Here is a 60,948-nt window from a genome sequence, read left to right on the forward strand (position 1 = left end):
AATGCGTGGTTAACCATATTCATGAAAATTTTGGATTCGAGGTTTCGAGACATTATGTTATAGCATTTTGTTCCATTGGCTTATGGACTCAAATAACTCAATGTGTGACTCACCATATTCGTGAAAATTTCGGATTTGAGGTTTCGGGATATCATGTTATCAATTTTTCCGAAAAATTATCAATTTTTGAAGATAATAGAAAAAATAAATTAGAGTGATCCTATACAAAGTCAGAAATTTCCGCTATGGGTACGGATCCATAATTTCCCAAACATAAAATGACATCGCATGTTCTTTTGTATAACATATGATATCAACTCTACACAAAATACTATGGTCCATATCACAATCTCGGGCCTCAAAATCTCAGCTCTTGTTACTTGACCATCTGTATTTCATTTAAAACAAAGCTGTTTTATATATATATATATATATATATATATATATATATATATATATATATATATATATAATAAAGACAACACCTTAATCCAGTCAACACTTATTTAACGTCTATGTGTCAAAGACTACATATACAAGTTTAAAGTCTTTGTGCAAAACTCACTCAACTTATCAATACGCTCTTTTTCTCTGTATATGTAAGTGATTGTGTGTGTGTGTGAACTGATATATGAATACAACACGAATGTGTTCTCATACACAAAGGAATTATGCTTCTAATCTAAGCAGATAACACTATGAAGTGTTTCCTCAAAACTAGGCTGGTTGCTTCTTATAAGCTAATATGTATTGAGCGTGCCCTTTCTTCACACACACTTCTATATCTCCTTGTCTTGTTGATGGTCTTGGTTTCTATTTATAAGGGCAATGTGTTCGTACATAAAGACTAATCAAATTTTTCCGTTGCAGTTGAATATGTTCCTCGATATTTGTGAGTTGTCTTTTTTGATAGTCATTCTGGAACGCCTTGAATTTAATCTCTGCTGCAACGTTCATTATTGTCCTTTGACCGGAAAATTGCTTTCCTTAATGCGCACAGCTGGATTGCATTAGATAAGCTCGTCGCCTTGAATTTAAGCTCCGCTGCAACGTTCATTATTGTCGATTCGTAACTGATATTCTGAACTGGTCTTGAACTGGTTTGGTGAAATCAGTTGGCTCGTCAGCTGAACTGAGTTCACGGCTCCATATGAACTGATCAGCTGGGCTCTTCAGCTAGCCGAGCTTCTGAAGGTCTTCCGCTGAACTACCTATCAGCTGAACAATCAGTTGAAATTTTCAGTTTGCGTCTCAATAGCTTCGGTTTTGGCTCGGTAACTAATCAGTTCGAAGCCTGATCAGTTTCAACTTTCTGCGCACTTAGTAAATTAATTAAAAGCAAAATAACAAGTTTTGTTAGAATAAAAATTAAGATCGCGAAAATGAAATGTTCCAACACAGTCTAATAACCAATACAACGCAAATGAAGTAAACTAAAAATCATTCGATTCAATCTATCGAAAAACTCCTCAATCGATCTTGGCAAAAAACAGTCGAGTAAGTTGATAAAAGCCCTTGATGATCCTTGATTTGAAAATCTAATGAATGTTCTTTGATGAGTGAGATTGTTGAGCAATATATATATTGTGAGCACTGTTTTCAAAACCGGACCGGACCGGCCGGTCGGACCGGTTCAACCGCTAACCGGCCTCCAGACCGGTCCAGAGATAAGGAAAAAACCGGAAAACCGGTTTAACCGAAAAAAACCGGTTAAAATCCGGTTAAACCGGAAAAAATCGGAAAAACCGGAAACCGGTTAAAACCCAGAAATACCGGAAAAACCGGAAAAGTGGTGTTTATTTGGATATTTGTTGTAATTTTCATCTTAAAAATTAAGTAAAAACTATAAAAACATAAATAATCAATATTTTACTATTTTATTTATTATATAAAATAAATAAAATATTAATTTTATTGATCCGGTTCGACCGTTCGGTGGAACCGGTTGAACCATTTTTTAAGGCTTGAGCGGTTCGATTAACGGTCCGGTTATAAAAACACTGATTGTGAGGATTGAGAGTATTCAAAAAAATCTTTTTATAGTAAGCTTAAGTGCCCTACAGAAAAGATTTGCCTAACATTCCCACAACGAGTAGGATGGATAAGGTGCATAATTAGGTAAATACCCACTCATTCTCCTTTAGATTTACATTTTAATTTGAATAGAATTCCATTAGACAAAATATGTATGTATACATACTATTACATCAAATAAAAAAACTATAATATTGATTCTGACATCAATTATATAATTGTAACGCTAAACATTTTCATCAAAAGTTATAATTATTGATGAAAATTTGTAATTTTAGTTCGGTAAGTTGATCTATTTTATGTTTTACTCATTAATTATCAAAATTTGATTTTCATCTAGTAACTTATATTTTTTTGTTTCGGTTTTTTTTCCGAAACCACTAAATCCAGAGGATATTCTTATTTGACATCGATGTTATCATATGTTGCTTCTGTGACAAGAATAAAACTTTACACACATTAAATAAACATAAAAAAAATAAAGGGAAACAACAAACATTTTTCTTTCAATTTTGAAATATTGATAGTCGTTTTGGAATTACCCTTTTTTAAGTCCTCGTGATTGCCTCAAGTGTTTTTGGTCTCTCTCTCTTGCTCTCAGGTTTTGGTCTGTCTCGTTCTCTAGCACAAATTTTTTTACTCATACTATGAATTTTATTTAATGAATATATTCTTATAAAAATTGTTATTTTAGTATTGCATGTTTATTTTTTTTTTGTTATTTTGGTCACCTATATTATTAAATTTCATTTTTATAAGTAAAATGTAATTCAATTGTTTTTACAATTTTAGTCATTGTAGTAGGGAATGATGATGTGACACTACACACATCAGTACCACATCATCATCACATCTATGTCATCAACCAAGTCGTAAAAAAGACTAAAATTTCCCAAAAAAATATGACAGATTAAAATTGAAATTTGACAATATACAGAAGATGGCCAAATCGCGAAGAGATATTTATCCATGACAAAAAATAAAAAATTTTCCCTCACTCTAATAAAAAATTAGTTTTAAAACTCTAGACGCAAACTTTTTTCAATCCAAAAGCAGTATTCAATTACAAAGTGTGTGATTGTGATAATAGGTTGTTTAGGCTCCAATTTATGCATAAATTATCTCTAAGAAAAATTATTTAACAATCTTTTTATTTGACCCTTTCTACACACACCAATTGTGTGAAAAATTGGTATACGTCATGACAATGCACCTCTTCAATAAATTGGTATTTTGTCTCAAACTCTATTCATGATGAATAGAGTTTACTTTTTCTTCCTTGGTCTCTGTTTAATCCTTAAATGCAGTTCTGAATTGAAAAATGGCTCATCGTTGGCCATGGCGAGGCATTACAAGAAGAAGACATTTAATTATGAATCAGATCACATGACTCCCAACTCACGTCATTTTTTATTTTTTGTTAAATGTGCATCTCTTTTTAAAATGAAGAACTAAGACATTGAGATACAAATATGACGTCCGCGTTATTGATTTATGATGATACCAAATAAAAATCTATATTGGTTCGGTGTGATGAAACAAATACTCTTTGCTGATTTGTTGTGGACCGAGCTGAATTCCAATGGGGGATGTGACTGATCGGATGTTGATATGGATCTGCATGGACAAACAAAAGTTAGAAGGCACCAGAGGTGTTTTCGATGTAATTCCTCCGATGCTTGAGCCAGTACTGGAACAAAATTTAAGAGTGCGAGATAAAAGTCGTTCGAGTGATAACAATGACTGAATGTGTAAAACCATGAAAGATACATGTTATTTATATAGTCAATATGAGCTAGATACCTTGCATGAGAAGAATTGAAATACTAGATTTATATTGATATGACTTTATCTGAAGCATATTATATATTTTAAATATATTGAGATATCCTTAAGAGTTTTTCCTTTACCTGAGATTTAACCGGTATCTTACATTAGCATGCTTGTGTATCTGCCGCCATAACGGTCTAATGAGCTCAGCTCGCACGCTCATGCTCTGAGTAGGGATGGCAATGCAGCGGGGCAGGGGCAGGGGCTGGTTTGCTATCTCCATCCCCGTCCCCGAATTTCATCCAAACCCTCATCCTCGCCCCGATCCCCACTTTTATTCCCCGAAACCACGGGGATCAACTTCTCTTCCCCGCCCCCATCTTCCTTTCAAAAATATTAATGTGATAAGACGAGGGTGGATTTGAAGATTTTCTTAAACCAAAACTTATTATTATTAGTGATAATATTATTATTAATATTTTAAAAAATAATAATATTATTATATTATTAACTAATAATATTATTAATACAAATAATATTATTATTTTATTATTGATATTACTTTCGGGGTGGGTTCGGGGATGTGGATAGTAATCCAATATCCACCCGAACTATTTCGGGGATTTTTAAAAACCCGAACCCGAACCCGAAAAATCTGGAATCCCCGTCTCATTTCAGGTTTTTCCCACGGGCCTCAAACTCATGAGTAAAGTTGTCATCCCTAGTTCTGAATTCAGTTGCTCGAAAATTTCATCTTGTGTGTGCCCATTTTCTTGAGCATATTACAGTTCGGACCTCGTGTGAGATTTTGAGCCCGGGTTTTGACCTTGATAATATCAATCACGAGCCCCTTATTTCCATAACTACTACTAATGGGCTCGGGTAAATTATGCTTCTGGTCAGATCCGGGTCGACTCGGATATATGGAGTATCAAATTCTTTTGAACACTAGGAAATAAATGGCAAAGAAGGGAAAAAATTGGTGATGGAAGCAATGAACATTTTAAAGAATATATAAGACAAATAAAAAATAAAAAATTGCTGAAAAATCATATTCCTGATTAAAAGAGGTTATGCGGACAGTGTAATATTCTACTAGGATTTAGAAAACTGATGTTGTAATCCAATTTGATATCTTGGCAAATGGCAATCTACTCAGATTACAGCGATTCTCTTTTAGATATTACAAAAATATTGCAAATTACGATATATATAGTACATTAATTACATAAAGTGGTACTGATAATCTGCACTTCACTAAAAATCTGTTCTTTATAGAATTATTATAAAATTTTCCCATAATAATTTAGAAACGCTCTTGCCTTCACGATTTCTGAGATTTAAATTATGTAGCAAATTAAGAAATCTCGTAAATTTCTGAAATATTTTAAAGCTATATCCAGAATTTATATATCTATACTATATTATTAAGTTTGAGACATTTAAAGTAACTAACTTTTGGTGTCATGGTCTGTTTTAATAATTATACATATTAAAAAAACGTTACAGCTTTAATGCAAGTTACATGTAGTTCAGAGGATAGAGTCTTTGTTTCTTATGCATTAAGTTATAGGTTCAATTTTTAATATAGTAATTTTTTTGTTCCATTCTTTTTTTATTTGTTTTTTAATTTATATGTCAAAATTACAATGTAGTCTCTCACTATTTTTTGTAATTATATTTTGATCCTCGTTTAAATATAAACCAAACGAATTATAAAAAAATATTATACAAGCACGCAACGCGTGCGTCGGTGCACTAGTATCCATTATATTTCCCACGGTCTACCTACCAATTAAATCTATCATTTTTTGTTTGCAAATCTTAAATATTAAACTCGTAATCTGCATTGATTTTGTAATATTATAAAGTTATTTTTAGAATCCATCATATTTCCACCTACCGAATATTTCAAAAGAAAACCCATCCTTCTCTATAAATACTAGTTCTCACCAAATTCATTCTCGATTAATTGTTGCATCAGAAATATGATATAATAATAATAATTAGTCAAATGAAGAATTCTTCGTTGCCTCAAGTGTTCTTGGTCTCTCTGTTCCTTTTAGGGTTTGGTCAGTCTCTTGCATATGATAACCTTAATGTAATAATTATAAGCTCGTGTGATTTTTATGCTAATTACATTACAGAATTAACTATGCAATAAATTTCACAGGTGGTATGTACTCGAATGCATGGGTGGATAGCACAAGAGATTCGAAATCGTCGTCGCGAAAATGTAAAACCGCGGAAGATTGTGCAGCTTGCGATTTTCCAGTATGTGTTGATGGGCAATGTGTATGCGAGTACAAGGTAGAATCACACAAAGTTATCAATGGAGACGTGACATGCACAAGGACAGAGGATTGCAAGAGTAAATGTGCTCCCAATTCGTCGTATGAATGTGAGATTGGAATTTGTTTTTGTATCGTACCAAACCAAACCACAGATTTGGTTCGGTTCCCGCTCACCACATTACTCATAGATTAATTTATGTTTGGTTTCCTTATATTTGATATAGGTTCATCCCACAGAGGCTCGGATTTCATTTTCTTGGTATTTTTGTCCATCTTTATTAATGGATTCTTGACACGTTTGTATAACCGGCACATGCATTAGATATATGACTTAATCAGAAACTTTAAAACATGGCAAAAACTTGTGTGAGACGGTCTCACGGGTCGTATTTGTGAGACGGATCTTTTATTTGGATCACCCATGAAAAAGTATTACTTTTTATGCTAAGAATATTACTTTTTATTGTGAATATGGGTAGGATTGACCCGTCTCACGAATTATGACCCGTGAGACGGTCTCACATGAGACTCACTCTTAAAACATTCCAATAAAATTGATTTGCAACAAGCCTACGTGTGCATTATATATATATATATATATATATATATATATATATATATCAAACATACATATAAATAAATATATGACTTCTAATTGTGAATTTTCCAATATACCCTTATCCATTTAATGTAACAAATTAAATCAATAATTTTTTTGATGAGTTCTTAAGTCTTTTTATAATTTATTGTCTATCTTAAATGCCTTTGGATATTAATGCATATTGAATTTATCAATTTACCCATAATTTTTCTTTGTTGCTAACTAAAATTTGTTAATAAAATTAGTGTATTTCTTCATGGTTGCTAATGATTATTTAATATTTATATCTTATCTTTTCTTTTATTGTATAAATTGATTTAAGTAATAATTAAATAAATATTTACTCAATAATTTAGTCATTACATTTATGATTCATTATGTATTATGATGATATTTTAGATAATAATGTTTTTAAAATTAAAGTTTCTATTATTATATATTTTGTTATCAATTTTCAATTGCGTTCTAAACATAATAAAAAATATGATTATATTAGCATTATTCTATTATGAAATCATCATATATAGTATATTAATTTGTTATCTTGTTTGTTCTTTTCAACCAATTAATTAATTTCTAATTGTATATGACGAAATTACATACATAAAAAACAATTTTTTCTTTTTTCTACATATTAATTAATTTATCATTATATATGATGAATTTATATATATAAAAACAATTTTTCACATTTTAAAATAGCAAAATTGTTATTTAATATTACTCACTTGTTAAATTAACTAAGTTATGTTAACCAATTCATTATGCATTATTACTATGATTGCAACTTAATGAAGCATATATAGGTGATGACATAGAGTGGACACCCTAACAATTAATATTTGTGTTTAAATTATTATTAATAATTAAAAATACTTTGTGTTCGATGAAATTATTTGATTAGTGAGAATAAATTTGATTTAGAAAAATGATTTCTAGAATGTAAAATAACAACTATATCATATTTGTTAGGTGCAATAATTTTTTATGTAAGGTATAACAATCTGTAGGGATCGGGAAAGAGTTAAGAGGGGGGGAGGGGGGGTGAATGAACTCTTTCAAATTTTCTTATTTAAAAATATATTTTCAACCGTTTTCAGGCGGTTCGAAAAATTCTTTCTCAAACGGTCGAAAGAGGTGAACTACTGAAGTGTGCGGAAAACAGTTCAAATTTTTCGACAGATATTTCTAGAGGTATGATGAACTAAACAACAAGAATATGAATAACACATGACAGTTTGCATGAAGTAAGAGACACAGAGTTTTTATGGATGTTCGGAGATTGAATACTCCTACGTCACCCCTTCTTCCTTTGTTAGGAAGGATTCCACTAAAAGACTTTGACTTTACAAATTGTTTGTAACAGCCCAATCCAACCAGGACTTATTCCACTGCCTGTTTTGGAACTCCTAGTGATCACTTTACACTTCTGGAATTTAAGAACCATTGGTTCACCAGACTTCCAAACTTTAATCAAATAACCACAGGTTATTGATAGAACAGTAGATTGTTTTAGTAGCACGAAAACATCCTTGAATGATCAAATTTGTGTCTGTGGAGCTGCGTGCAAATGAGCGATGATAGAAATGAAGACTGTGAAAGCGCTCTAAGATCTCTGTGAAGCAAGCTGAGAAACTTTTGCAATAGATGTATGAGTTGTGTGGCTTGCTTGTTTTAACTTGCATTCTTCCCAGATGATATAGCCGAATGACTTAACGGTCAAAAAGTACAGTTAACGTAAACCTGAGCTTCTTAATCAGATAAGTCACTTTCTCATTTATGAGCAATAAATGTTCGCATTTAATCTTCCTTTTGCTTATCATAAATTTGAAGCTCTTTACTTGAGGTTTACTCCTTTAGGCGACTGTGCATATAGCATCAGGTCATGAAAACTGTATCTGGACGTCTTTTCTGGGAAGGAGAGATAAATTCACATCTTCCTTGGAATTGATGTGAGATCGTTGACTTCGAGAATTTGAATGCATTCAACCGGTCAGAGAATGTCGTTTAGCCATAAGTGAGTCTCTTAAATGAACCGGTTCACTCTCGCTATAACTTAGAGAATAAGCGGTTAAATATCAGCGGTTGAGAATTTCCAGCCGCGGTTGATTACAACTTTGTCATACACCAAAATTTCATTTCTTAACAATTTCCCCCTTTTTGGTGATGATAAAACTGTGCTGAAATTCTGTTAATCAGAACAAAAATAAGATTACTTTTTCTTAAGTTCTGATCCTTTGGCTTCCTTTTTCTTTAGAGCGGCCAATTCCTTTTGAATATGCTTTTCTTGCTCTCTTTCCCCCTTTTTGACATCACCATGAACCAGGAAGTCCATAATTTCTATTAATTGAGCACCTTGGGCATCCATTCGTTGTTCAATGCGGGTGATTTGTGACGAAAGACCAAGGCACAGATTGACATTAATCGACTGATTGTTGGAAACTTTTGTAGTGATGGCAGCAAAGTCTTAGATATAGTACTCTTGATAGTCTGTAGATCCTCTTTTAGATCAAATTGTTTGCGATTAAGAGCGAGGATAGACTGATCCATATTGGCAAGTCGGCTCAGAAGATCCTGATGGAAGTTTGCTTCGACAATTACTTCTTCTTCAGGTGCTTCGGGATTAGCAAGTATTTTGGCCTTGAAAGCAGTTAATGCAGAGGAGGTTGCTTTGGCAGACGATGGCGAAGGATTAATGTCAAGAGGTTCCTCCGTGATGCTCTCAATAAATTTATCAATGTCATCAGTTGAGACAAAGGTTGCTGAGCCAGTGAGCTTGGATTCCTCTGGTCTGTCAATTAGATCATTGGGAGAGGAAGGCTTTGAGGAGATGGGTTTCTCTGCTTGTTGTAACCCTGTTGGAGAAGATGAGGGCTGCGTTTGAGAGTCCATCATAGTAGTATCCTGAAGAGGATCTTGTGAAGATATAAGCGACTCCTGATATGGTTGAGCAGCATCAAAGTCAGAAAGAAACTGTTCTGCTTCAGTAACTGAAAGAACTGAAGCTTTGTTTGACTCAACAGGAGGCTGTGAAACAATGATGCCAGTATCAGAATGTGGTGAAGAAACACTTGGGACAACCGAAATATCTAGACCGCATTGTTGTTCGGCATAGGAAGAGTCTTCTTTCAGTAGTTTTACAGAGGGTGTGGAAGCGGTTTCTTCATGAGTTGGTTGCTGGGTTTCAATAAGAGCTTTGGGTGATGCAGATTTATCATGTGTACCCGATAAAGTATCTTGACCAGTGGGAGAGGCTAACTGTTGTTCTGACCGCTGAGTGTCCTGAAGAAGATTTAGCTCTAGCTGAGCTGTTGTTGTAACATTTGGTGAAGTGGGTTTAGTGCTAGTGCTGGGTTTGGACGAAGACACCTTCTGAGAGGCAATTGGTGGCACTGGTTCTTTGCCAAAGTCATCATGAACATCCATCAAAGAGTCAAACTTACTCGGTTCTGCAATAGCTGGAAGATGGAGCGTATTCCGCATGTGAGCGACTGACGTAGCAAGAGACAGAGCGTCCATTTCAAGTTGAGATATGACAGCAGAGTCATCTTGAGCTGTAGGACAAGAGGGATCAAAATTTTTCCTTTTTAACTGAATGATGATTCGAAGAGTGATTTCTTTCATTTGAATTTCTATAAAATCGCGTCTTTGAAGAGCGGTTTGAATATCTGATGTTTCTGCCCATTCCAAAATGGACCGTTCAAGCTTTGCAGCAGCTTTTATTTTCCCCGTCTCGAGGAGTGAATCAAAAGAGACAGCAGTGCGATATTTGACCCATTTATCAAACATCTTGATTTTTGACTCAACCGCTTCATTAACACGCTGACTTGTGAGGATGATTGCCGTATGAACTGCATGGTTTTTAGGTGGATTGGTACTCATAGCCTGTTTGCCTTTGTCTGAGGAGAGAATAATCGGAACTCCTGAATAAGATGATTGGATATCTGTATCTGTAATTTGAATACCCATTAACTTGGTAACCGATACTGATGGGATAAGTGCAGGAATAAGTGGTGCAGAAATATGCTTGATTAGCTTAATCTTCGTTGCTTTAGAAGGAACGGTTCGTTTCTTTTTGAACACTTGTGAAACCGGAATGTCATCATTAGATTCTTCGTCACAACTGGATTTCAGAACCAGCTTCCTTTTTGTTTCCTTGGGAGTGGAGACAATCGCTTTCTTCAGTTTCGCAAATTCAGCCCCAGTTTCTGTTTTGACCTGGACGAATTCTTCATCCGTAGGTTTGTTTTTCTTAATGAATTTGTCAACCGATACCCATGAGAACAGCTTGGTCTTACCAACTTCAATCATATCAACTGGTTGAGCACCGACAGAGATTAGCATGTGGCAAATTGGAACTGCAAAGCCTTGAGATTGGTTGTCTTTCTTCACCATGGCTACCAGAATGTTGAAAAGGATATCAGACCAGTTGATTCCTAGTTTAGAAGAGATGGTTGCCATAACAAGGAATTTTTCCAGAGTGATTTTATCATAAGCACCAGCTTTAGCAAGAATTCCTTTAACCACAATATCAGCCAACAATCGATATTCGATCTTTAGATCTCGCTTCTGGCATGTTGGGTGAGAGATAGGAGAGGCAGTGAGTGAGAAGTTTTGAGGCCAGATATCAATATTACCATCTGGTAGTGTAGAGAAGTCAGTTACGCCAGCCGTAGGTAACTTGAACAATTCAGCAAACACCTTCTGGGTGAAAGTAAAGTGTTGATCTTGAACGTAACAAAGAATTTCTCCATTTTGCATGTGAGCAGTTTCAAAGAACTCTTTCAGTAATATGTTGGAGTATGAGTATCGACAGCCCAGAAAAGTTCGAAGCCCAGATTCTTCAATTGTACGGAACATGGCCTTCATTGGTTTGTTGGGCATAGAGAAGACAGATGGAAAGTTGATAGCCACTGTATTCTGTGTAATGGAGGCAGCCATTTGATGATTCAAAAAGAAATTCTGTGAGCTGGTTCCTGTGTAGTGAGCTGCGATAAAGTAGCAAGGAGAACAAAGAGGTGAGTGAGGGTATGTATGTCCGGTTCAAGAACGTACTAACAAGTCCACGTGGAGGACTGTTAGTGGAAAAAAATTTTATTATTATTTTTTGAAAATATTTGAAAATTTTGGACGGCGGCAAAATGAGTGTTTTGTTTTGTTTTTTTGATTTCAAAGAGATAACCGTCACTGCATATAGGGGCAGTTGAAAAAGTTTTGGGTGTGTTTTTCGAAAATGACGTGAATGAATTACGTCCACAAAATATGAACCGGATCATTGATGTTATTAGGTGGAACCGGTTAAAGACAATGATAATCATTCTGAACCATGTTCCCCCTAAACACGTGCATGAATGATATTGAACCGTCGGTAGCGTATGATAAAACTCTTCACATTTCCCACCGCAGTCATCATGACATAAGCCCTTGACGCTTGACTTTCATCTATAAATACCAGCCAAGAGTTATCAATACACTCTAGTTTAGAAATATGGATAAAGATGGTAGTCCAGACTTGGCTGAGGAGTTCCTGAAAGATGCGGTTGCTTCGAGGAAGAAGGCTATCATGGATAGAGTGATGGCGAAGCCGCTGGCCATTTGGGCAAGAGTTCAAAAACTCCAGTCCGTTCTTGAGAGCGGAGAGGCTCCTTATTCCAGAGATATGGCGGCATTAGAAAGATATAGGTGACGTCTTCGCGTGGCTGATAATGCTGGAATCTTTTCTGATGACGGCGTTTATCTTCTTATGCTGCTTAAGGAGAGGAGAGCTCTGAGAAGGGTAGCCATCTCAGAGGAGTTTGCACGTATTTCCGTCGGAGGGATGACCAGCTGGTTAGCCCTTTGGAGGTTGTACGTAGATAGGGAGATTAGGAGTGTCCATCTCCGTCTTTGTTGATGTACTACTTCCCCTGCTTATGAAGATATTTATTTTATTTTACTTACTGGTGTTTGTCTTCTTCTTTTGTTTTCTGCAAAATGAATCTGAACAAGCACAAGAAATAAACATATCATGATAAGTCAATCAAACCAAGCATATTGCGAAAATGGGAGAACTTAGCCTCGGGTAGTGGTTTTGTAAAAATATCGGCTGTTTGTTGATCAGTGTGAACATATTCAAGCCGTATTTCTTTCTTCATCACATGCTCTCGAATGAAATGGTGTCGGATATCGATATGCTTTGTCCGAGAGTGCATGACAGGGTTGTATGTTATAGCTATTGCACTTGTGTTGTCGCAAAATATGGGAGATTCAGTCGCTTGGATTCCATAGTCTTTTAACTGTTGCTGAATCCATAACATTTGAGCACAACAACTTCCAGCTGCTAAATATTCTGCTTCAGCGGTTGATGTGGCGATAGAATTGGCATGAACCGCTTGTTCTTTTTCGATCGATTTTGCATCCTGCATAATCTGCATCTGAGTAACCTACAAGGTTAAAACTTGAATCTTTGGGATACCAAAGACCCACATTTGCAGTTCCTTTCAAATATTTGAGTATGCGTTTAGAGGCAATGAAGTGAGATTGCATGGGTTTAGCTTGAAACCGTGCACATAGGCATACAGCAAACATAAGGTCCGGTCGACTTGCGGTTAGATATAGTAAAGACCCGATTAGTCCTCTGTACATTTTTGTATCCACCGAAATTCCCCCTTCGTCTTTATCCAATTTGATTGATGAACTCATTGGAGTGCTGGCCGGAGAGCAATTTTCCATGCCGAATTTCTTTAACATATCTCGAGTATATTTGGCTTGATTAATGAAGATACCATTTTCAGACTGCTTGACTTGCAGTCCTAAAAAATAGTTTAATTCGCTCATCATACTCATTTCAAATTGTTCCTGCATCATCTTAGAAAATCTTTCACACAGCTTAGTATTAGTTGATCCAAAAATAATATCATCTACATATATCTGAACAAAAAGTAAATGATCATTTTTGGAAAATGTAAATAAGGTTTTATCGATTGTACCAATAGAAAATCCATGGTCGAGCAGAAATTTGGTTAATGTATCATACCATGCTCTTGGGGCTTGTTTTAGTCCGTATAAAGCTTTATCCAATTTGTAAACATAATCAGGAAAGATATGGTTAACAAAACCGGGTGGTTGTTCTACAAAAACTTCCTCATTTAATAGACCATTCAGAAAGGCAGATTTAACATCCATTTGATATACTTTGAAGTCCTTAAATGCTGCAAACGCTAGAAATATTCTAATGGCTTCTAATCTAGCCACAGGGGCAAAAGATTCATCAAAGTCTATTCCTTCCTCCTGTCTATATCCTTGAGCCACTAGACGAGCCTTATTTCTAATGATTAAACCACTTTCATTCATTTTGTTTCTATAAACCCATCTAGTTCCAATTATATTAGCATCATTAGGTCGAGATACTAAGTGCCGTACACTGTTTCTTTCAAACTGATTAAGTTCTTCTTGCATGGCCTCTATCCAATTTGTATCTAGAAAAGTATCATCAATTTTCTTGGGTTCAATTTGAGAAACGAAAGCAGCCTGCATAAATTCAGTTATCATTTGATTTCTAGTTCTAAGAGGAGCAGTAAGGTTACCAATGACCAGCTCGAGTGGGTGATCCTTTTTCCACCGGAGACATGGTCCATATTGATCTTCCTCGGTTGGTTGAATGATGTCATTCTCTTGTTCTGTTGCTTCTTCTGCCAGTGGTGTGTTCTGCGGTTGATAGTTGTTTTCTGGATCATTTGGTTGTTGATAGTTTTCTTGACCGGTTGGATTTTATTTAGAAATAGTTTCACCTGTTCTTCGTATGTCTATCTCATCATCATCATTGCTAGCTTCAAGGTTAGCAGCTTCAAAATTATTTATCAGATCATGCATGTTGCTATTGCTATTGTCATGACATATAGATGATTCATCAAATACAATATGTATGGATTCTTCGACAGTGAGAGTTTTTTGATTATAGACTCTATATGCTTTACTTACTGCTGAGTATCCTAAAAAGATGCCGTTTTCAGCCTTTACATCAAATGCAGTGAGATGTATTTTGCCATTTATGTGAATAAAACACTTGCAGCCAAAGATGCGAAAATACCCCCCTTCTGGCACTTTGCCGGTCCATATTTCATATGGAGTATTTTCATGACTTTTATTAATCATAGATTGATTCTGAGTGTAACAAGCTGTGTTGATGGCTTCAGCCCAAAATCTTTGCGAGATACCGGATTCAGCCAGCATGGTTCTAGCTGCTTCTTTCAGTGTGCGGTTTCTTCTTTCTGCTACTCCATTTTGTTGAGGCGATCTTGCAGCTGATAGCTCGTGTTTAATCCCATGATCTTCAAGGTAGGATGCCAGATATTTGTTCAGAAATTCAGTTCCTCTATCACTTCTGATTCTGTTGATGTTTTCCCTTTTCTCATTGTGAAGTCTCTTGAGCAGCTTGATTAGATGGTCGGCAGTTTGATCTTTGGAACCAAGGAATAGTACCCATGCAAATCTAGAAAAGTCATCAATAACGACCAGAGTGTATTTCTTTCCCCCTAAGCTCATTACCGGGATTGGTCCAAATAGATCCATGTGAAGAAGTTCTAGACATCTTGCTGAAGAGTTTCTTCCCTTGCTTTTGAAAGTTGATCGAACCTGTTTTCCAAGCTGACAAGCATTGCATACTTTATCTTTGGCAAAGTCAACATTAGGCAGTCCAGATACTAGCTTAAGCTTACTAATAGTAGCAATGGATTTGAAATTTAGATGATTTAGCCTTTTATGCCATAGCCAATTTTTATTTCCATTTAGAGCAACGAAACAAGTAGATGCATTTAAATATTGATCATTCCATTCTACTCTATAGGTGTTTTGACTTCGATAACGAGTTAACACAGTAGAGCCTGTATTAGTTTTAACCATGCATTTTTCTTTATGAAATTCAACCGTGTACCCATTGTCACACAGTTGACTTATACTGATCAGATTGTAATATAAATTTTCTACTAGAAGAACATCCTTGATGATGATTTTGCCATGGGTAATCTTACCCTTACCCATAGCTTTACCTTTAGAGTTGTCACCGAAAGTGATTGTTGGTCCTTTGAGATTTACAACTTCTGACAAGAGATCTTTATTTCCTGTCATATGTCTTGAGCATCCGCTGTCTAAGAACCATGATGATTTTTCTAAGTTTTTCTTCTTTAGTTCCTGAAAATGAAAAATTGGTACCCCTTTTTACTTGGGTCCAGGGTTAATTAGACCCTTAGGAATCCACACTTGAATTATCCTTGCGGATTTTTTGTGATGTGTTCCAGGGTAATCATGATCGAAAACATACTCTGGTGATAAATGCAGTATATGTTGTTTGGGCCTTTGATTATCATCATTCAATCTATATCTCTTTTGAACTGGTCGGCAATTGTAGTAATTGCTGGGCTTGATCTTTGAGTGATATCTAGTTGATCCTCTGTATCCGGTTGGATTTGGCCTGGGTTTGCGCCAATATTGTTTGGATTTATCATTATGATCATAACGCAAACCACATCGCCTTCCATTATTCTCAAGATTCATATTTTGAATGCCTTGATCTTTAGGCTCATCATGTTCATATACCGAGCTAGATCTGACAAATTTAATTGATCTTAAACTGTCTTTTTCTAGCAACGGTTGAGTTGAAGCTTCTGAGGTATTGCAATCATTTATGCCGTAACCCAGCCCAGTTCTGTCTCCGGCTGGTTTCTGCATTTCATGCATCCTATCAAGAGAAGCAGAGGACTTGTTCCACTTGCTGATGGTACTCAATAACCGTTTGTTTTCTTTTAATGTAGCATGGAACACTCTTCGTAAATCATCATTCTCAGCTGCTATCAGACTTAGCTTGACTTTCAAACTTTCAACCTCTTTGTGCTGCGAACAGCTAGAGAGAGTTAATTTGTTTTTTAAGTCTTTCTTTTCTGCATCAGCTTCATTGAATTTCATAGATAGTCCTTTGAACTCATTTACCATATCGTGAAGTGCTGTAACAAGATCTTCTCGTGTAAATTCTTCAGAGTTAAAATCAAATACCATTTCATCAGTGGCTTCTTGATCTTCCTTGGCCATAAGACACTCGACTTTTTCGTCTTCACTTTCACTCGAAGATTCTTCAGAAGAGGACTTTTCTGACTCTGTTTCAGCCCATTTGCCTTTGTCTTCTTCTGCAACTAGAACTCTCTGATTCTTTTTCTTGATGAATTTCTTGTCGTTTTTGAACCGTCTTCTATTCTCCTGTTTCTTTTCATCCTTCTTTGGCTTATTGCATTCTGCAATAAAGTGTCCATTCTTCCCACAGTTAAAACAACCTTGACCATCCTCAGTATGGTCCTTTTTAAAATAAGGTTTATTTATTTGAGATTGATTGTTGCGCATAAATTTGCCAAATCTTTTAACAAACAGAGACATGGCTTAATTGCTTAGTTGCTCAGCCGATTTATTACTTGTGGACTCTTCGACCGGAAGAGTCACTGTAGCCGCTGCCAAGGACTTTGTTTGTTGGGTTGTGGACGGCTCTTCTTCGGTTCGTATCCCAAGCTCAAATTCATATGCTTTAAGATCAGCAAATAGATCATGGAGTTCCAGTTTGTTCAGATCTTTTGATTCTCGCATGGCTATAGTTTTCACATCCCATTCTCTGGGAAGAGCTCTCATGACTTTCAAGGCAATTTCTCTGTTGGAGTACTCTTTTCCAAGTGAGGTGAGCTCGATGACAATGCTGCTAAATCGCTCATCAAATTCTGCAAGAGTTTCTCCTGGCTTCATCTTTGCATTGTCGAATTTTTGAATAGCCACTGTCAGTTTGTTTTCTTTGGTCTGATCATTTCCTTCGCACAGTTGAGTGAGTTTTTCCCACATTTCTTCTGCAGTGGTGCAAGTCTTGATTTTGGCAAACATGTTCTTATCCAGAGTCTTATAGAGAATATATTTTGCAACATTGTCTAAGTTTGCTTTCTTTTTATCCTCAGCTGTCCATTCAGATCTGTGCTTCTCTACCATTTGAGGAGCACCTTCAGTTGTACCAACAGCTGTGTTTGCTTTCATGATCTTTATTGGTCCATCAGTGATTACAAACCACATATCGTCATCATGTGCTGCTAGATGTGCCTGCATGCGAATTTTCCAATCATCATAGTCTTCTTTGAAGAACATAGGGATTTTATTGAAAGATGCCATATGATTCAAAAGATATCAGTGTTTGAAAAAGGATCCTGCTCTGATACCAATTGTAGGGATCGGGAAAGAGTTAAGAGGGGGGTGAATGAACTCTTTCAAATTTTCTTATTTAAAAATATATTTTCAACCGTTTTCAGGCGGTTCGAAAAATTCTTTCTCAAACGGTCGAAAGAGGTGAACTACTGAAGTGTGCGGAAAACAGTTCAAATTTTTCGACAGATATTTCTAGAGGTATGATGAACTAAACAACAAGAATATGAATAACACAAGACAGTTTGCATGAAGTAAGAGACACATAGTTTTTATGGATGTTCGGAGATTGAATACTCCTACGTCACCCCTTCTTCCTTTGTTAGGAAGGATTCCACTAAAAGACTTTGACTTTACAAATTGTTTGTAACAGCCCAATCCAACCAGGACTTATTCCACTGCCTGTTTTGGAACTCCTAGTGATCACTTTACACTTCTGGAATTTAAGAACCCTTGGTTCACCAGACTTCCAAACTTTAATCAAATAACCACAGGTTATTGATAGAACAGTAGATTGTTTTAGTAGCACGAAAACATCCTTGAATGATCAAATTTGTGTCTGTGGAGCTGCGTGCAAATGAGCGATGATAGAAATGAAGACTGTGAAAGCGCTCTAAGATCTCTGTGAAGCAAGCTGAGAAACTTTTGCAATATATGTATGAGTTGTGTGGCTTGCTTGTTCTTAACTTGCATTCTTCCCAGATGATATAGCCGAATGACTTAACGGTCAGAAAGTACAGTTAACGTAAACCTGAGCTTCTGAATCAGATAAGTCACTTTCTCATTTATGAGCAATAAATGTTCGCATTTAATCTTCCTTTTGCTTATCATAAATTTGAAGCTCTTTACTTGAGGTTTACTCCTTTAGGCGACTGTGCATATAGCATCAGGTCACGAAAACTCTCTCTGGACGTCTTTTCTGGGAAGGAGAGATAAATGCACATCTTCCTTGGAATTGATGTGAGATCGTTGACTTCGAGAATTTGAATGCATTCAACCGGTCAGAGAATGTCGTTTAGCCATAAGTGAGTCTCTTAAATGAACCGGTTCACTCTCGCTATAACTTAGAGAATAAGCGGTTAAATATCAGCGGTTGAGAATTTCCAGCCGCGGTTGATTACAACTTTGTCATACACCAAAATTTCATTTCTTAACACAATCCAAATGTGACGTTTGAGTTGTTTTACGATTTTAAAAGATTTAATTAATGTTGCATCGTTACATCGGTTATAACTTTTGGTAAAGCGGCAAATGCATGATCTTACAATTGGTATATATAAGAGTCAAAGTTATGAGATCTACATAGATTGCAATTAGTGTAATTATTGATATTGTTGGAATGCAATAATTGTCCTTGTTGGATACATCGATCGAATCATGACGATTGAGCTACTATACTGTTTAAAATATTTGAGTTGATGTGTAATATCTATTCTAAAAAAGGAAAAAGTTAAACAAAATTCGCAAGGAGTTAAAAGCGATTGATATTTAACTTAATAACAAGTATAGGGGTTTTATTTTAACATCATTATGATAATTTAGTTAATTAATAGAATTTTATTTGACAATCACTATATGCACTCCATTAGTAAAATTTACTATTCTCTTAATTTTATTTTTATTGTTTTTCATTGTGAATGATATTTAGATGAAAAATATCTTTGTTAATTTGAGAGTGCTGTCATTATGTTATAATCATACAAATTGAAAAATATTATATACATAAGTGAATATATCTGATTTATCGTAATGGTGTATTTTTATTTATTGTGTTTTGATATATTTGGATTAATAAATACTCATATATATATATATATATATATATATATATATATATATATATATATATATATATATATATATATATATATATATATATATATATATATTCGAGGCCATACAATTAATGTGTTGGAGAATACTTGTCAAAAGATTTTTATCACACGTATGTATTCGCGGATCTTGGCATGAGTATGCATGTGGTGTGTAGAAAAAATGGAGAAAGAAATATGTTTTTAAAATTTTAAAATGAAAGTTATCAATTTTTTAAATTTAAATTATTGTATAAAAAATACGATGAAAATGTAAATGTAGAACATTGAGATCAGAAAAAGTTTAGAAAAGATTGAATGAACACTTTTAAAATTTTGGAAAAATTTGAGATGACCTTAACAGTTGTTAAATTCTAATGTTTTTCCTTGAATGACTAGAGATAGCTGGACAACTTACAAGATTTTAAAATGTGAAAACGGTCCGACTAGATTAGTAATTTAATACATTCAACGTAGATAGCCTTTTAACAAAGTGGCTAGATAAGTAAATCACAGCTGATAGAAGTAAAAAACTTAAAGTAAATAAGATGAGATATATATATGGATGTTCGGAGATTAACAACTCTTATGTGATACTCATTGTCCTATATCTTAAAAATTAAAAATTTAAAAAGAGTTTATAATGAGCTTATAATGGAATTCTATATCAACTTGAGTTAATCATTTTCGTATAGCGATGACGAATACGTAGTAGTTGCTATAGGAAACTATTGTGCAGCCACGCAGGCCCAGGGCTGAGGCGTGACATCTTACGTCACCCCCCTTCCACTTAGATACAAATCCAAGAAAAGACTTTGATTTATACAACTCTTGTACAAATCTACTTCAATCAAGATTAATCGTTGGTTGAATCGAAACTCTTAGTGACAACTTAACAAAGAAAATTCTGATTGTCTTTGGAACCATTGGTTTAGACATATACAACACAATTAAAACAAACGGATCTTGTAGGATTCTCAAAAAGAAAAAAGAAAAAGTGAACATCAACAGACAAGTTTGGACGACTAGAGTTGATAAAATACCACAAGTTGATCTTTGATTATCTAATGTGAAATATGAGTGTGTGCTGTAGCTGCCAATCCAGCAGAGTTGTCAGTCAGCAACTAACAGTCCATATTTCGAAACTCTTGTATTGTAAGGCCTGTGACATTATCTTTATGGATGCAATCATAGTCTTTATGATAGTCCATAAAACTTTACTGGTATGTACTTCATTACCAGGAACGAGAAGTTTTGTGAGTTAGGTTATATGAGTTATCATGAGGGCTGTGATTGCAAAACTCAAAAAAGGCAGTTTCATGGTCCTTACTGGAGAAATGTTAGATTAAACGCACATGAGTGAGAGTAGTACTGAGATGAATGACCTTCTAGAAAGTTTGCATGTGTCAAGCTGCTGACATTGCGCTACTTGATCTGGTTGGTTAGATGAGTCGTAAAAGAGTTATGTCAAATCTTAATATGTAATAAATATTGTCTCTGTTAGGGTGACTAACGGTAGAAATTTGTAATATTGATATATAAGGGATATAAGATAACACTAACAGATAGACACGTACATCTCCAAACTCATTGGCCTAACAGCCCAACCATTAGCACTCATGTAGGTGCACTCTGCACTTGCGTCTTGGCTAACAGCTATAGTGGTATGCTGTCGTTGAGTTACCAAACTTAAATATCTACGTCCAAATATAATGACTATAATGGTGAGTATAGTCGAGTCCACATGGAACAAGAAATTTATTTATTTCGAGTAAAAACAGATAAAAAAGAGTGATTGTTGGATAAGAACAAAATAAAATATTAAAGCTAAAATCAGAAAGTAATAAAATAATAATAAACCTAAAAAAGAATTAAATAACAGTGATGAATGATTAATGAATAAGAAAATTCAATCGCATCGAGTTCTGATTCAAGGGATTTCCATTATTAAATTGTATCACTGTTCATCGGCTAACATATTAAATATTCACGCAGTTACAATCAATTAACCTTATAGTTACAGGGATAACAACTAAAATTCTTGTGTTTTCGTAATTTAATTGACCAAACTCAGCATCCAGTAAAAACTTATCAATAATCAACTGGGCGCGATAGCGTTCCATATTAATTAAAATTATCATTTTCGTTTTCTGAAACAGTTAATCATAAAATCTAACAATTGAGATAGCTATAATAAATAAATTTAGTTTCATCGATTTATTTAAATTAAATATGTTATGATAGCACAACACACTATTCTATCGCTACTTTGGTACCAATCTTTTATTGGATCACTGAATTCATGAAAAATAGTAGAAAATTATATGTCAAATTAAATTGTCAGATTAACCCGACATAAAAATTTTCTTATAATTAAATATAAATCAACAAATATTTGAACAAAACAATAATATTAATTAAAACGCAAAAAACCTCATAGTGACAAAATTGAAATAGTAGAAAACTCCCATTAACCAAAAGAAAAACCTAATGTAGAAAATATCTCAAAAAAGAAATATAAACTTTTTTGGAATAAAACTCTATCTAGTAATTTTTTAATCTAAAAAACATCTCTCTCCAAGAATATTTTTAAGTCAAATATCATAATTTTGACTCTAAATTTTGGCATAATCTTCGCAAATTTCGAGATTCACTCCTGGAAATTCTGATAGCTTCAGTTTCACATACAACAGAAGAACAGTCACAAAGTATGATCACCCTTTGTTCCAAGATTTATTCCGCACTACAAGAAAAGTGGGTTTCCGCGGCGTGCAATATGCGTCGCGGAAAGGTATCCGCAGCGTGCATTGCACGCTGCGACGCACGCTGTAAAGTTGAAAGCCGTCTTAAGTTTGACACTATTGACGGCGTGCGATTTACGCTGTGGTTTAGTCTAATAACGGCGTGCAGAGTATGCTGTTGATAGTTAAACTATTGACAGCGTGCATATGTACGCCGTTAATACACTATCTGCAGCGTGCAATGAATGCCGTTAATGTTAAAAAAACATATAAATCTTAGCGACGGTTTGTGACAAATCTGTCGCTAAATATTAGCGACAGTGTTTAAATGTAGCGACAGTTTGCAACTGTAACGATGATATTTAAATTTAGCGACGGTTTTATAAACCGTCGCTAAAATCTGCGTAAAAATAAAAAAAAATTACTTTTATAATTTAGAAATTTTTTAAAAAAATACAATACACCTATGATAAATAAACTCATTATATTAATTAAAACACTTAAAAATTAACCAAAAATCGAAACAAAAAAATGTACCTAAATCGAAGTTAAAATCGTTTAAGAAAGAAAAATTCTAAGTGTTGTAAAATAGTGTGTAAGAAACTGGAACGGAAATCGGATATTTATACACAATTTGCGACTATTACCGACGGTTTTCCAAAACAACCGTCGCTATGAGCGACGGGTTATATATAATCGTCGCTGATTTATGGCACGGGGCGACGGTTTACTGATAACCGTTGCTAACCGCGACGGTGTTTTATTGTACGGTCGCCGATTTAGATCGGCGACGGTTTAAAAACCGTCGTACTATTTATATTAGCGACGGTTTTTATAAAACCGTCGCTAATTGAAAATTTCGTAACATTTTCCACAGCGTGCTATCAATGCAAGCCATGAATGCATATGGTATTAACAGCGCACATTATGACACGCTGCGGATAGTATGTAATATTACTTTCCGCAGCATGCTTTTAATGCACGCCGTTAATGTATATGTGATTAACGGCGCGCATGAAACGCACGCCGCGGAAAGTATATAATATTTACAGCACACATAAATGCACGCCGCAGATATTACTTTCCGCAGCGTGCTTTTGATGCACGCCGTTATTTCTGTCAAGTACAACAATATTAACAGCGCACATATTATGCACGCCGTTAAAAGCACTATTCGCAGCGTGCTTTTAATGCACGCTGTTGATAACGTGCTGCAGAAAATCATTTTTCTTGTAGTGCCGTTTCACAGCTTTATAAAAATCACTTCTTTAGCTCAAATTTGCTCCAAGACCATTAAATTACTTCCTACAATAAAATAGCACCAAAGTGTATCGATTAAGCATGTCGGAAATGAAATCAATATGAAATATGATAACAAAAAAAACAAACTATTATGAGCCTATGATAAGATTTTGGTTTAATGGTAAACGTTTGTGAAATAAATTAAAATTTACATTAAATTAAAATAATGCCTTATATTATTTTATATTGTTTCTACAAAATATATAATATATCTTCTAGTGATTAAATCATATTTTCTATAAATTAAAGTTTTTTTATGTTGATATACATTTAGGTTATGTTTGGTAGTCATGATAAGGGAATGATTATTTAATAATCATTCTCTTATCTCGAGTTTTGGTTCTTTTTTTATTAATCTACATGCCCTTGATTATGATTGAAAGCCCACACTATTTATGTTATTTGTGTGATTAAATATCTCTCCTCAAAGAGTGTGATAATTAATAATTTTTTAATATTGATCATGATAAGATTGTATATTGACCATAATACCCTTGAATTATTTTGTTCAATATAATATGAAAATTAAAATTATTGAAAATTTAATAATTAATATAATATTTAAATTTTTATTATATTTTTTAATAAATTAATTTTATATATTTTTTATTATTTTCAATGAAAATAAATTTTAACGCAAATCTATCTTAAATTAAATTTTTATAAATTTGTAATCTTGTTAATTAATTTTTTATGAAAATAAATATTTTTTCAATTTTAATTTTTTTAATGATTTAAATTAATTTTAATAAATATAAATTATAATTATAAATATTTAATTATCTATCAAATTATTTTAAGAATATTTATAATTATTTTTTAAAAAAACAATAATATTATAATTATTATTAAAATTTTATTTAACATTAACATTCAAAATATTATTGCTATTTTAATTATTAAAGTAAATACATATTTACAAATTTATTTCTAATAAATATATTTAAATTAATTTTAATAAATGTAAATTATAATTATAAATATTTAATTATCTATCCAATTATTTTATGAATATATATTTAATTAGCATTTGAGGTATTTTGATCATTACAATAAAATTTACAAAATTAATCCATCATTTTAAAATCATACCAAACATCATGTTATTTATCCCACCATACTATTAATTCATATATCTCATTTTTAATCACTCTAATTATTAATCATTTACCTATCCTATCACACGTACCAAACGGAACCTTAGATATTAAAAATAATTTAATGTAAGATATTTTTAAATGAATAATTTTACAAAAATGATTAAATGATCAATTTGATAATTAAAATTTTAATTTAAGATACTAAGATTGTTAATCTCTATATTTCTTTTTATTGAAATTATGATTGTTAGAATATTTTATATGATCCAGCCTCTTATCTTATGTATTTATATATTTTTCAATTGGTGGATCAAGTCAAGCAATTCAAACAGATTGCCAAGTGTTCAAGCCTTTCATAATTCTATCTTTAAGAGATCATCATATCGAATCCTGATCGACTGTAATCTTAAATGAAATACACGTGTTTAATTGAAAAACTTCAACCACACAACAGCATGTCAGCTATGAGAAAATCAATGTGGATAATACTACTCAATTCGTTGAATGACGACTATCAGTTAAAGTATAATTGCTCAATATCCAACCAACTATCGAATAACATAATGTTTCCTATACCGTATATGGTTTATAAGCTTTTCCAAAAGTTAGGAGCTAAAAGTTGCAAAATCAAAGAAGCATTAAATGATCACTTAATGATACGTATGATGACTGAAAACGACAAGATCATTAGTTTAGAAAATAGTACAGATGATCGTGAAAAACATTTCTGAGCATCGTAACTTTTCAACCAAAAATATGAAGATTCAAATCAGTGAAAACCCACTATCAATTGACCACGCACTATAAATACTCATATACTAGATATTTGAGAAAACTCAAATTATTATACTTCAAACGGCTCGATTTAGCACGCACATATTAGAATCGATCAGATCTTCAAGGATCATATTGTGATGCCCCACCAAGTCAAGTTTTTCAACCTGACATTGGATTATTTTGTTGTTTTCTGGTGTATCAACGGTTTCTAAACATCTAGAAATTTTTGAGCGTACACTAAGAGTTTAAACTTAAGCAGTAATAAGTTCTAGTTAAATTTGAGTTATTACAAAGTGTTGTAAAACAAAAGTCTCTTCCTAAGTGAAAGAAGATGTGATAAATTATAAAGCAAGCACAAGACATCTTTTGATTTTAAAAAATAGAAATAATGCATATATTAAGATGAAATATAAGTAACAATCAAATTATTTTACAACAGTTTTAATTTTTATTTCTGTTTTATTTTATATTTATGGATATGAACAAATTTAATGATAATTTTTTGTTATTTTTGAAAATATGTAGTTCTTGATAATCTGATTTAAAAATTGAGAGTCATTAATAAACTTTATCATGCACCAGCCGGTGACGTTCTCAATCTCTTAATAAGACACAGCTTGAGTTCTGTTTCAGCACACCATCATTCTTCCCAACAAGATTGCAACTTTTTTTTAATTATTATAAAAGGAATATTCCCCAAAAAAATTATATTTAACTCAGATCTATTTTAGCAAATGACTTTTTGGAAAATTAGAGGATTTTATGGACTTATAATTGTATTATGAGTAGTCATAAATAAATTATATATATATATATAATATAATATACAGATGTGCACGGTAGGTATGATGAAAAATAGAAAAATTGTGCCTCCAATGGGTGAGTGACATCTCATCGGTGCTCAAATAGATGTGCACGGTAGGTGTGCAACATATCAAAACAGTATATTATATATATAACATCCAGTTTGATATGGTTTATTATAAATTTATATATAATCTACCTATTTTATTCAGGAAAAAATAATGTGTATATATGTATATATATGTATGTATCTTATAAAGGTATATATTGGTTGGATGTGGATTGAATGCAAGTTTTATTTATATTTGATAACAAACTCTAATTAACTAATATAGAAAGAATAGAATGCGCCGGTCAACAATGGAAAAGGAAAGGAAAACTGAGCGAGACCACTTTCATGTCTCACGAGGGTCCTATAATTACAGTTTATATACCAATAAAAACACAACACGTGTAACTCCTAGGTCATGCGGAGGGGTATGCTTGCGTGTGGGTGGTCACAGGGGAGTGTACCCCACAGTCTATAAGGTTGGACCAACAAGTAGCTCAAGTGTGAACATAGTGACATTCTAATGGATGCTACACCACCTCTGTGGTTTTCTTGCCAACACTGCCTAGAAAATGGTACAATTCAAACCAAGATGATTTTTTTTTGGTGTTTTTGTAGTTTTCTGGGTGATTTATACTAAAATCTCATTCAATTTATATGCTTATGGATCTTTGTTTGCATTTTAAGCTTGTTTGCTTGTGTTTTGTCTGTGAAATCTTTTAATTCAATGTGTTCTATGAGTGGGTTTTGCTCATTTTCTTGAAATCTACTCAAAGATTGGATTTTTATGGCATGGTGTAGTGAAAATTTCGAATCTTTTTCGACTCGTTACGCGAAATGTAGTAACTAATTTTAGGTGCTCACCCTAGAGGAAATGTTGGCTTCTAGAGTTCTCATGTTCTGGGATTTGTTTTACGCATATGAAAGATTTAGGTTTTTTCGTAATCTTGAAGTTTTTATCAAAAATATTAACCCTTCTTGTGGGCTAGTTGAAGCTGAAGTTGCGATTTCCTTTATGGGTTGTTATGTTGTTCTGATACTTCATATGATTAATGCTTGTTTTGTTTCTAAAATTAGTCATTGGAACGGGGAAGTGATTTTCTTTTTTTTGCTGTTCATTACTTGATTAGCTGGTTTCGGCATGGTGGTTTATGCCTTAAATGTTTGTTGGGAGAGCTGTATTGGCACAAAGCCATGAATTAACAAATTGATTGATAGTATGTATAGATTCTCTTAATTAGGAAAAAGTAGAGTTCAAGATTTTTAGAATTACAAATTTTATTTGTCGTTTGCTTGTTTACACGCATTTCTTGCTCAGACTATCCTTCGACTCATTTGATGTGTTTTTAAACATTCAAGATTCGAGTCCCAAGACCGTTCCATAATTCTAAGCACTTATATATTCTGACCATTTTTTCCTGTTTAGAAACCACTTGCTAGCTATATGCATAGACCTCCCAATGTTCCTTTACAATCTAAGTCTTTTTGATGTTTCAATTAAAAGTATGAAGTATCGCTAATGGTTTCGTGAAAAATTGTTAATGCAATAAACCATTATGCAAAATAAATTTATGATAATAGTCTATGATCTTGTTATTCCATGTGAATATTACATAATGTTAGGAAAGTAACTAAAATAGCAACTACAACTCTATGAGATTACTCTACTCGAATGAAAAAGTAAGCAATTCAGATAAGAGAATTGGTTAAGCTAGTATGCACCTTGAGGTTCATTCAGTAATGAACGCTTTGAGGATTTTGTTTGTGTGTAAGGTGCTGTATGCCCTTTGAAGTTTTGGAAGCGTCGTGAAAAGCATCTTTTAATTATTTTTAAAAAATGATTTCTGGATGCAAATACTCTTCTAGAAATGTCCTTATAAGACAATTTCTCGGGCATCAGAAATTATGGCTTTTAGACTCCTGTTTTTAACTTTTTTTTAATTAATTAACAAAAATCTAAAATTTCTTTTGATTTTTGTTTTCATAGAAAAAGCACTTAAAAATGTCTATATAGCAAACTTCTGTGGAGAAACTGGCTCATAATGGCGTGTACAGGTTCATGCTATTGAGTATTGACTGAATAATGAGATTAACTAGGTGGCACCAATTCTATCGAACAACATTACTTCCGGAAACTTATAATTCCAAAATTCACTTTAAAATATCCTTCTTTTTCTGAATTTTTGAACTTACACACATTGATAATTCCATGATCATGATCTTGTTTTCTATTTACATGTTTTAACTGTATAGTATATTTCCTAATATGATAGTCAATTTTCTCATTGACAGTTGTTTTACGAATTAAGGAGCGCGAGCACTAAAAAGAGCAAGCGATGCACACAGTGATACATATATGGAACCCTGAATATTTAAATGCTGTGTTAGTTTGTCTTGAGGAATTTGTTGTTTGGCAGAGATTTTTGTTGCGGGACTATTGGCCATGAGTATGCTGGTTTTGACATGCTTGGGTCAAGGGATATCGACATTTCTGCTTTGTTTCTTTTCTTCGTTGCACTCCCCCTTGTTGCTTATTTCTTACTAGGAAAATGGAGTGAGGTTACAAAGAGGAAAAATAGGATAAGTCTAATTTCCAAAAGTGCTGTTGAGGAAGCTCTTCCAGTTGAAGATATGGCTGTGGGATGTGTCATTCCCATGGTGAGTGTGCCGAACAATGGGTTCCATCATTGCGCCAGATGCTTTGGTGCAGCTACTACTCGTTGCTCCCACTGCAAATCAGTTTGGTATTGGTATGATTGATTGTATACTTACTTCATCTCATAAAGCACTTGTTAAAAGCGTGCTATGGAACCTTGTCCCACATTGAAAATAGCCTTCTAAGATAATGCAATAGGCTCTTCTGGCAATTAGGTTAACTATTTTTTCTAGCAAAAATGAGTTGAATGAAATATAGTTTCTTGCGGACCCTATCACAGAGAGTTGCTTGCATGTGTTCCCTTTTCTTGTGGGCCTAGGGCTTGTTAGACGACCTCCATTTGTCTATATTTTTCTACCTTCTTGTGACGCCGAAGGTCTGATATCAACTTTCTTTTACTGAAAATGCTGAAAAATAATACACAGTTACTTGCAATGTCAATGTAGTTCTGGAGGGTGTCAGATTACTCACTGGAGGCAAGTTCACAAGCTCGAGTGCCATCAATTAGGAAACAACTGCCAAATCTCATCTCTGACTATCCCAACTGAAGGATCTCGTGTAAGGATCTCGGTTGATCAAACTACCGAGCCCAATATATCTGAATTCAATGTGAAGCACCCAACTCTGGAGAAAAATTGTGCAGGGGACATCATTTCTCCTCTTCGAAATCCACCAACCTACTCCAATGGAATGAAAATCGATAAATCTGGAAAACATGTTAGCCGAAGATCCATAAATAAGTCATCTTGTTCATTAATGAATGGAGATGCTGATCAAGAAATCATGTTTTATGAAAGTGGGATGGTTAAAAGGAAAAATGCTAATTTTGATGAAACAAAAGGTTTGAATTGCTTTCTTGAAAAGACTTCAATGAACAAAGCAAAAGCCACAATGCATTCTCGCGTTGACAAACTGCAAAAATCAGCAAAATCTGCGGTGAAAATGTCTAAATGTGATGCAGGGGATTCAAGTAGGTCCATGAACAATTATTCATTATAGCAGTCCATTTTATGTACTCTCTTACCAAGTTATGTTGTTGTAGGCATCCCATTACAGGAAAACAATCTTGTTGCAAACCTTGAAATCAGGAGGACAATGGATTTGCCAAAGTCTGTGAAACTTGACCGTCAACACTCAGAAGATAGAATAAAGAAGCAACAAAAAGTGCAGGTTAGTTTTCCAAAATGATCTCCTGAATTGGAGACATGCCTTGAGCCAACACTATAAAAATCAATGGAATATTAATTATCTCGAAAATTGGTCAATTTTATGAAATTTGTAATTTATTTATACGTTGAATGGATACTCATATATTGGACTTCCTTAAATTGCCAGATGCTTTTTCCCTATGAAGAATTTGTAAAGTGCTTTCAGTTGGAAGTTCTTAGCATGTCTCCTAGAGGACTTGTAAATTGTGGAAATAGGTAAAAGTTTGATCTTACAGAACAAAACATCAAGGACTTCAAACTCTAAAGCTTAATATTGTAAAATAAATTTTGCTGTTGTGTTCAGACTAAATATTTTTTATATTGTTGTGCAGTTGCTATGCCAATGCCGTGTTACAATGTCTAACATCCACTAAGCCCCTGATCATTTATCTTCATCGTCAATCACATTCTAGAGCGGGTAATTATTTTTATGATATCCCTCTGAGAAGTTGCTGTCCGACATTACTTTGCAGTATTTGCTGGAATTCATAAGCATATTTAATACAAATCAGGTTGTGACAAAGCTTGGTGCCTCATGTGTGAACTTGAGCGGCACGTAATGATGCTACAAGAAAGTGGATATCCGCTATCTCCTGGAAAAGTTCTCATGTATATCCGAAGTCTTAATTCTCAGATTGGCGATGGAAGTCAGGAAGATGCTCATGAATTTTTACGGTGCGTTAACATTCATTGAAACTGCTGTGTGCGTCTGTTGAAGTACTTTCAGTTTTGACCTATATTCTCGTCTTCAAAAATAATTATGCACGTATGGGCAATGGATGGGACAGCCAAATTTAACATGTTTTAAAAACTTATTTTTAATTTTGGTGCAATGGAGCTTTTAACCTTTATGAAATATCTTGCATTTTCAGGCTTATCATCGCTTCTTTGCAATCTATATGCCTGGAACGTCTGGGTGGAGAAAAAGCCATTGATCCCTGGCTACAGAATACAACCTTTGTTCAATATACATTTGGGGGTCTTCTTAGATCCAAGGTGTTTTTTCAGACCCTTTAAGAACTCTCTTCTTTGTTATATTGTTTAATTTCTCTGCGAGATTGAACCAAACAACCCTTTGAGTACCAGGTCAAATGTTTGAGATGCCACCATGAGTCAGAGCGACGTGAAAACATAATGGATCTAACTCTGGAGATATTTGGTCGTGTCGAGTCATTGGAGGATGCATTGACACAGTTCACAAGTTCAGAAGATCTTGATGGGGATAATATGTATAGATGTGGAAGGTGTTCAGTCTGTTGATTTCTGCATTATTTGTTTGCAAGGCGCGAGTTCTCCAGTTTGTTGTATAACATTGTTTTGGTTCTTGAAAGGTGTGCTTCTTACGTTCGTGCACGAAAGCAATTGAGCATAATGGAGGCTCCAAATATTTTGACTATTGTATTGAAAAGATTTCAGGTATTTTTTATGTGGAAACTATTGTCCCTTGTATCCATATATATTTAGATGGAAATATAATAAAATGGATTTTGATTATTTCTTGAAAGTATATAACAAAAATAAACTTTTATTGGATTTCCCTTTTCTTTTCGCTCGGCAAAATCTTGGATTCAAACACAGTATTACTTTTCTGGAATAGGGCTTCAACACTGAATCGAACCAGTCTCCCATCCTTCATTAGTTTTACATTCTTGAGATTCTCACTATGAAGTGCATGAGTTCATCTTTGGATAGCATTTTCTTTGTTCTAGCTGTATTTTATCATTTCAATTTGATCATTCGTGTTGGTGAATATTGTGCTTTAATTACCAGGAGGGAAATTACGGCAAGATAAATAAATGCATAAGGTTTCCTGAAATGCTGGATATGATCCCGTTTATGACTGGGACAGATGACATACCACCACTTTACATGCTCTATGCTGTAGTTGTTCATTTGAATAAATCGAACTCATCATTTTCCGGTCATTACATATCATATGTGAAAGATCTGTCGGGCAACTGGTTCAAGATTGATGATACAGAGGTACAATCTGTCGATATTCTTGAAAGCTACGGAAAAATAGCTTGTATTCACTCGAGTGATTAAACGTTTTTCATCGTTTTGTTCTCTTTCGTGGTAAAATTAGTTTGTGATGCCGCATTTATTCTCATTGGCAGGTGCAACCAGTACGGTTGAATGAGGTGATGTCAGAAGGAGCATACATTCTGTTCTACATGAGGTAAGAGTATGCTTCATTTCGAGCATCTCTTGTACTTTAAACTAGAGGTTCCAGTGAGGATAATCGAGCTCGGCTCAAGCTCATATTGTAAATTGATCTAGGCAACTCAAACATGAATGTTTTCCTTGTTTCTACTGTTTCAGGTCCTATCCGCGTCCTGCTAGAGCATATGGTGGAAGAGTCCGCAGTCAACAGTCTCACACCATGCCTAAACAATGCTCTTCGAAACTCGAAAAATCTTCAGAACCAGAGCAGAGCCAACTTCATCACAACTTCAGCAGAAGAGACCCTCTTCTGGATCATAGAGGATTCTCTCTGAAAGGGGATAGAAGTAGATCACCGATCACGAGCAATTGTTCTGAGTTCACAGACGCCACATCCAGCGACTGGTCCCTCTTTACGAGCTCGGATGATGCCTCTTTTACCACCGAAAGCACCATAGACTCTTTCAGCATTGTTGATTACCCAGATTCAGCACCGTTCTCCTCAATCTTCCAATCTCTTTATCCGAGCGGTAAGCCTGAGATGAGATTCGCTCACGAAGAGAAGGGCTATGTTTCAGCTTCATATTTAACTCCTCCAAGCAGAAATTGGAGAGGGGAGACAGTACGACGGGCTGACATTCTACCAACAGCGTATCTGTATACTTCCCAGAAATCGATCCCTTCGTGAATTCTGTGATCGTTTGTGAAACATGATTCTTAGGAATGCATGCAACTATTCAAATGACTAATTACTAATTGGCTACCTAGTTGAAATTGTCTCATTTTTTTTGTTTTCCAAATTTAGTAACGAGGCATATGAAACCTTAATTCTAACTGAAGAATGCTGTATTTTAGTTGGAATTGTTGGTCAATATGATTCATTCATTTGGCAAAACTATTTTGCAAACTTTATTTCCGAAACTTATAGTAGCTCGTTACTTTAACAAAGGTTTACTTGCTAAGTATCCGAACTTGACTTTTTCGATGAATTCTGCTCGTGACACGGATGGGGATGGGACTCATACTTCATCAACGGCAGCTGGGATCCCTGTCCAGAGCGCATCATTCTTTGGATATGCTCCAGGGACTGCAACAGGAGTTGCCCCAAATTCGGGGTTGCGATGTACAAGGCCCTCTGGGATGAAGGGTCTTAAATTTCTGATATTCTTGCTGCTATTGATCAGGCGATTGCGGATGGTTTTGACGTGCTATCTTTGTCATTTGGCCGTCCCAATGCGCCCGGCCCTCCGCTGCCTGGAAGATCTTTTTGGGCGCCCGACGTCTCCTCCTATCCGCTTTTGGAGCTCGGGTTAGCTTCCAGCAGTACAATCGTTTCGAGTTTTCCTTACTTCTTGTTTAGTTTTCATCCCTAAAATCCAACAATTAAATCTTGATCATAAAAATTATTTATTCGAACATTTTCCCAAAAGAATACATAATAATAAACTTGCAAAATATAATGCATCAATAAAAATTTTAACCGATCAAAAGATATCTAATTTAATTTCTTATATTTATCAATTAGTTATCTAAAATTATTTACATGTACTTATAATCTAATACATAATACCTATATATATACCTAAATTTAAGTAAAATCTTAATATATCATTAGGGTGATAAAGATATATAAAATATATAATAGAGGTGAGTAGAAACCAAACCAAACCAAACCAAATCGCTAGTTTGGATTGAATTTAGATTGGTTTTTAGCCGACCACGGGTTCAATTGTTTTTAAAATTACCAAAATCGGAAAAATTATTCTGGTTCAGATTTATATTAAATCAATCCAAACTAAACCGATTATATATATATATATATATATATATATATATATATATATATATATATATATATACCAGCACTACCGATAAGGTATGTTTCATTTCCTAAAAAATGTTAACTGTTCATAAATCAAGATTCAACACCTGTTAACTGTTATGAGTTAATTAATTAATCATAAATCACCATGAATTAAAACTTCACGTAAAAATTTGCCAAATTACTTTAAACGTTATTTGGATATATTGCTACTTACCTACCATGTGATTTTAGACCCGGATGATGGGTTCGGATCCGAAATTATAACGGGTATCCGACCTGTTTGGGATGGCTATAAAAATTTAGGTATGAGTATTAAATATTGGGCCGTCTTTAATTTTATTTCTTAGAAAATAAATATTTGTATAATTAAAATCATTATATCATATATATCACAAAATAAAAAAGAGGATTTCATTCGTGCATAACTATCAAATAATTTACTCAAATCTATGGGTCCTGCAAGAATTTATGCTTAATAAGAATTTGTGTTATAACTTATACGCACCACATGATTGTAAACTAATATCCACGTGAATGGATATTTTTTATTATAATAAAAGTGATTTTTTTTATTTTTATGTAATTTGTATTTTTTTATTTTTGGTTTTTTTGGCAAATATGATGGACTCCGGTGGTCGAACAACGAGCAAAATGAAATTAAAAAAAATACAATTACAAGACTAAAAATAACAATTAATTATAATATGACCAAAACTGAAAAGAAATGCAAGTTACAGGAATGAAAACGCAAATTCATTGTTAATATAACCAAATTGAAAACAAAAATTTATAAACTCAACCAGACCCATGAAAAAATATTACTTTTCAATGTAAATATAGATCAGATCAATTCATCACATATATAAATATGTGAAACCATATCATAAAATATTACTCTTTCACTAAACAACCATCATGTGTACTTTTTGTGTTTATTATGTTTCATCGACATATTTTGTTCTTATATACAAATACAATAATATATATATACACAGAAATTTAATTTAATCTCTTGATCATTCATCGTGGGCACTCATATATATGAGCACCGCTGAGTTGACGTCTATCTTGAAAATTAATATTTTTGATATAAAAATAATATTTTTCATAAATTGGATCAGATTTGAGATCCTTCTCAGAAAATTAATGTATGAGATGATCTCACAAGAGTTTTTGTGATATATATTAAAAGAGTGACACAAAATTAATTAAAAGTATGTTTATTATGAGACTGTTCAATGCGATTAATATTTAAAGTGAAAAGTAATACATCAACATAAAAATTAATATTTTTTCATGAATTATATTGAATCAGAAATCCGTTTCACAAATTAACACATGAGACAATATCACGTGAGTTTTGGTGATTAAATATTATCATATTGGCTTTAGAGATAATGATATGTTTAAGGGTCATTAATTATTATTATTATGAGTCAATAGAATCAAATAAATGGATGGTTCACAAGAAAAATGATCATCTGACCATTGACGATAATCACTAAATTAAGTTTACGAACACGCCATATTATTATGATTACATCATTTGTAATATATAATTGTATAAGGTAACGTCTTGTGATTGTTTGATTTATATAATATAATTTCACCTAATATTTGTTTTAGTCGTTTAATTAGTAAGTTCTCAGTTTAAGCAATCTGATAACTCTCCTATTTTTGCAATTTTAATTCTTATATTTTGTTTCTCGGAGTGTTGACGCAACGTTAAGCATGTCAATAATAATATGTACTAGTACAACGACTACGATATATTTTTATAATTTATTTGATTTATATTTAAATGAGGATCAAATTATATTTATAAGAAATAATGAGTGGCTACATTATAATTTTGATATATGAACTAAAAAATAAATTAAAAAAGAATAAAAAAGACCCAAACAAAAATTGAACCTACAACTTCATGATTAAGAAACATAGGCTTTATCCACTAAACTACATGTGACTTGCTTTTATTTTTTAATACTTTATTAATATATATAATTAGTAATGTAGAGAGTGGAGGATGAAGGGTATTTTAGGTATTTTAAAAAACAGACCAAGGAAGTTACTCTAACCTATTCAACCTTAATAAATAGTAAGAGATAACATCATTAATATCAAATATCATGTACCGTAAACACTTCAATTTGGCCAACAAGACGATTAAAAATAAACTACATCAAGTTCGAGGACCCAATAATTTCCCATTTTTCTATCCTGTAAATAGTATTTTTTTTATTAAATCATTCTTTCCATCTGCACTTATAACATTAAATATTCTTATCATGTCAAGGTTAGAAATATATGAGATATTAGTCGAACCTAAACGTCCAGACAACACTTGGTAGGATAGGAAGAATATCGAAAATTTCATGAAATATAATATGTTGCTTAAGTATTAAAGAAATAGCAATGACCTTTCAATTGTCATATTATTTTAATATTTGAATGATGTTTGAATTATGTCATTGCATTTGAATTTCGGGCTATTTTATTTTATAACTCAAGTCAACATTTTTTTTAAAAAAATAACCTTATTTAGTGTATTTGTTCAAGACATGGAGAGGGTAAATTTTTAAAAGAAATGTTGAGTGGTCTATTTTCCCAAATAGACCAGGTCTACGATTAAAGCATAAAATTTAACAAAGCCTCTATCAAGATCCTCTACTGTGGGCTGCCCACAGCAGACCCGGCTCTAGGGGTAGGCGCCCTAGGCAGCCGCCTAGGGCCTCTCTTTTTGTTAGGGCCTCTAATATAATTAGGGCTTTAGTTTTGAGCTTTTTTAAATTTGAAAGTGGACTTAATCAATAGGAAAATCAAGCCCGAAAAAAAAATCATCAGTTTTTATGTGATATTTGTATATTTAATTTTAAAAAAATTATATAAAACATTCACCTAAAAAAATAGCCTAGGACCTCCAAATTTCTGAAGACGGCCCTGGCCCACAGTAGAGGTGCTGTGCCGTCTCTTTTTTTTTTCGTTCGGAATCTAACAAAAAAAATAAATTTTTATTAGCAATTTAAAAAAAAAAGTTGAAAAATTATATAAAAAGAAAAGTAATAAAAGAGACATTATTTTACCCCCCACAATATATATTTGTAATCAAAAATAAAAATATAACTTTAAATTGGATTTTTATTAACATATTTTAATATAAAAAATATAATTTTGATTTTGAAATAATTAAAATATAAAAATATCATTTTTTAAAAAAATATATATATTTTTAATAATAGTGTGAAAAAAAAATCCATAGCACAACACCTCTCCTGTGGGAGAACCAGACTAGAGGATCTTAATCCTACAAGTAGATATCTAATTTAAACGTCTACAATTGTACGAACCCATCCAGCTCCGCCTGCCACAAAGATGCATATCCCAATCAAAATTGGGGAAAAAGTGGGGTAGACTTTTTGGCTGATCTGGACAGCAACTGCGCGATCTGTATATACAAGTACTCATTTTGTGCTTCTTTGATGCATACTATCTTATCGAAAAATCCCTTGAATGGAGAAGGAAGCGAACCGGCCAGCAGCGATTGCCATAGACATGAACCGCACTGCTGCAGTGCAGGACGAAAACCCAACAGCATGGAGCCTCTTCGCCAAAATTCGCTCTGTGGTCTCCGTACTCGTAGTCAAAATCTTGAAAAAGAATGATCAGCCCTCCATTATTTTCGAGCCGCCGCCACCCGAAGTTCCAGTGGTAGCACTACGGTTGGACGCAACAGCGGAGGAGGAGATTTCACGGTCCAGGACCACCACTCCATCGCCTGAAATAAAACCAGGTTTACAGCACCCCGTTTTCAAGATAATAGTGGAACAGAAGCTTGGGAAATCCATGCTTATTATCGGAGTCCCCACTGCCATAGCCGTCTTAGTTTCCGGCGGCTCCATCGGCCCAAAAACCATAATGTTCTTCACGCATATAATGGTGTCGGGACTTTGCGTGGGAGGTGTCGCGATCTGGAACGGGATATTGCTTAGAGAGACGTTTCCTCGTGAGGCCAATGTGATCGAACTGCTGGGCAACGTCTTGGTTTTGATATGTTTAAGTGGCGTGGTTGGTTCATTTCTGCTGCGAGAATTCGTGTGGCTTCCAATTCTCTGCGGCGGTTCGTGCCTCTTCCCTTTTATTATCATGATTCTGCAGAGCCGGGGCATTTAAATAAGTAATTCCAGTCAAATTTAAAGTTCAGAAGATTACATCCATTCCAGAACGTACTAAAACCAGGTTGTCCTACGATTAGGATCATCTGACAACAGCAGATTGTCACGTTTTTAAATTTATGTTTCACGAGGTCTATTCTCCTAAATTCCCTACCTCCCTTAACTATATAATATAGTCTTATGCCTTGGAAGATGCATAACTCAAACGTTAGATCAATCAATAGATTTTAGTATGCGCTTATAGTTATTTATATTTTCTGATATGTTATGATACATGAATTTAATCATATGATTTATAGATTTATTTTTACTAAATCTCCAATACATTTGACTAAGTATGTATATATATATATATATATATATATATATATATATATATATATATATATATATATATATATTGTTATAAACATACATATACAGAGACGGATTTATGCCGCCCAGCACACTTTTTTTTAACGACGGTTTTTCAAAACCCGTCGCTAATTTTTGCGACGGTTTTAGTAAAACCGTCGCCGATGTGGATCGGCGACGGTTTTAATTCAAACAGTCGCTATTAGCGACTGTTTTTGAAAAACCGTTGCTAATTAATAGCGACGGTTGTTTCAAAAACCGTCGTACATCAATGTCTTACTCCAATCAAGTCCCGTCCATTTACAAGGATGAGACCAAATTCATCCCATATCCTCTGATCCGCCCCACCTCAATTCTACAAAATTTCTCTCCCTAGTCCCAAGCCCTTTAGCGACAAAATAGAATTGCTGACTCCCGAAGAAATCGAATTGCTCATCGGCAAATCAACAATCCATGTAAGAATCGTTTATACATTTTTTATTTTGTTTTTTATAGCTTATCTGTGCGTGATTTGTGGTTTCTTGATTGTTTGTTGTTGAGTTGTTGATTGACTATTACTTGTTTATTTGTTTAATAATTATTTTATTTTTGTTTAGGATTATAACTTGAACTATTTCAAAATGGAACATTAATCTTGTTTTGACATTACCTGTGTTTACTGCCACTACTGAGCAGGCTTTTTCAACAATGAAGCATGTGAAGACGGCACTTCGCAATAAAATGGAGGATGACTTTCTTGCCGATTGTTTGACACTCTATATTGAACGAGATTTACCTAATCATATTGATGTAAATTCTATTATTGATGAATTTTATGTTTTAAAATCTCGTAGAGCACAACTTCGTGGAACGACATAATGTAAATTTTTTTTAATAATATATAACTTATCATATTGAGTTCAAGCCCCCCAACTTCTATTCCTGGATCCGTCCCTGTACATATATATATACATATGTGTGTATATATGTATATAACAATTACATATGTGTACATACATATATGTATATGTATATATATAACAATTACATATGTACACATACATATGTAATTGTTATATATATACATATACATATATGTATGTATGTTGGCTTGGACTATGTTATACCGAGAGTATTATACCCAGTGTATTTTTATAAATATGAATCTGATTACATGTTCATGAATAAAGAGACGTGAATTCACGCGCAAAATCATCCGAGTCAAGTTTGGGTGTCGGTTATGATTGCGTGGCCTAAATGGTCCCTTTTTTAATGCATGTACCAAAAAATATCAAATAGATCATTTGTGTAATACCAATAAAAAGTGATGTAGATAGATAGTTATCGTTAAAGTAGTAGTTATGCATTTTACGTATCTTCTTCACGAAATTTAATTGAAATTTTCATGGAAGCTGATTATATATCATTTGTAGAGTGAGTCTGATCACGTGAGACCGTCTCACGGATCATAATCTGTGAGATGGGTCAACTCTACCCATATTCACAATAAAAAGTAATATTCTTAGCATAAAAAAGTAATACTTTTTCATGGGGACCCAAATAAGAGATCTGTCTCACAAATACGACCCGTGTGAGACTGTCTCACACAAGTTTTTGCCTCATTTGTATAATCTTTTTTTTAAAATTTAATTAATCAGACATATTTTAGGAGCATTGCATCTGAGTGCGAACATCTTTGAGCTTTTTAACTCAAACAACAAGAAAATCTTCTCCAAAACTTTTTGCAGGATTGAGGATGATCCGCAGCTTTGTTTCTGCTCGACTCCACCATTCACATCTATATATATAGAGCGTACGTGGGAGTGTCGAGGGTCGAACCAGGATTTTGTGCTCGGGTGGGTTAAAACTAATTATAAAAATCATTAAATTTTACTTGGGAAAAAAAATCTCGTGAATCAAAATACATAACAAATCTAACATATAATGATGTGCAATATTTTAACATAATGCATGCACGAAATAATAAATATATATAATATATAATTCATTATTTAATCAAACAATTTTAATCGTAAAATATTTTCCTTCCTTATTTTATCATTCAAATTTTTTACATTTTTAGTTTAATCTGGATATTTATGTTAAAAAAAAATTATTTTGCAAAGTTCACCAACTGCAGAAAAATGAGTTGATGACAATTAATCTACTAGACCTTTATCAAGGCTTTTTATAAAAAGCCCTAGTCTTTCCCTGTTTATGTAAATTTTATAGTATAATTTTTTATAAACAAAAAAATATCATCCATAAGAGAGTAACTGTTAGGATCGATGATGTGTTTAGAGATGATGAATAAACACTTTAAATTTTTCTCTAAAACATTGTTAAATAATGCATCCGATTTTGATAGGATTAACTATACAAGATTTGATTTTTCCAAATCTTAAGAAACAGTCGGACCACAGATAGTGCAAAAAACTGTCCGATTATTCTTCTGAATATTATATACTCAAATATAGCAAATAAACAAGATAAGTAAATGCAGTGAAAGAAATAACACAAAAATTTTATCGATGTTCGGATATTCAAGCTCCTACATCACCCAATCTTCCACTTAGGAATGGTTTCACTATAATATTTTGGTTTTACAATTCTTTGTAACAACCTGAATCAACCTTATGACTTATCTATTAACTAAGTCGTACCTTCTAGTTAACTCAAATGCTTGAGACACACAGTCTAACAACTAATACAACGCAAATGAAGTAAAGAAGTGAATCCTCGTATTCAAACTATCGAACAACTCTTCAAACATTCTAGACAGAAACGGTCGAGTAATTTGACATTAGCCCTTGATGACCTTGATGCTATGATAAATAATATTCGATGCAAGGGCTGGTGATCAGTAATTGATTTATATCAAAGTGATAAGTGCTCAGAAATCCTTTCAGATAATGTTTCAAGTGTGTAAAATCTCGTAGTTGTTAAATTTGCAGTTTTTTAAAACTTTGTCATTCTCTATTTATAGTACTTTTTGCATCTTCTCGTTCAACATTCGAATGTAGATAAATAAATGAGCATTAATATAATAGTACTGATTTCACCGTCCTTACTTATTTTATCGTACACTTTAATTAACCAACTTTTTGATAAAGTGTGTGAGATACTTGTAAGACATGTGGCTTGTATATGTGAGGATGACTTTACTCAACCGCTTATAAATGTACTTCGATAAGGTGAACGGATGAGTAGCTCTTATGCCACATACTTGTAAGCTTGAGCGGTTGAGTAGATTAAACACTCCGCTGATGATAAAAGCTGTTGAATAGCTTTGCATCGTTAGACAAGTTGAACGAATCTGAATCTTCAATGGACAGTTGTGTACATGCAATACATTGCAAAGTTAGCTTGACCTAATACAATAATTTATTATTTTTTATCACCAAAACTGAGAAATTTAACAATTTCTCTATTTTTGATAATGACAAAACCTAAGCCTCAAAAACATAAACTACAAGAAAAAATAAATTTCATTGCTGCAAAGTAAGAGTGAAAGCAGTAAATCATGATACACATAAATATATATAATATATACAAACAATTATACTACCTCCTATCCACCTATACTACCTTCTAAACCAGGAAATTTCACCACCTCTCTTATTTTGATCTCTCTTTTTATTTTCCTCTTCAACTGCTCTTCTCCTAGTTTCTTCTCGTCTCTTTTTGTCCTCTTCTTGCTCGTTCTTCTCGTTGTTCTTCTTCCTCTTTTTTGGCTTCAACTTTCCGAAAATTATCTAGCATTTCTTGTATTTGGGTGTCAAGGGTAGCCTGAAGACCGTCAATACGAGCTCCAATTCTTTTTCTGTTTGGGTTAACAGTTCAGAAAAAGTGAATATGGCATCGTTGATGTGCTTATTTTCCACTCGATAAGCGATAATCATTTGGAAAGTTCTTGTTCGGTGCACCATCAAATGATCATTGATATGTATGAATAGACATCTTCGTGCCCTTATCAATGAAACATGGTGTTTAATTTGTTGGGTTCGGAAGCGAAAAAAGAATTTTATTGCGTGAATTTTGAGAGTAGCTACAGCACACTCCTATATTTTGTTGTTGTTTTTCTTACTTCTCTTGTTCTACATTTCACATACATGAGAGCCAATTTATAGTTCAACAAAGACACTTAGACTTAAACAATACTATTAAAATGATGACCATTTCCAAGACTAACTCTTCATTCTTCAAGCCTTGACCATCCTTTCATATGCTATTCTAGAAGGTTATTGACATCCCTTGATTTCCCAAGATTGCAAATTAATTCAATTTATCACCCCCTCTTAATTTGTAATCTTGAGTTGCTTCTTGAATTTGTCGAACTTGTCGATAGTGATAGCTTTTGTCATAATGTCTGCTGGCTGATCATCTGTCTTGACAAACTCCATGCATATTTCTCCTTGATTAACCAAATCTCTTATATAGTGATGTCGTAGTTCGATATGCTTGGATCGTGCATGAAAGACAGGATTTTTCGTCATTGCAATTGCAGACATATTGTCACAATGAATTATTGTTGCCTCGTCTTGCTCAAATTTCAGATCTTTCAAAATTCTCCTAAGCCAAACTGCGTCACATGCTGCATCTGTGGCAGCTATATACTCTGCTTCTGCCGAAGACAATGCTACAGATTTTTGTTTTCTTGAACTCCATGGTATCACATTTGATCCTAGGCAAAAAATATATCCAGAGGTGCTTTTTCGGTCATCAACCGATCCTGCCCAATCACTGTCTGTGAACCCGATGAGCTTACAACTATTTTCCTTCTTAAACTCAATTCCATGATTCTTTGTACCCATGAGGTACCTTAAGATTCTTTTTGCTGCTACCCAATGAATCTTACTAGGTTCATTCAAAAATCTGGAAAGCAAGCTTACCGAATACGTGATATCCGGCCTTGTGTTGACATAGATCAAAGAACCAATCAATTTCCTGTAGAGAGTGGAATCAACCTTTTCACCATCATCATTAACCTGAAATTTTTCATTCAATGCCATAGGAGTGGAGACAGGCTTGCATTTGCTCATGTTGAATTTTTTCAAAAGATCCTCAATGTATCTTTCTTGAGATAGAAAAATTCTTCCTGGACTCTGCTTGACTTGAATTCCAAGAAAGTATTTCATGAGTCCCAAGTCTGTCATCTCAAAATCTTTCATCATTTTATTTTTGAATTCTTCCACCATGACTTTATTGGTTCCAAAGTAGATGAGATCATCAACATAGAGACATATGACCAAGAAATCATTTTCAACACTCTTCACATAGAGAGATGATTCACTTGTGCTTCGATTGAAGCCATTTTTGATGAAATAGCTATTGATTTTGCTATTCCATGCTCGGGGTGCTTGCCTCAACCCATACAATGCTTTCTTGAGTCGAAATACTTTGTTTTCTTTACCTTTGATCTCAAAGCCCTCAGGTTGCTCAACATACACTTCTTCTTGAATCTCTCCATTTAAGAATGCCGATTTTACATCAAGTTGGAAAACACTTACTTCCAACTGTGCTGCTATGGTTAAAACAGTACGAATTGTCTCCATTCTTGCAACTGGAGCAAATGTTTCTGTGAAATCAACTCCTGGTTGTTGAGAATATCCTTTTGCAACCAGCCGAGACTTGTATTTTTGAATCGATCCATCCTCATTGTATTTTATTTTGTAGACCCATTTTAAACCAATGGTCTTTTTTCCTCTAGGCAAGTCAACAAGCTCCCACGTTTGGTTTTTCTCAATTGTGGACAATTCTTCTTCCATTGATTTTGTCCAACACTTATCTTTTGATGCTTCTTCAAAAGATTGGGGCTCATACGAGAACAATCCAAGCTCAAATGAATCGTAGATGTCACTTAGTAGTCTGGTCTTTCTTGGAGGGCTTTCTGAATCAGATTCTTGATTTGAGGAAAATTCTGGTATAGGAGCTTGAGATGTACCAATTTGAGAAGTTACTGGATTATCAAATTGATGTGATGCCATGTCTACAGTTTCTTTCTCTTTCCAATCCCAAGTAGCTTTCTCATCAAAAACAATATCTCGAGATACAATAATTTTGTTTGTTGATGGATTTAGCAAACGATATCCCTTGGATTCATCGCTGTAGCCAATGAACACAAGTTTTTGGCCTTTCTCATCAAATTTCTCGCGATCTTGGGATGGTATAAGTGCATAAGAGATGCTGCCAAATATTCTGAAATGATCAACTCCAGGCTTTTTCTTGTACCAAGCTTCAAACGGTGTTTTATTTCTGACAGCTTTGGTTGGAGATCGATTGAGAATATAAATAGCTGTGTGTACAGCTTCAGCCCAATACAGATTTGGAACTCCTTTGCCTTTTAGCATGCTTCTTGCCATCTCCACAATCGTGCGATTCTTTCTCTCGGCTACTCCATTTTGTTGAGGACATCTGCTAACTGTCAACTGCCTTTTAATGCCATTAACTTTACAATATTCCATGAAGGGATTGTAGAGAAATTCTCCTCCCCGATCAGTTCTCAAACTCTTCATAAGATACCCACTTTGTCTTTCAACAAGAGCTTTAAATTGCAGAAAAACAGAGAATGCTTCAGATTTTTGACTGAGGAAATAAATCCACATCATTCTTGTGAAATCATCCACAAAGATAATAAAATATCTCTTGTTTCCTGGAGTAGGAGTCTGCATTGGCCCACAAATATCTGAATGTACAAGTTCAAGTGGTGATTTTGCTCGCCATGAAGCTTGTGGAAATGGAAGCTTATGCATCTTACCATAAACACAACCTTCACAGACGTTATCCATCATTTGAATATTAGGAAGTCCGATCACCATTTTTTTCTCCTTGAGCAATTGAAGACCCCGTCGATTTAGATGACCATATCGCAAATGCCACAGATTAGACAAATCTGCATTCTCAACCTTAAGTGCAAAATCATTGTTTAGTGGCAGCATGACAGGAAAAGTTTTGTTCTTCATCTCAACATTCGCAACAATAATATTTTTCTTTTTATCAAAAATTCTGCACCTTCCATTGTCAAAATGGACTGAAAAATCCTTTTGTATAAGTTGTCCAATGCTTAAGAGATTGTATGAAAGACTCGGAACAAATAAAACATCGGTAATGAGTTTTTTGTTACCTCCGGAAGTCTGGACAATAACGGTTCCTTTTCCTTCAGCATTCTTATAGGTTCCATCACCAAGAATGATGCTTGAGCTTATGTTTGGGTTGAGCTCTACAAACATATCTTTATTTCCTGTCATGTGATTACTTGCACCGCTATCCAAATACCATTGATGTTTTGACTCATTGTCATCATTTTGAGAATAAAACAGAATCTCATGAATTTCTTTTGAAAAATTCGCTGCATCGTCTTTTTTCTCCTTATTTTGAAACCAACAATCCCTCTGTGAATGGTTAGGAATTTTGCATATCTTGCATTTAAAATAGCAATCCTTTGACTCATGATTTGGTTTTTTGCAAATAATGCAAGATTGAGAGTTACCGTATTGTTGTGGTGCCTTGACTTTCCAATTGTTTTGCTTCTCATTTTTCTTCCACTTCCCAAATTTTTCTTTCTTGTATTTTGAACCTCCAATTTTAGAATCTCCATGATTTCTTGAATCTGCTACTGCTGCTTGCCTAGATTGGAAGGCTTGATCCAATGATGGAGTAATCAAACGGTTAATTCTTTGCTCATGTGCAAAAAGTGAACCTGTCAATTCATACATAGTCATTTTTGACAAGTCCTTTGATTCTTCGATCGCGGCAGCGGCATGATCGAACTTAGGAGGAAGACTTCGAAGAATTTTTTCAACTACCCTTTTATCTTCAATCTTGTCTCCATTGCTTTTTATTTGGTTGACAATATTCGAAACTCGTGAAGAAAAATCTTGTACCGTCTCTCTTTCCTCCATTTTTAAATTATCAAAATCCTTCCACAAAGATTGGAGCTGTAATGCAATTGTCTTCTCCGTGCCTTGAAATTCTTGCTTCAATATTTCCCAAGCTTCTTTAGCCTTTTTTATATTAAAAATACGAGGAAAAATAGTTTTCCCTACTCCTTGTTGAATATAGCGCAGAGCCAATGCATCTCTCTTTTTATATTCTTTTTGAAATTTTGAGTATCCTTCATCGTCTTTGCTTGGTTCTTCTTCGAGTTCTTCATCATCAATCACATCCCACAGATCCAAGGAGATGAAGAAAGTCTCCATTTGGCTGCTCCAAAATACATAATGTACTCCTTCAAAAATAGGAACCTGACTTGGAGAGTAAGCAAATAAAGTGGATGTCATTATGCTTTTTTTTTTTTTGAAAAAAAGTTGAACAAAAATTCAAATGCTCCTCGGAAGCAAGGTCTTGACCAAAAAAATGGTTGATTGCACGTGAAGCCAAGGGTGCTGAACTCAGAGATTGCCCTATGGCTCTGATACCAAATTTGTTGGGTTCGGAAGCGAAAAAAGAATTTTATTGCGTGAATTTTGAGAGTAGCTACAGCACACTCCTATATTTTGTTGTTGTTTTTCTTACTTCTCTTGTTCTACATTTCACATACATGAGAGCCAATTTATAGTTCAACAAAGACACTTAGACTTAAACAATACTATTAAAATGATGACCATTTCCAAGACTAACTCTTCATTCTTCAAGCCTTGACCATCCTTTCATATGCTATTCTAGAAGGTTATTGACATCCCTTGATTTCCCAAGATTGCAAATTAATTCAATTTATCAGTTTACATCACAGATTCTAGTCTTAAGCTCGAGTGACATTTATCCTCATTTTAGGTGGTTGAATCTTCTAAGAACATGTTTAGAATAAACAGTACGCTTCCTAATGAGTTTCATGATCTAACATTGAAAAACAGACCTCGTAATATTTTTTATTTATTCAAGAACTTTATCTATGCAGCTTGCATATGTATACAGATAAAATAAATGTCCTAATTAGATCAAACAGTAAAATATTATTAAAATAAAAATTTATATAAGAGTTAATAAAAGGGGAAGTTGGTGAAAAATCCCTAAATCAAAACATTTCTTTGGGTTCAATCCCTACCCACAAAATTGTGGGTACACTTCGTGTGGAAATGTGGTACTAAAAAAGTACCCAGGGATTGAACACAAAAAATATCGATGGCTGGGGACTGGAGGCCAATTTCCCGTTAATAAAACTCAAGTCATAAATTGATTTACTTGGACACATACTCTAATAATAAGTTGTTCCACAATATTATGAAACTGTATCGAATCTCCATTTTGTAGCCAAAAAAAAATAATTTAATTATAAATATGAATTTCTAATTACTGTTACTTTATCTCAAACAAACAAAAAGTGGAATAACAATATAAATTTCATCTTTATTTTTTAGCAAAAAATTCTGTTCCTACAATTACAATTGGACTTTATTTTAATTTTAACAGTAGCCTATAACAAGAGGGAAAATAACCCATGAATTATTTGTGAAGGCGACTTCTTCCCTTCTCTTTAATTACCTCTATAATTATTATTATTTCTACCTAAAGTGAATGAAACAATGCATCATTTATCTTACAACAAAAGTTTAATTCTTATTTGTCCTTGTTATGAACTGCCTGACAGCGCTGATAACAGCAAGGGGATTCTCAATATGCACAGCATGTCCTGCATTTGGGATTTCGATAATTTGTGCTGGCTCCGCGACCTCGTGTGCACTGTTGAGTCTCGACACCATCTCGTTAGCGATTTTCTTGAACTTGGCATCATTTCCTCCTACTATAATCTGAAGGGGCACTTGGTTTTGTTTCAAATCTTCCCACAATGATCTGTAATGATGATAAAAGGGCATTTGATCACTCGAAATATACATTTATGAGAAGTTTTGAACTTTCAAGAAAATGTAAAGATTCCAAACTTACGGTTGCCTTCCGATGCTCATATCAGACAGAACTTTCCCAAGATTGTGTAAGTCGTTATGCTGCAAACGATTCTTGACCAACTGGTTGAAATGTGGATGAATTTTCAAGCTGCATCATGAAAAAATGACAACAAAATGTCATGCTTTTGGGGGCCAAATTTCACTTTCTATTTTTGAATAAAAAAAGTAATGGTAGCATTAAAGTACCTCGTCCACAGTTCTTCGGCGTACCAAGTATCTAAAAATCGTTTCAATCCATTCGATATAAGCATGCTTGCTCTGAAGTCATCTTTAGCTTTACGGGTCGTTCTCGCATTTGTGTCGATCAAACCTGGGCTTCCAGAAATAATGACAGCTCTTTCCACCTTTGGAAGCACAATTATAGAGGTTTAATATAAGTACTCGAGAAATTTGATTTCAAGAAAAAAAATGTTGATGTTTGTGTCTGTAATTGTACCTTATTGCTACATTTTAGGGCAGTGTATAAAGCAATACGTGCCCCCATTGAATATCCAACGAGTGTAACTTTTTTGAGAGCGAGATAGTCCAACACCTTGCATAACATATCAACCATGACCTCAATGGATAAGTTTGGGCGGTCTAAACCATTTCTGCTACCATGATATCGCAGTGTTGATTCGCCATGACCAGGAAGGTCGATGGCAATGCATCGAGTCGAGCCCGAAACAGATTTCATAATTGGGGTCCAATCTTCACCTGTTCCGAGAAACCCGTGAAGAAACACAACTGCAGTACCCTGCGTTGATTAAAACACGAAGAAGAAAGTTGAGAACTTGCTACAGCTTTCAATCAATTATCAAGTTTTCAAACAAAGATTTGTTATTTGCTACTTACATCACTGCTTTCCCCTGTCTCACGAACTTTGAGAGAAACCGATATGCCATCTACATCAACTGGTAACTGGTAATCCTTCACTTGTTCTTGAATAGAGTTCCTAACAATCACGTCAGAATTCAATCGACCTTGCTGCAGGAGTCGTCCAGCATCAACAGCAGATGCCACAACCGAGCCATGGTCTGGACTGTGATGGAAATTCAGAGGCTCAGCTGTCACATGTTCTTTAAACCACTTGTAAGTTCCAAAACCGTGTGCTACGGTTATTTCGGTTTCCTTTTTCATCCATTTTCGCATTTCTGCGCTTTCTAGGTCCAGATGCTGAGCGAATTGAACAAAAGCAGACAAACCAAGCGAGCTTTCAAATGCAGCACTAATGACAGTCATCTTGTCATGCTGCTGAGCCCATCGAGCAATCAATGCTGCATTTTCAAAGCCTCCGATTACACTCGGCTTTATGACCTGAAAATTTTATTTTGTGAAATTAATTAGATACATGGCACAAAAGTAACCTCCAAGAACATTAGATGAATGAAATCAGTGTATATCGTATCATCTAAAAATGTGGATTAGTTCAATATATGTACTTACAACGGCAGCTACCCCAGGGTGGATATATTTTTGAAGGAAATTCAATGGGTTTTCCCTAATATAGTTGATAGATTCATCAAATAACACCATAAAATGATGGTGTTAAAGAAAATTACTTGAGAGTTTTGATGATCAACAAAATCAAAACATCACTTGACTGTTTCAAGAAACAGCTGCAAATCTTTTGTGTATAACAGGAATCACTTCAACTTCTTGTTTTTTCAACCGCCTAGTCTTCAACCTCTTGGATTTCAGACCGCCTAACATTCAACCGTTTGAAGCAGAAGAAGTTCAATCTTCCCAACCGGCTGTTCAAAGACTTTATGTAGAGTCTTTAAAGAGCTACTTATTGCTCACTTAATGAAAGACATTTTCTGACCGGTTCGGAACATTCAAATGGCTTTTGCACCGCTACAAGTCAATCATGTTTTGCATCAGTCCTGATATTGATCTGCATTTATGTCACTATCCCAGAAAAGAAAGATTACTTATATCCTACAAAGTTCTGATGGTAAAAACAGTTGTCATAAAAGGTTACTCAGAAGTAACTCTTCAAGGAACGGGATTCAAAGCTGTGCTAGCAAAGAGAACATTAAATGCTTTGCTGAAGAACATTTAATTTATTTACAGCTGATAGTGACACATCATTCCAAGGTTACAGGTTAACGTTACTCATCTTTTTCTGACCATTAGAATGACAACTTATATAAGAAGAGCTGGAAGTATGCAAGACATATAACAACGCGATACATAATCATCAAGCTTTCAACAATGTGATTATCTTCAAGCGTGCATACTAAAAAAATTTGAGCGCAATCAAAGATCACATATCTCATCGCTCATCAAGCATGCACTCAACAGAAAGTTATCTGATCATTCAAGGATCATATCGTGCTACTAAAACATATTGTTTTACTTACATCAATAACCTTTTAGTTATTTGATTAATAGTCGTATCTGGTGAACTGAGGATTCTTAAAATCCAGAAGTGTAAGGTGATCACTAAGAGTTCTAAAACAGGCAGTGTGATAAGTCCTGATTGGAGTGGACTGTTACAAAACGTTTTGTAAAGCCGACGTCTTTTAGTGAAATCCTTCCTACAGAGGAAGAAGGGGTGACGTGACGTAGGAGTGTTTTCTCCGAACATCCATAAAATTGTGTCTTTACTTTTCGCAATCCTTTACATTTCAAACCTTATCTTATTTATTAGATTGCCAATCGGTTGAAACTATCATTAGAAATATTGAACCGTCTTCCGCACTTTTCAAGTGGTTCATATTTCTAACCGTTTGAGAAAATCTTTCAACTGTCTAAAAACGGTTGAAGAACAAATTTTAAAAGTAATTTTTTTAAAGAATTTATTTACTCCCCTCTAAACTCTTTCCTGATCCCAAAAAGTGGTATCAGAGCGGGGTTCTCTCAAACATCGATATCTACAATTTATACATGGCATCTTTCAACAAAATTCCTATGTTTTCTAAAGAAAATTATGATGACTGGAAGATTCGTATGCAGGCACATTTAGCAGCCCAAGACGATGACATGTGGTATGTCATCATTGACGGGCCTATGGAGATCTTAAAAGTTAATATAGCCATGGTTACAATTGAAGGTGCTCCCCAAATGGTGGAAAATCATCGATCCAAATGGACAACTGAGGATAAGAAGAAGGTGAATCTTGACAATGTCGCAAAAGACATTCTCTATAAAACTATGGATAAGAACATGTTTGCCAATATTAAAACTTGCTCCACAGCAAATGAGATATGGGAAAAACTCACACAACTATGTGAGGGCAACGGCTATACCAAAGAAAACAAACTGACAGTCGCTATCCAAAAATTTGACAATGCAAAAATGAAGCCAGGAGAATCCCACGCAGAATTTGATGAACGGTTTAGGCTATTATTATTGAACTTATTTCACTAGGAAAAGAATACTCTAACCGTGAAACTGTCTTGAAGGTAATGAGAGTTCTTTCCAGAGAATGGGATGTAAAGACAATAGCGATACGAGAATCTAAATATCTGAACAAGCTGGAGCTCCACGATCTATTTGCCGATCTTAAAGCGTACGAGTTCGAGTTTGGAATACGAATAGAAGAAGAAACCATCCACTTCTCAAACAAAGGCCCTAGGCAGCTACTGTAGTGACTCTTCCGGTCGAAGAGTCCACAAGTAAAAAATCGACTGAGCAACTGAACAATGAAGCCATGTCCCTATTTGTAAGAAAGTTTAGTAAATTTATGCGTAAAAATCAAATGACTAAACCATATTTCAAAAAAGACCATACAGATGATGGTCAAACTTGCTTTAACTGTGGAAAAAAGGAACATTTTATTGCAAAGTGCAACTGTAAGATCCGAAATCAATATGACGTAATCCAACAGCATGCAAATCTAGGAAAAAAGAATAATAACTAATTAAATTGTTTTAATTGCTTAAATGAATTATGTATGATGTGTTTATATGATTTTATAGTAGTTGTCTACTTAAATGCATTAAAATATAATTTTAAAAGGTTATTCGAGTTGCGATCAAGGAATGGAGACCGAGAGCTGAAAAATGAAAAATGTTTTTATTAAATAATTGTTTTTAATTATTTAAAATAAGATTGATACTTTTTTTATTTTTGAAAATAAGGAGTTTTGAGGTGATTTTATACGCCGGGACATAATTTTTATCAGTATACGATTTTCAACAAAAATACGAACGTTTTGACAACTCGGCTAATAATTTCACGAACTTTCCTAAACAAAATAATTTTTAAATGCACTATTGGACTTATTGGGCCTAGTATAGCTTCATAATGAGCCCAAGCTTGCACACTTATTTTTTTAGCAAAATAAAAGCCCAAACCCTACCCTTATTTATTTAAAGTGCACGCCCCCACCCCTAAACTTTTATACAAGACTCCTAGCATCCAAGCAACACACTGAACACACTTAATTTCAAGGAGCAAGCTTCGAATTTTCAAAGGATTTCAGCCAAGGTTTTCTCGTCGCCGTTCTTCGCTTCGTCGACGAATATTCGTGCGTTAGATACGCAAAGACACGCTATATTTCTTCTCTTTTCTCATCCATCACACCCTAATAAGTATTTGAATATGTTTTGTATGATAAGCAAGTAACCCTCTTATTAATTTATTTTCGTTTTATGCATCAATATGGTTTTTAAAGCATGTTATGTGATCAGAACATGATGTACACGTGCATGAAGGGGCTGCCATGATTATGGATTGGATATGGAACGTTTTTACACCAAAAAAGTGCCCCAGGATGCACGTTAAAAGGCTGCATGAAAGCTGGAACAAGATGGAACCGAAATAAGCGTTTTATGGTCAAGGGCTCGGGTTAAGGGCTAAACACTGCATGGCTCGGCTTTGGCTCAACCAAGGCTGGGCTGGGACATGGTTGGGTCGAGAGGGGTCATAGCCACTCTAGGACTCGCGCACAGCGGCTGGGGAGGGGTCCATGCGAGTTAGGACTCATCCCGAAGCCTCACGAGTTCAGTTGCTGCGCATGGAGGGTTGGCTCGGCCAGGGGGATTAGGGCTGGGCTAGTCTAGGTCTCTAGGGTCCTTAGAGGGTGCACAAGGGTCTGGGTTTGGGGCTGGCTCGTTGGTTAGAGTCCAAGCAAGTTCGAAGAGTCCTGATGCAATGTGGAGTCTCGGCTGCTGCTTTATTTTGTTGTAGGAGGCTACGGTTGGGGCCAGGGTCATGTCATAAGGGTCCAATGGGTTCATGAGGGTCCAGGGGAGGTCTAGTTCAAAGATGATTCGGGCTGGTTTGGGCATGGTTCATGAAAATCACAAGATGGTTCGAGGTATCCTAGTTGGGTTCGAATTTAGAGTTTAATTGGCTAAAGGCTTGAACCGTGGGTCCACGGGGGTGGTCCACGGGTCACAAGGTAGAATAGGTAATAAAAAGTCTATGTTTTATGTTTGGAAATTTTAAATTTAAGTTCGATTTAATTCGGAATTAAAACACATTAAAAGTTATAATTAAAGAATAAATAAAAAGCCATCGATTTAGGCTAAATAAAAATATGAGAAAATTAGTGTAAGCTTAAATAATTATTTGGGATGGTCTAGAGTCAACATAAATAAGAAAATTCAAAATCGTGAAACTTTATGTCTAGGGGTAAAACGGTAATTTTACATCCGAAAATGAGTAAACGTCATGGCAGTACTCTGAATGATATTTTATATGTTAAAATGTTTATTTTAAATGTTTATGGAATTTTATCAGGAAACGTTAACGTTAAAAGACATGTTGCATGCTTGGTTTGAAAGAAAACGATATACGCATGTTAAATTTTTATAAGTGATGAAAATACGAAATATTGGAGGAAGTGAAGTAATTGTGACTTATACGTTGATACGATGATATGTTAATACGTAAGGCTAAGGCTCAATTGACGGGTGAGAGTGTCGCTGATATCTCCGACGTCCGGTACTGTGGTTACATGTAGATGGATCTATCGCCCCAATACGTATACGAAAATCACTATTAACGATCTGAATTCAACGAAAGGAAAATGGAATACGTATATGAATATTAATATGTCGATGATGATATGAAAATGTTTATGTTCATGTTTATACATCATTATGAAAATGTTATTTTACGTAATATTATTTTCATTTTTGCATGTGTTCTGTATACGTATTATTTGTTATCAAGAATATGGTTTGCTGAGTCTTTAAACTCACTATGTGTGATTGATGCAAGTGATTATGATAATAATGATAATGGAGGGCTTAAGGGTTGATATGACTGGACTGAAGGTGCACATAACCCGAGGACCAGCGCTAGTAGTTTCCGCACATATGTTTACGGTTTATCATTAAAAATTTTTACGACTTTTATTTATTTTTTGAGTCGTTTTTGAGAGGATGATAGAGTTGGATTTATATATATATATATATATCGGCGGAATGGTTTTAAAAAAATTCTAGTTCTTTTTAAGAAAATGAGTAGTTGACGTTTCAGCAACAGACCGAAGAAAGATGAAAAGAGACCGGTTGATAAGAGATGGTCCAAAGATGACAAAAAGTTCACCAAAAAGAAAAACCAACAAGTTTTGATTGCAGATGAAGATATAAGCAAGTGGGACGACACAGATTCAGAAAGGTACATCTCGAGGCATCTACGAGTGAAAGCGATGATGAGACAGTAAAATGTCTCATGGCTGATGAAGACTTGGAATCAATAGATGAAATGGTATTTGACTTCGAATCTATTGAATTTACACGAGAAGACCTTGTCACATCACTATATGACATGGTGAATGAGTTTAAGGGACTATCGCAGCAATTCGATGAAGCTAAAGCAGAAAAACAGGAATTAAAAAACAAGTTAACTCTCTCAAGCTGCTCGCACCAAAAGGAGGTTGACGGTTTGAAAGTGAAGTTAAGTCTGCTAGCGGCTGAGAATGATGACCTGCGTAGATTGTTTCATGCCACGTTAAAAAAAATAAACGGTTGATTAACACATTCAACACATAGAACAAGTCTTCGGATTTTCTTGAAAGGATGCATGAGATGCAAAAACCAGCCGGAGACAGAACCGAGCTATGTTACAGCATCAGTGAGTGCAACACCTCTTAAACACAAACTCAACCTCTGTTAGATAGAGACAGTTTCAAATCAATTAAATTTATCAGATCTAGTACGGTACATAAACATAACGAACCTGAAGTCCAAAGCAATCAGAACGTAAGACTCGAGAACAATGGAAGGCGACATGATATAGAATATGTCAAATTTGAGAATGCTAAACCCAACCGATCGTGGCTTAGACACATGCCAAATTAAACCGTTCATAACGGTTCAGATTGGTTCCGCCGAAAGCCAAGTTCAACAAGACATCATTCAAAAATAAAACCTAACCGATACTACAACAGCCGAACGGTTCAAAAGAGGTACAGATTGATTGGCAATGACAGACAGCCAAGACAATTGCACACACCACCAGATTATGCACCTAATCGCATCCATCTTAGGACACACCAAGGAAAATCCCTCAGGATAATCCAGGTGTGAATCCCTAAGGGTCTAATCAGTTCAGGACCCAAATAGGAAATGGTAACAAGTTCCTACTTTAATGATCTCAAGTACTGAAGAAGAAGAATTTGAAAAAATCTATCTGGTTTCTGGACAGCAGTTGCTCCAGACATATGACAGGAAACAAAAACCTTCTATTAGAAGTTGTTAACTACAAATGACAAAGAATCACCTTTGGTGATAACTCTAAAGGTAAAACTGTGGGTAAAGGTAAGATTATTCATGGTAATATTATCATTAAAGATGTGCTTTTAATCGAAAATTTGTGTTATAACCTGATCAGCATTAGACAATTATGTGGCTATGGTTATACCGTTGAGTTCCACAAGCACACATGCACTGTTAAATCTGATGTAGTCAATAATGTGTTGATTGGGCTTAGAGAGTAGAATACATATAAGGAAAAATAGAATGATGATAGTTTAAATGCACCTACTTGTTCCATCGCATTAAATGGTAATAAGAACTGGCTTTGGCATAAATGACTCAATCATCTTAATTCCAAATTCATTGTCATTCTTAGCAAGCTTAAGTTTGTATCTGGTTTGCCTAACATAGAATTTGTAAAAGATAGAATCTGCAATGTCTGTCAACTAGGCAAACAAGTTCGCTCAACCTTAAAAAATAAAGGAAGACACTCATCAGTTAGATGCACTACTCCACATAGATCTATTTGGACCCATACTGGTAATGAGCTTAAGGGGAAAGAAATACACCCTTGTGGTAATTGATGACTTCTCTCGGTTCACATGGGTAATATTCCTAAGTTCAAAGGACCAAACCGATGCTCAGCTCATCACACTTCTTAAGAGACTCCAAATTGAGAAAACTGTAGCAGTGGACAGGATCAGGAGTGATAGAGGAACTGAATTTCTAAACCAATCCCCGTCATCATATCTTTAAAGATCACGACATCAAGCATGAGCTTTCAGCTGCCAGATCACCGCAACAGAATGGAGTCGCAGAAAGAAGAAACCGCATCTCAAGGAAATAGCTAGGACTATGCTAGCAGAATCCAGAATCTCTCAGCGATTTTGGGTGGAGGTTGTCAATAATCCTTGTTATACTCAGAACCGGTCCATGATCAATAAGAATCATGAAAAGATTCCATATGAGATCTGGACCGGCAAGCAACCAGAAATTGGATACTTTTGCATATTCGGTTATAAGTGTTTTATTCATAATAATGGCAAAACACACTTAACTGCATTTGATGTGAAAACTGATAATGGGATTTTCCTAGGATATTCAGCAGTGAGCAAAGCATATAGAGTTTACAATCAAAGAACTCTCACTGTTGAATAATCCATACACTTTGTATTTGATGAATCTTCCATCCATAACGATAATAGTAGTAGCAACATTCATTATTTAATTAATAAATTAGATGCTACTAACCATGAATCTAGCAGTGATGAGTTTGAAAAGTGGAAGCGTGTGGGCCCCATAACCCACAGGTCCCAGGATCGAAACCTGGCTCTGATACCAACTGAAACGTCTGCCTTTTTTTTGCTTTAAAAGTACTAGAAATTTTTTTTAAAACACTTAATTTTTGGCCATGCACATTTACCACATGAAGATATTTTTATAAAATATTTAACCCCTTTAAATTAAAACATCAACCAACTAGCATTTTAAAAATCAAGTGCAATAGTCATAAGAATGAAATTGTCAACTGTTTTACCAAACCCTAAAAGCAATAAGTTTGAAAAGTATAGCCCAAAAAGTAAAACGTCCATACTAAAATCCAAAAAGTCAACATAGTCCAATTCCACCACAAAACCAACATGCTTCGAAATCAAATAAGTTCTTATTTCATATCATATCACATATATAAATTCTAGAGCATATAACATTTATCATCATAATGCTATTAAACATGTGATGTGAACATACAAGCCATGTACTTATGCAAGTAACATCATAAAATCATATAAAGCATGTAAACTTACAAATTGAGGTTTGACAACTGATCTTCCCGACGCTGATGGTGGCGCAACTCTTTACAGAACCATTGCTCTGATACCAACTGAAACGTCTGCTTATTCGTTTTAAGTACTAGAATTTTTTTTTAAACCTCACTTAGCATCGGCCGAACAATAAAATTTTTTGACATCATTTTCAAATAACTCAACCAACTATAATTTGAAACCCAAAGGAAATAGCTCATACTATAACCTCTCAAAAATCACTCATAAATAATTAAAAGTCATAAAATATTCTTAACATAACTTGAAATCATAACTCATAACTAGTGCGAAAAACTAACGTCGGTCCTCGAGTTATATGCACCTCCAGTCCAGTCAGATCAACCATCAAGACCTCCATTAACATTAGCATAATTACCAGCATCAATCACACCTAGTGAGTCTAAAGACTCAACACATCATATCCTTGATAACAAGTAATACGTAATACAGTTAACATATAACACTGAAAAATACTTGTACTTAAAATATCATTTTCATACCAATGCATAAACTTTAAAAACATTTTCATGATCCCTTTTCATAAACATTTTCATAAACATATTCATATCAACATATTCATATTCATAATCATATTCGTATTCATATTCATATTCGTATTCGTATTCGAATTCATATTCGTATCAATATATTCATATTCATGTTCGTGTTTGTTGAATTCAGATCGTGATTGTGACTCGTATTATTGATCGTATTGGGCGATGGATCCATATAAAGAAAACCACAGTACTAGGCGACGGGTGACATCAGCAACACTCTCACCGATCAACTGGGCCCTGGCCTACGTATTAACATATTCGTAATGGTGAAAATACGATCGTCGGGCTCCCACTGGGACCGTCACCCTCACGACATCTCCAACATTAACGAATTAGTCACAATTACTTCACTTACTTCAACGTTTACATTCTCATCACTTTATATAAATCATGCATCATTTAATTTTGTTTTTGGAACCAAGCATGCAACATGTCTTTTAAATGTCTTCCTTAATTCATAAAAATCCTATAGACATTTAAAAATCATATTTTAATCATGAACATTTCATAAACATTCACAAATAATCATAATATCATAAAAACAGCATTTAGGGCACTGCCATGACATTTACTAATTTTTGGTATAAAAAGACCGTTTTACCCATAGACTTGACATTTTACCTTTTTGACTTTTTTCTTGATTTCTTGACTCTAACATGTCCCAAATAATTATTTAAGCTTACAAGAATTTTCTCATATTTTTATTTGGGTTAAATAGATGACTTTTAATTTATTCTTTAAATATAACATATTAATGCGTTTTAATCCCGAATTAAACCAAACTTTAATATAAAATTCCCAAATTAAAAACTTAGACTTATAATAATTATTTAAGCTTAAACCTAATTTTTCATAATTTTATAAAGCTTAAAACTAGGTGTTTCAATTAACTCGTTAATTAGCGTTTTGTGCGACGATTAAATCCCGAATAAATCCAAAACACGTTATTTTGATCCCAAATTTTAAATATAACATTTTTAATATTTATTATACCCTTCCAAGTCATGAGCCACCCCCGTGGACCCACTGATCAATTTTTCCTTCTTAAATTTTCGTTTTTGACACACTAACAAACACACCGAGTCATCTCCCAATTTACTCGAGCCACGCCCGAGCCACCTTGAGCCAAAACCTAGCCAACTCACCTAGGGACCCTACTATGCAAGCCCAGCCCAAAAACATGACCCTAACCCGCACAAAAAGCCTACTGAACTTGACCCTTATCAGATTCTGCTTGTGTGCGTGAGATCCCTTGAACCATAGGACTCCTAACTAGTCTAGGACTCTCCCAACCGAGCCACCACCAAGCACACATGACCCTCACCATCCCTGGACCGCGCCCAGACCCTACCCAGACCAGCCCAACCCCTTTAACCAGCGCACAAACCTCCTGAAGAGAATAGCAGCATGCGCGCTTCTTTTGTTCACTCACGGTTCCAACTTCTCCTTTGAGCCAGCTGCGACCCAGCCCACCAGACCCTAGCCCGACCCTAGACCACCTCCCTTAGACCTCGTAGGACCCACTTGGCTCACCACCAGGCCAGCCGCACGCCCCATACTTCCCGTCCAGCTTCTGCGCAAGCTTTGGGGAGGAGTCCCACTTCACATGGACTCTTCCCCAGCCCAAGGATCGAGCCCTAGCCCCCCTATGACCCTTCCTATGACCTAACCATGACCCCTAGGTCCCAACCACAAGTCCTGGTCGAGCCACCTGCCCCCATGCATCAAATTCCCTTCAACCGAGCCCCACCATCTACTTTAATGATCACTTGGTTCCAGCTTTCTGATGTGTACGTGTGTAGCTTGTATTGTGTCACTTAGGACCCTTTAAAACATGTATAAACCACCCTTAAACCTTACCTAGTCATGGCAGCCCCTTAGGATCATGTTAAACTGTTAAGATTGGAACTTGGACCTAACTCAACCCCAAAAGCTAGCTCAAGGGGGGAGGATTGTCCAAGCCAATATATGCCACTCAAAGGTTATTTATCCAACCGATGTGGGACAATTAACACACCCCTCTCACGCCCAGGAATGAACATCTGGAGCGTGGAGTTTACAAATGACCCAATTATGGGCAGAACGGGTGGCCTAATTATAGGCAGTCCAACACATAACGGTGAAATTCGGGCTCTGATACCATGTTAAGATTGGAACTTGGACCTAACTCAACCCCAAAAGCTAGCTCAA

At 34.6% G+C, this 60,948-nt stretch overlaps 3 protein-coding genes across 4 annotated transcripts; 2 read left to right on the forward strand and 1 right to left on the reverse strand.

The window, feature by feature from the left end:
* Positions 1–26,910: 26,910 nt before the first annotated feature.
* On the forward strand, positions 26,911–33,404 carry LOC140816305 (ubiquitin carboxyl-terminal hydrolase 15-like). Of its 2 annotated transcripts, none has more exons than XM_073175489.1 (13): positions 26,911–27,057; positions 28,775–29,232; positions 29,585–30,108; positions 30,181–30,308; positions 30,474–30,562; positions 30,679–30,764; positions 30,859–31,021; positions 31,219–31,342; positions 31,433–31,590; positions 31,678–31,762; positions 32,117–32,329; positions 32,464–32,525; positions 32,669–33,404. In XM_073175489.1, the coding sequence occupies exons 2-13, from the start codon at positions 28,946–28,948 to the stop codon at positions 33,195–33,197; spliced, it is 2,448 nt and encodes an 815-aa protein (XP_073031590.1). In that variant the 5' UTR covers positions 26,911–27,057; positions 28,775–28,945; the 3' UTR covers positions 33,198–33,404. The 2 variants fall into 2 exon arrangements, with proteins under 2 accessions (XP_073031590.1, XP_073031591.1); XM_073175490.1 differs by lacking the exon at positions 26,911–27,057 and adding an exon at positions 27,095–27,699.
* Positions 33,405–48,159: 14,755 nt separating this feature from the next.
* Positions 48,160–50,256, reverse strand: LOC140815974 (protein PHYLLO, chloroplastic-like). Its single transcript, XM_073175037.1, has 6 exons — positions 50,167–50,256; positions 49,576–50,037; positions 49,178–49,477; positions 48,928–49,085; positions 48,722–48,829; positions 48,160–48,628 (listed from the first exon to the last, which is right to left on the reverse strand). The coding sequence occupies exons 1-6, from the start codon at positions 50,254–50,256 to the stop codon at positions 48,388–48,390; spliced, it is 1,359 nt and encodes a 452-aa protein (XP_073031138.1). The 3' UTR covers positions 48,160–48,387.
* Positions 50,257–51,612: 1,356 nt separating this feature from the next.
* Positions 51,613–52,316, forward strand: LOC140815975 (uncharacterized). Its single transcript, XM_073175038.1, has 2 exons — positions 51,613–52,061; positions 52,151–52,316. Exons 1-2 carry the CDS (start codon positions 51,613–51,615, stop codon positions 52,314–52,316), a joined length of 615 nt encoding a protein of 204 aa, XP_073031139.1.
* Positions 52,317–60,948: the final 8,632 nt, after the last annotated feature.

This window comes from Primulina eburnea, chromosome 16 (genome assembly GCF_022965805.1).
Source record: "Primulina eburnea isolate SZY01 chromosome 16, ASM2296580v1, whole genome shotgun sequence".
NCBI classification, from domain to species: domain Eukaryota; kingdom Viridiplantae; phylum Streptophyta; class Magnoliopsida; order Lamiales; family Gesneriaceae; genus Primulina; species Primulina eburnea.

What these genes read in the sequence shown, in the direction of transcription:
- LOC140816305 (XM_073175489.1), top strand. Translation starts at nt 28,946, where the DNA reads ATGCTTGGGTCAAGGGATATCGACATTTCTGCTTTGTTTCTTTTCTTC. An exon ending in TGCAAATCAGTTTGGTATTG is followed by an intron (nt 29,233 to 29,584) that starts GTATGATTGATT and finishes ATGTCAATGTAG; the next exon opens with TTCTGGAGGGTGTCAGATTA. An exon ending in AGAAGCAACAAAAAGTGCAG is followed by an intron (nt 30,309 to 30,473) that starts GTTAGTTTTCCA and finishes TTAAATTGCCAG; the next exon opens with ATGCTTTTTCCCTATGAAGA.
- LOC140815974 (XM_073175037.1), bottom strand. Translation starts at nt 50,256, where the DNA reads ATGGTGTTATTTGATGAATCTATCAACTATATTAGGGAAAACCCATTG. An exon ending in AGACAGGGGAAAGCAGTGAT is followed by an intron (nt 49,478 to 49,575) that starts GTAAGTAGCAAA and finishes TAATCAACGCAG; the next exon opens with GGTACTGCAGTTGTGTTTCT. An exon ending in CCCTAAAATGTAGCAATAAG is followed by an intron (nt 49,086 to 49,177) that starts GTACAATTACAG and finishes GTGCTTCCAAAG; the next exon opens with GTGGAAAGAGCTGTCATTAT.
- LOC140815975 (XM_073175038.1), top strand. Translation starts at nt 51,613, where the DNA reads ATGGCATCTTTCAACAAAATTCCTATGTTTTCTAAAGAAAATTATGAT. An exon ending in CACGCAGAATTTGATGAACG is followed by an intron (nt 52,062 to 52,150) that starts GTTTAGGCTATT and finishes AGTTCTTTCCAG; the next exon opens with AGAATGGGATGTAAAGACAA.